This window comes from Triticum aestivum, chromosome 5A (assembly GCF_018294505.1).
Source record: "Triticum aestivum cultivar Chinese Spring chromosome 5A, IWGSC CS RefSeq v2.1, whole genome shotgun sequence".
In the NCBI taxonomy this organism is placed as follows: domain Eukaryota; kingdom Viridiplantae; phylum Streptophyta; class Magnoliopsida; order Poales; family Poaceae; genus Triticum; species Triticum aestivum.
In genome coordinates this window covers 699,813,128-699,885,216 of record NC_057806.1, presented here as the reverse complement: position 1 = coordinate 699,885,216, position 72,089 = coordinate 699,813,128, and the positions used below count along the sequence as shown (strand labels likewise).

The following is a 72,089-nucleotide window of genomic DNA, read 5'->3' as shown; positions in this document are numbered from 1 at the left end:
TGTATGTGGCTTTGCTTCAAACAGAATAAGGCAAGCAGCATTGTTATGATCCCAAAAGGATAGTTAACTAATGTGTGATATAAATAATTTACCTTTGGATGATATGCAGAGAGGGCCACTCTTAAATATACGTGGTTATGAGGTAATTTGTTGCTATGTGATGCATGGTCCTGCTCTAGTGTTGTTTTGCCTTCTTTTGCTCGGCTCATGTTGCGTTTGGCTTGGAGACTACTGAAATGGAAATGTGTTGGAGCGATTATGTGTTGCAGGTAAAGAAACAAATTTTCATTTCTTTTGGCTTACTATTAATTGTCACTTGCGTACACATGATTAGGTTGGTCACGGATTTGTGCAGCTAGCTAGCATTGCTAATATTATGTACTGCTCTAGAAATAGATCAAGTGATACTTTAATTTTTGTTCATCTAATGATATTTTGTTATTTCCTTTTGAATGCTTAGCCATGTTGTGTCTCACTCGTGTGAAACTCAAGATTTGATATTAGCACATAACTCATGATTTGACAAACAGTTAAATTCCTATATTTTAGTATATCTTGTTATCTTTCTTATTTCTGTTCCTGAACTGAACTTCACCCTTTTCTACAAAATTATAAGAGCAATGCTGGTTTGGACAAATGATTATGATTGCTTATTTATTTTCTTGGTGTTAGATTACTAATGAAGAGAAATATAATTATATGATTTTACCATTACTATCAGATGAGGAAGTGATAGGTTCGGAAAATGACAATATTTACCTATCTCTCATCTCTACTGTATTCATGTAAGTGCCCATGTCTTTTTCCATTATTACCAGTTGATATGTTCTTCATTGCACACAAATCATTCTTACTATACTATCAGATATTATTAGCACATGCTCTTTTGAGGGAAATGGGGATGGCACTATCTTTCGGTCTTCTGCCCAGAAATCTTTAGAGTACATTATCTTTCGTCTTAATTATAAATTGTTGGAATTTCGTATGCTTTCAGTAATGCAACTTTATTGTTTTACTGTTGTCTTTTGAGGGAAATGGGGATGGCACTATCTTTCGGTCTTCCTAATTAGATATAAGCAACTGCATACCCACACCATATATCTTCGGTTTGCTCCCTCGCTGCAGCGCCACTCTGTTCCATACACTAAGAAATGTGAAGTCTGCCGGTTGCCACTCGCGCTGCTGCTCTGCTTGGAGGCGTCGTCGTCGACTGGAGGAGCGCCGAATCATCGTCCTCGAGTTCGTGCGCTTCAGGAAAAAGATGGCCCGAGGTGAGACGCCACTCATCCGCCGTGCAAAGGTAGAGGTGAGTGCCCTCTCCACTTCCCCATTTCCTCCATCTCTCTCTGGTCTGATCCATTTTTTCTGTATCTTGACATATAGGTCAGTGTGTGTGTGCAACAGCTCTAGAGAGACCAACGTCGAGGTACCCACTGCTCCTGTTGATGATAGCCTGTCGTAGGTACGAATCAGGTCCCTAGACCATTATGAGCCCTAATTTTCATGGAGCAAGGTGCAGCTTGCTGCTTTTTCCTTTGGTAAAAAGGAATCCCTATTGTTATGTTGGTAGCCTCTTTGCAAGTTTATTATGCCTTTTTGACATTTTTTGTTCTATCTTGCTATGCATTGTATCATATTATAGTTGTTTGCTCAAACCAACTGAGCTTAATTCACGTATATAGATATTTAAGAATGTGGGGATGAGGCCCAATTGGCAAGGTTTGCAATATTGTAGGAATCATTTGGAGATGGGTTGTAGATATTAAGCTATGTAGGAGATGATTTTGAGGTAACAAGCCTTCGGCTTGCTTTCTGTTAACCTTTTTATGCATGGGTTCGGTGTGATGCAATCTAGGCATTGTTTGTTGTCGAACGGATTATTTTTTCCTGCTAGGTAACATCTGATGCTTAGAATGCACTATTTCTGATGGCCCAGAAAAAACTCTGTGTACATATTGTTTTGTTTATATGCATACAAGATGCATGTTTATGCCTCATACCTGCTGATTTATATGACTGAGGAACTCTCTTTCTTCCTGGATGTGCCCATATGCCCTTCATTGATATAGCATCTCCGTACTTGTATATTATTCACATATAGCATCTCATTTCTTGGCTGATTGCTTATATATATTCAACTACTGTTTCCTGGCATTCGCATATTACAAGCTAAATAAAGTTTGCCATTCCTTTTGGCCACTTATAGATGTAACTAGAAGCCTGGATGATCTGTGATGCTAGCAATTGTCAGATTGCACCCATTTAATTATAGCACAATATATCACATTTGTGGTAAATTTAGCAAAGCTTGTGCCTATCCTTTTAGTAGTCAATATGGTTCAGATGCAGTATTTTTTATTTCCTTTTTTTTGCTTTCAGCACACACATATGGCATTGAAGTAGGCAGAGTAGTTGTGTCACTTACTGATGCTCTTATGGTACACAGTACACTATTAAGGTGTTGGGCCGAGAAACAGGAAGAGTAATCCTATTCCAAGGTTAATTTTGTGCCTACTTCTTTATGTACATAACTCATGATTTGACAAATAGTTAAGTTCCCTATATTTTAGTATTTCTTTCTCTTTCTCTTTCTCTTTCCTATTTATGGTTCTGGAACAAAACTTCTATCCTTTTCTACAAAATTGGAAGAGAAAAGAATGTTGCAAATGATTATGACTGCTTATTTATTTTCTTGGTGTTAGATTACTAATGTGGAGAACTGTAATTTTTATTGATGGTCGCTCGATGGCGCTGAGCATCATGTAAGGCCATTAGAATTCATATATGAATCAACATATTCTTCCGCTGCTAATTAGTATGTTTGGTCTATTTAATTTTAAACATATCTATTATTCACCAAGGCGCCTGCCTACTTCCATAATGATGTTATAACTTAGACGTTAGGTCATTATAAGTCGTAGATGGATCAACATGTTCTTCCTCTTGTAATTAGCATGTTTGGTCTATTTATTTCAAACATATCTATTATTCGCCAAGGCTCCTTCCTACTTCCATAATGATGTTATCCCATAGTTAGATTGGTGTCTAAAACTAAGCCCCCTCTTAACTCCGTTTCTCTGCAGTAAATGATGCCCAGAGGTGGAGGAATTTGGATGATCTGTAGTCAAAGGATACCATCAAGCAAGAGGACGCACAAGGAGGGTCGCCCCGGAGTAGAGGTAGAGGACGTTGCCAGTTGCATCTCTCTCTGACCTGAAGCCCACCTTGGCATGGATGTGACCAGTGTTGATCCCCAACACTGGCAAGCATTGTAAGGTCCCTCTTCTTATGTTTCTGGTACAAATATACCACATATATGTTCATATGTAGAAGATAAAGATCGACTATTATCGGCGGTTATTTTACTTAGTTGTAGATACTGAATAGTTTGTTTAAAATTATGATAGTTTGAAAGAAGTATTATGGTGTAGTGCAGTAATAATTTTAATTTAAAATTGCAGACCTTGCATCATATTTTTATTGTGTATGTGGGCAGTGTGTTCAAGTTGATCTGGAACAATTTGAAGGGTTTCCTCGACACAAAATCTTCAGCCAAGGTTTACTTAAGCACCTCCAATTATGTATAGAAGTTTAAAATTGTAATTGTTTCAGGTTCTTCGCCACATTATGTATGCTTTGTTATTTTTTTAATAATTGGACCTATTTGCTATGTGGAACATGTAGCATTTACTTGATCATAATCTAATTCAATTTTTGACCACCATCTTTTGGCTCTTGCTTTCAACATATGCAGTATCGGTTAGTCATTTTCTTGACACAACACTTTAGGCAACGGCTCAGACTTCTTGAGCCATTCTCTAGGCAACACTTTAGGCACCCAAAACTGTACGTTGCCTTATAGTTTCATGACCATGTTGAACTTAACGGTGCTTTGCTCCAATTACATGTGAATGTTTCTTCTTCCTTTTATTTTGTTCTATCCTATTTGGATACGTATGCTAAACTTGATTTCCTACTAAATTGAGCATTCACTACTTGGCCATAGCGTTGTGACTGTCACCCTCGTGCCAAGGCGCGTTTCCAATCTAGTAGAAGAAATTCACAGTCACCACCACAGCAATACAGAAACACAATTACTGCTAGGCAGTACGGGCGGTAAAGGACATAATGCTTTTTCATAGGGGTGACAATAGTCAATGTTAAGCATGGGTGCGGTAAACAATCAATAGTCAGAAAGTCACATTATTGAGAATATTAAGCTGTACAACATGTTTGGTGACTTATTGCGCAGATGTATATACGCAAAAAAAAAGGGTGACATTAATTTTTCAAACAAACTGAAGAAATAAGCATACCGTCCATTCAGTAACCAAAAAATACCAATCCCTGTAAATGCATATTACAACAATGGGCAAGTATAGAATTGTGCGCTTACTACTGCACCCATGGGATACTGATGGTTTAGTAATAATATATATAGAAGAAAACAAACAGCAGTCCATGCTTGCATGTATAGAACAAAATGAGAAGTTAAGCAAGCAGTTGGGATGGGGTACAAACAAATAACAAGTGGAAAAGAAGGCTCTGGACTGGAACGACGACTGCGGGTCTGGGCCGTGGAGTGTCTCTCCTGTTAGCATCTTTGGCCTCTTAGATTCGGCAACTCAAAAAAAAAAAACTTGAAATGGTCTCGTCTACGCTTTTTTTTATTTTCTTGAATATTCTGAAAATTGCTCACCACACCTGCCTGCCGGCCGTGTGGTCCTTTCAAATAATTATAATAACTAGGGAATACCCGCACATTCCTGCGAGAATCAATTGAAATATAACTTCGATGGTCTGATTGTATGAAGCATGAATAGTTAGTTGACTTGATAATATATGATGAACTAAAATTAAAAATACATGTTATATTGCTTCTTTGGATGGCACGAAACACAAGACATAGAAACAAGGAAACAAAATGCTATTGCCACGTGCTATGAATTACTTCACGATTTCAAACACAACGGAAATTTTGCAAAGGGTACCTTTGCACGTATGGTGCATTGGAGAAATACATTGGAAACTTGGCCTTTTTTTCTTTTTTTTTGAACATAGTATAGACGCAAGCACTCATATACACGCGCATACACTCACCCTTATGAACGCACACACGCACACCCTATCCCTATGAGCACCTCCAAAAGACTGAGCCGTCATATCATTTTGAAATTTACGAAGTCACCGTAGGCACCTCGTCATCGACGAGAACGTCTCCTCCCATTGAATGCGCGTCGCCGGAAATTCTAAAATAAATCCAGGAATAAATGCGAGCACCAGGACTTGAACCCTGGTGGGCTGGGGATACCACTGTCCCTTTAACCATCCAACCACAGGTTGGTTCATGTACATTATATTAGCTGGGGTGTGGGCGATCTAGCGAACCTTTTCGATCGCTGGGGCTGGCACGATCCAGCGAACCTACCAAATAGCAGTTTTTTTAAAATATTTTTGCAATTGACAAAAAATAAAACTACCTTCTGGTAGAGAAAAAGGCAAAGAAAAAACACAATTTACAACTGACATGGTCTAATTTATAAAATAAATGCCATGGTATACTTTATAAAAGCTGTCTTCTCTAATTTACAAAGTTACCATGGTATAGTCAATAAATGTACCACACCCTATCTTTGCGTGCTAAAAATCACCGCATCTACGCACGAATCATCATCTAGTTACTTTAATGATTATTAAACATACGCACATGCATTATCAGTGCATATTATTGCAGATAGCTCACAAATCGTCTGCTTGTTAGCTTTGCTATTTGAGCACGTTCGGTTGTTTATAATTGATATGGTGTAAACGGAAACATGGGGACAAAGTTTATAGAACAGAAACAATATGGACCACTCCCCTATGGTTACGAATTTCTCATTGCTAGTGCAGATCACAATTAAGAAATTTGGCCCCTCCCCGCTCCGCGTTGCAGGCCGCTCCGGCCGCGGCGGCCACCAAATCCGGCCATTATGGCCGCCAGCTGCGCCTCCAACCTCCCCTTCCCGCCACGTTGGAGCCTCTCGCCGCCCGCTGGAGCCTCGCTTTGACCCGGTGGTTCCTCGCAGCCCCCCTCCCCGTGGTCAGCGGCCTCGACGGCTGCGGCGTCAGATCCAGCTTCTACGCCGCGAATCCTGCAGCGCAGCGGTCCCTCCAAGGTCGGTGCGCGGCTCGGACCGCCGGATCAGGGGGCGTCCCCCGATGGGGGCCGGGCGCGCCTTAAATCCGTGGTCGTTCGCCCCTCCCCCTCGGCCAGTCTTTACTCTTCGGGCCAGGCCAACCCGGCGGAGGTGGGGTGGACGGTGGTCAAATCCCGGAAGAATGGGATGGCTGGCTGCCGCTCGGCGGATCGAGGCGGGCGTGCTTCGATCCCGCGTTCGGACCGGCGCAAATCCTTCAATGCCGCTGCTGGGAGGGAGGCCTTCTTAAGCCAGTTCAAAGGTAAATGTTTCCGCTGCCTCAGTAAGAGCCACCGCCGTGTTGACTGCCGGGATCCCCTCTGCTGCATCATCTGCAAGCGCGCTGGGCATTTTGGCAAGGAGTGCCCGCAAAATCCAAGAAACGGCGGCCCAGGCGGGGCTGCCAGTGCTCGTCTGAAGTTCCCGGCGGAGTGCAGAGCTCCGGTCCGCGACCGCGTCGTCTTCCCGCCTCCGCCTCCGCCCCCCTGCTCCCATGGCTAGCCTTGCCCTCTACGACCCAGCTCGGCGGCCGCGCGAGAGCCGCAAGGTCGTGGTGGCCTCTCCAGCGCTGGAGCTTGAGGAGCACGTCCTGCGCCGGCACGCGGTCACCCTGACCGCCGAGGACCGCTCGCACTCCACCACCCCCGCGGCGGTGGGCAAGGTCATCCTCGAGCAGCTCTCCACCCCTCCGTACCTGCTCCGCGTCACGGCCCACCAACCCGAAGCCTTCCTCATCCACTTCGACCTCCTTGCTCACCGAGACAACGCCATGCGCTATGGCGTCATCAAGGTCGAAGGCTGCAAGTACTTCATCAGAGCCTGGAACAAAGACGACCACGCCACGCTCCTCAAGTTCCACCATCACGTGCACGTTGTGGTGGAAGACCTGCCCAAGCAGTTCTGGTCGCTGCCGGGTGCGGATTAGGCCTTCGGCGACATCGGCCGCGTCGACAGGCTCGATTTGCGCACCCTGGAGAGGGGGCACACCAGGACCTTCGCGTTCTGGCTCTGGGTTTGGGACGTTGCCCACATCCCCACCAGGCGCGCGCTCTGGGTGCTCAAGCGGGGTGCGGGTCGGGCGGATGAGATCATCGGCCTCGCCCCCGCGGATCGCCGCATCCCCCCGCGTCCCGGCGTCCGGCGCTACGACCTGCTGCTACATGTCGACCTACTGGAGGATTGGTCACCTCTCTCGCCACGCTCGTCTCACTTCGGCCAGAGCGGGCTGCCCTCCTCGGATGAAGATGACGACCGCCCTTTCCCGTGCATCGAGCCCGGCACTTGGGTGCCCCATGTTGAAGACGGGCAGGGCAGGGCCTGCAACAGGGCGCCGCGCGTCGGGGCCGGGGGCTGCGGCCCTGTGCTCGGTGGGGGCGCCCGCGACCACGAGGAGGACGACGGTGGAGGCGGTTCTGGTGCTAGCCGTTCCTGGAAGGATCGCCTGCTGGGTCGCGGCTGCCACGCCAGGGGCTGCGACGGGGACGTGATCTCGGACGCGCACCGTCGCCGTAGCAGATCGCCCGCCGGTCGCCGCCACTCGGCTGGCTGTCATGGCCGCCCTGCCGCTGGGAGGGCCTCCGGCGCTCCAGGTGTGCGCGCCACCCCGCCACTCCCCCTCCGCTCGCCCCCCCGCGACGGAGGTCGACCCGGTGGCCCAGTTTTTCTCCTTCTCCGACAACGGCCACGCCCTATCTTCGCCCCCGCGCACGGACTGCATGCAACTGGAGATGGAGAACGCCATTCAGGACGCGCTCGTCACCCCGCTGGCTTTCGAAGACGGTGGCCGCTCGCCTTCTCCGCCCACCGCCAAGCCCGCCGAGCTGGAGAGCCTGGAGATGCTGCCGTGCCTGCTGCCCTGCATCGCCTCCCCTGCAGCACCAACGGTGGGCTTCCAGATGGACGCGGTCATCCAGCAGGTGGGCTCCATGCAAATCGGTGACAGTCAGGCGCAAGCAGCCGAGCTGTTTGCTGCGGTCCCGCCTCCGATCCTCGCTAGCCAGCCTCCCCGTCCACGCCACTCCGCCCCGCCCAAGTCAAGGGCTACCTCCGCCCCCTCCCGTCGCAGTGCTCGACAGGCAGTAGCTGGCAACTCCACCCCGGTGACGCAGAGGGCGGTTCTGCACCTAGTCCAGGAGCTAGGTGAGCTCGGCCCCATGGACAAGATGACTTCGAAAGCGGCCGCGCAGATCATGAAGCATTTCCAGGAGCCCCTCCGACGGTGACATTGCTGCAATCGCCAAGCTAACCGGCCTTGATCAGGAAGCTCTCAAGATCACCGCGGGCATGGCGGGGGATCGCTGAGGTTGAGGAGCTCAGGCAAGTCTGATTATGTCAGTAGTTGTAGTAGTAGCTACTCTCCGTCAGCGGCTGGTCCTAAACCAGCTTGAGTTAGGTCTAGTCTTCATGTGTAGTTCTTCGGTGTTGTGGTTTGATCGTTGATGACGGGGTCTTGGGTCTGTTGGTGTCCGTCGTCGCCCCCGGTGCTGCTGTAAGGTGTCCCCGTTCTGTATTAGTAAAATCTTCAGTTGGCGGAGCAGATTTAGTTTCTTTGATGTGTGACGGCAATTTAGTTTTCATGTCCTGGAATGTCAGAGGTTTAAACTGCCCGGCGAAGCGCACGGTTGTCAGCGACGTAGCTTCTTCTCATAGAGTAGCGGTGCTATGCCTATAGGAAAGAAAAATCGATTCATGGACGACAGCGGTAGCTCGTGAGATAGGCGACAATAGATTACAGGGATGTGTAGTGCTGCCTGCGATCGGGACCAGAGGTGGAGCGGCGATCTTCTGGGATAAAGATGTAGTCGACGTAGTTTCTCACTTTTTGGGTGGATTTTCCATCACGGCGAAAGTACGGGAGCTGAGCTCGGGGCAGCCTTTTTGGATGACCACGGTCTACGGCCCGACAGAAGATGCGCAGAAAGAGAACTTTCTTGCGGAGATAGTTGCTGCTGCCCCTCCTTCTGATGAACCATGGATGATCAACGGGGACTTCAATATGATCTATCAAGCTAGAGACAAGAGCAACCCAAACATAAAACAGGAGAATGATGGGAAAATTCCGCAGAGCCATTGATCAAGCTGGACTCAAGGAGATCAAGTGGAAAAATCGGCGTTTCACCTGGAGTAATGAAAGGGAAAACCCCACTCTCTGTAGCATCAATAAAGTGTTCTGAACGGGGGCTGGGAAGATTTGCACCCTGATCATCTGTTGATTGCTGCCTCAACATCGTTCTCCGACCACTGCCCTCTGGTGCTCGCTGCAGTAGAAACGCCAACGCGAAAAGCCAGGTTCAGGTTTGAAAATTTCTGGCCTAAGTTTCCACACTTCACGGAAACAGTCCTTCATGCTTGGCAAAGGCCGGTGCCACACGACTGTCCTTTCGTTCGAATCAAGAAGAAGCTCGAGCGGACTGTGGCTGATCTGAAGATCTGGAGCAAGGCCACTTTTGGAAAAGCGAAGCTGCAACTGCACATTGCAAATGAAGTGATACGCCTGTTTGATGTGGCTCAAGAAAGTAGAAGGCTCACGACTGCAGAGTTTCATTTGAGAAAGCAACTCAAGCTAAAAGTGTTAGGATTGGCAGCCATTGAAAGGGGCAGGCGCAAACAAGCCTCAAGGATTACCTAGCTGTGCGCAGGAGACGCAAACACCAAGCTTTTATATGCAAAAATGAGAGCTAGAAGAAAAAAAATTCATACACTCTCTTAGGGAGGACAGCTCGGAGATCTTCGATCATGCAGGGAAAGAGAGGATCCTTCATGACCATTTCACCAAGTTTGTGGACAAGCAAGATGACTGGCAAACCACCCTAAATTGGGAGAGGCTGGCCATCCCCACAATCGACCCGCAAGGCCTAGACTCACCGTTCTCCATGGCCGAGGTTTGGGCTGCTATCATCTCCTCCCCGACAGATAAAGCACCCGGGCCTGACGGATTCACGGGAAAATTTGATCGCTCCTGTTGGCACATCATTCAGGAAGATGTCATGGCTGTTTTTCACAAGTTCCATCAGCTGGCAGGGTGAAACTTTGCAGAAATAAACACTGCTGTGATCATGCTGCTCCCAAAGAAGAATGGTGCCTCTGAGGTCAATTACTCTACTGTCTCTGCATGGATTCATGAGTTTAACGGGCCCACCATCTAGCTCCACCACTCTACCCCAATTCTGTTAAGCTTGTGGCTATTCCTCACGAGAGTGATGCAGTTTATTCCGCACATTTTGGTGTTTTAGTGCGCTGATATATTCTATGCACAAACAACAAAAGGGAACACTTTCCAAATAGAAGAAAGATGCATGTCAGTCAAAATACAGTACTAACCCAACCCCTGTTGTTAGCACAAACATACACCAATGGGCAAGTACAGACACATCCACTTACTTTGTCTCTCTGTTTACCACGCTCATTTGCATGAAAAATTGTTCCAAGTCAATTCACAGTAGCATCTACAACAATACAGAAACAAACATAGTAATCTGGACACTAGCAGTTAAGGACATGTTTTTTTTCCAGAGAGGCAACAAGGCATAGTAGTAGGCGATGAGACATCGAAATGGAAACCTGCACTCGCGCTACATCGAAATGGATAATTGTGCACTTACTACTCTGTGTTCTCTGTTTACCCCACCCATGATCATGAGAAACTGTTCCTAGTAACTGATCGTTTAGATAAATCTAGAACATGGCATACGATCTCAGTACTAAACAGACGACAGCCCATACTTGCATGCATCCAGAAATAAGCACATTGGGAGAACATGGACGTTCTTAGAGTTCAGCGAATGTCGGCCGTCGCATTGATTTTTGATGCGTTCTGGAGCGTCGGATCTCCCTCCCGGACGATTTGGGCCGCCGGATCGGAAATGGACACTGCTACAATAAATAGTTCCATCTTGTTTGTGCCACCGCTTGTTAATTCAGTGCCCCGCCGAGGGTATTTTGGTCATTTCGCATATGGCTATAAATTGGCGGCAGCTCCCGTGCTAAAACCTAGCCGCCTCCTCCTCCTTCGCTCGCTTCCACTCCTCCCGCAGCCGCCTCCCTCCCTCCCTCCCACGCAACCACCTCCCCCCTCACCCTCTCCTCATCCGGCGACGGCGGCAGCGGATCAACGGCGCCGGCTGTGGCATCCGTGGCGGTGGTGGACGGTGCGGCCGCGGCGCTCTGTTTGATGTGTCGCGCGCGCAGCAGGCAACGCGCGGTCGGGGCGTGTGGCGGAGCCCTCGCGCACTGCCGCTGCTCAACCCGTCAAGGTTCCCCCTCCAACCGGAGCTCCTCCTGATCCGCCGGCTGGCGCTCTTCCCCACCGCGGCGACGCTCGTGCCGCTACTCTCTGTCGAGCTCGCGTGTGCGGCGCATCTGATGGCCAACACATCCATCGTCATTGCCTGCCCTCCTTGATGCGATGGTGCAGCCTCGCCTCTTCCTCCCTTCTCCTCCGATGCCTCCTCCCCGTCGGCTCCCTCTCTGGAGGCGTAGGTCACTGCCTCACGTGCGTGCCGTCTCTTGCAAACCCCTCCCCTCCCCCCTCGACCGGCGACGGCGCCGACCCTGACGAGGATCCCATCCCGCCCCTCCTCCAGGAACTAGCAGTAAGCCGTCGATTCTCGTCTGGCTCTTCATATCTACATTCCGTTAAATTTTTTACGAAGTCTGGATTCGAAGAGGTTCTGATTGTGTTGTTCTGTTGCTAGGACCGAATGTGACGCAACTTGCGTTCGTTGTAGGATTTCGTTCATTTTGGCCGTGGGGTGCCCAGGTGGGGCCCCACACGCGTTGGCAAAAGTTGGGTGCATTCCGTGAAACCGTTCAGGTACTTGCTGTGGAAGGGGGTGGTTTCGGTATGGCCGGAGGGGACCCTCGGTCGCACGTCTCCGCTTCGCATCCGCCAAACGTGCCCAATTTTTTTTCAGGGGCCACAGTGACCATGCAGGGCACGCACGCAAAAAATAGTCGCGTTTCGAGTCCGTATGGATTTTCTACCATTTTCCGGGCCGAAAACCCCTAAAATACTGCTCGGACGTGACGCAACTTGCGTTTGTTGTCGGATTTCATTCATTTTGGCCGTGGGGTGCCCGGATGGGGCCCCACACGCACTGGCAAAAGTTGGGTTCATTCCGTGAAACCGCTCAGGTACTTGTTGTGGAAGGGGGTGGTTTCGGTATGGCCGGAGGGGACCCTCGGTCGCACGTCTCCGCTTCGCATCCGCCAAACTTGCCCAATTTCTTTTCACGGGCCACAGTGACCATGCAGAGCACGCACGCAAAAAATTGTCGCGTTTCGAGTCCGTATGGATTTTCTACGATTTTCCGGGCCGAAAACCCCTAAAATACTGCCCGGACGTGACGCAACTTGCGTTCGTTATCGGATTTCATTCATTTTGGCCGTGGGGTGCCCGGGTGGGGACCCACACATGCTGGCAAAAGTTGGGTGCATTCCGTGAAACCGCTCAGGTACTTGCTGTGGAAGGGGGTGGTTTCGGTATGGCCGTAGGGGACCCTCGGTCGCACGTCTCCACTTCGCATCCGCCAAACATGCCCAATTTTTTTTCACGGGCCACAGTGACCATGCAGGGCACGCACGCAAAAAATTGTCGCGTTTCGAGTCCGTATGGATTTTCTATGATTTTCCGGGCCGAAAACCCCTAAAATACTGCCCGGACATGACGCAACTTGCGTCCGTTGTCAGATTTTGTTCCTTTTGCCCGTGGGGTGCCCGGGTGGGGCCCCACATGCGCTGGCAAAAGTTGGGTGCATTCCATGAAACCGCTCAGGTACTTGCTGTGGAAGGGGGTGGTTTTGGTATGGCCGGAGGGGACCCTCGGTCGCACGTCTCCGCTTCGCATCCGCCAAACGTGCCCAATTTTTTTCACGGGCCACAGTGACCATGCGGGGCACGCACGCAAAAAATTGTCGCGTGTCGAGTCTGTATGGATTTTCTATGATTTTCCGGGCCTAAAACCCCTAAAATACTGCCCGAACGTGACGCAACTTGCGTTCGTTGTCGGATTTCGTTCATTTTGGCCGTGGGGTGCCCGGGTGGGGCCCCACATGCGCTGGCAAAAGTTGGGTGCATTCCGTGAAACCGCTCAGGTACTTGCTGTGGAAGGGGGTGGTTTCGGTATGGCCGGAGGGGACCCTCGGTCGCACGTCTCCGCTTCGCATCCGCCAAACATGCCCAATTTTTTTTCACGGGCCACAGTAACCATGAAGGGCACGCACGCCAAAAATAGTCGCGTTTCGAGTCCGTATGGATTTTCTACGATTTTCCGGGCCGAAAACCCCTAAAATACTGCTCGGACGTGACGCAACTTGCGTTCGTTGTCGGATTTCATTCATTTTGGCCGTGGGGTGCTCGGATGGGGCCCCACACGCACTGGCAAAAGTTGGGTTCATTCCGTGAAACCGCTCAGGTACTTGTTGTGGAAGGGGGTGGTTTCGGTATGGTCGGAGGGGACCCTCGGTCGCACGTCTCCGCTTCGCATCCGCCAAATGTGCCCAATTTTTTTTCACGGGCCACAGTGACCATGCAGAGCACGCACGCAAAAAATTGTCACGTTTCGAGTCCGTATGGGTTTTCTACGATTTTCCGGGCCGAAAACCCCTAAAATACTGCCCGGACGTGACGCAACTTGCGTTCGTTGTCGGATTTCGTCCATTTTGGCCGTGGGGTGCCCGGGTGGGGACCCACACACGCTGGCAAAAGTTGGGTGCATTCTGTGAAACCGCTCAGGTACTTGCTGTGGAAGGGGGTGGTTTCGGTATGGCCGGAGGGGACCCTCGGTCGCACGTCTCCGCTTCGCATCCGCCAAACGTTCCCAAATTTTTTCACGGGCCACAGTGACCATGCAGGGCACGCACGCAAAAAATTGTCGCGTTTCGAGTCCGTATAGATTTTCTACGATTTTCCGGGCCGAAAACCCCTAAAATACTGCCTGGACGTGACGCAACTTGCGTTCGTTGTCGGATTTCATTCATTTTGGCCGTAGGGTGCCCGGGTGGGGCCCCACACGCGCTGGAATAAGTTGGGTGCATTTCGTGAAACCGCTCAGGTACCTGCTGTGGAAGGGTGTGGTTTCGGTATGGCCGGAGGGGACCCTCGGTCGCACGTCTGCGCTTTGCATCTGCCAAACGTGCCCAATTTTTTTTCGCGGGCCACAGTGACCATGCAGGGCACGCACGCAAAAAATTGTCGCGTTTCGAGTCCGTATGGATTTTCTATGATTTTCCGGGCCGAAAACCCCTAAAATACTGCCCGGACGTGATGCAACTTGCGTTTGTTGTCGGATTTCGTTCCTTTTGCCCGTGGGGTGCTCGGGTGGGGCCCCACACACGCTGGCAAAAGTTGGGTGCATTCCGTGGAACCGCTTAGGTACTTGCTGTGGAAGGGGGTGGTTTCGGTATGGCCGGAGGGGACCCTCGGTCTCACGTCTCCGCTTCGCATCCGCCAAACGTTCCCAATTTTTTTTCATGGGCCACAGTGACCATGCAGGGCACGCACGCAAAAAATTGTCGCGTTTCGAGTCCGTATTGATTTTCCACGATTTTCCGGGCCGAAAACCCCTAAAATACTGCCCGGACGTGATGCAACTTGCGTTCGTTGTCGGATTTTGTTCATTTTGGCCGTGGGGTGCCCGGGTGGGGCCTCACACGCGCTGGCAAAAGTTGGGTGCATTTCGTGAAACCGCTCAGGTACTTGCTGTGGAAGGGGGTGGTTTCGGTATGGCCGGAGGGGACCCTCGGTCGCACGTCTCCGCTTCGCATCCGCCAAACGTGCCCAATTTTTTTCACGGGCCATAGTGACCATGCAGGGCACGCACGCAAAAATTGTCGCGTTTCGAGTCCGTATGGATTTTCTACGATTTTCCGGGCCAAAATCCCTAAAATACTGCCCGGACGTGACGCAACTTGCGTTCGTTGTAGGATTTCGTTCATTTTTCCCGTGGGGTGACCGGGTGGGGCCCCACACGCACTGGCAAAAGTTGGGTGCATTCCGTGAAACCGCTCAGGTACTTGCTGTGGAAGGGGGTGGTTTCGGTATGGCCAGAGGGGACCCTCGGTCGCACGTCTCCGCTTCGGATCCGCCAAACGTGCCCAATTTTTTTCCACGGGCTAGAGTGACCATGCAGGGCATGCCGCAAAAAATTGTCGCGTTTCGAGTCCGTATGGATTTTCTACGATTTTCCGGGCCGAAAACCCTAAAATACTGCCCGGACGTGACGCAACTTGCGTTCGTTGTCGGATTTTGTTCATTTTGTCCGTGCGGTGCTCGGGTGGGGCCCCACACACGCTGGCAAAAGTTGGGTGCATTCCATGAAACCGCTCAGGTACTTGCTGTGGAAGGGGGTGGTTTCGGTATGGCCGGAGGGGACCCTCGGTCGCACGTCTCCGCTTCGCATCCGCCAAACGTGCCCAATTTTTTTTCACGGGCCACAGTGACCATGCAGGGCACGCACGCAAAAATTTGCCGCGTTTCGAGTCCGTATGGATTTTCTACGATTTTCCGGGCCGAAAACCCCTAAAATACTGCCCGGACATGACGCAACTTGCGTTCGTTGTCGGATTTCGTTCATTTTGGCCGTGGGGTGCCCGGGTGGGGCCCCACACGCGCTGGCCAAAAGTTGGGTGCATTTCCGTGAAACCGCTCAGGTACTTGCTGTGGAAGGGGGTGGTTTCGGTATGGCCGGAGGGGACCCTCGGTCGCACGTCTCCGCTTCGCATCCGCCAAACGTGCCCAATTTTTTTTCAAGGGCCACAGTGACCATGCAGGGCACGCACGCAAAAAATTTGCCGCGTTTCGAGTCCGTATGGATTTTCTACGATTTTCCGGGCCAAAAACCCCTAAAATACTGCCCGGACGTGACGCAACTTGCGTTCGTTGTCGGCCTTCGTTCATTTTGCCTGTGGGGTGCCCGGGTGGGGCCCCACACGCGCTGGCAAAAGTTGGGTGCACTCCGTGAAACCGCTCAGGTACTTGCTGTGGAAGGGGGTGGTTTCGGTATGGCCGGAGGGGACCCTCGGTCGCACGTCTCCGCTTCGCATCCGCCAAACGTGCCCAATTTTTTTCCACGGGCCACAGTGACCATGCAGGGCACGCACGCAAAAAAATTGTCACGTTTCGAGTCCGTATGGATTTTCTACGATTTTCCGGGCCGAAAACCCTAAAATACTGTCCGGACGTGACGCAACTTGCGTTCGTTGTCGGATTTCGTTCATTTTGGCCATGGGGTGCCTGGGTGGGGCCCCACACGCGCTGGAAAAAGTTGGGTGCATTCCGTGAAACCGCTCAGGTACTTGCTGTGGAAGGGGTGGTTTCGGTATGGCCGGAGGGGACCCTCGGTCGCACGTCTCCGCTTCGCATCCGCCAAACGTGCCCAATTTTTTTTCACGGGCCACAGTGACCATGCAGGGCACGCACGCAAAAATTTGTCGCGTTTCGGGTCCGTATGGATTTTCTATGATTTTCCGGGCTGAAAACCCCTAAAATAATACTGCCCGGACGTGACGCAACTTGCGTTCGTTGTCGGATTTCGTTCATTTTGGCCGTGGGGTGCCCGGGTGGGGCCCCACATGCGCTGGCAAAAGTTGGGTGCATTTCGTGAAACCGCTCTGGTACTTGCTGTGGAAGGGGGTGGTTTCGGTATGGCTGGAGGGGACCCTCGGTCGCACGTCTCCGCTTCGCATCCGCCAAACGTGCCCAATTTTTTTTCACGGGCCACAGTGACCATGCAGGGCACGCATGCAAAAATTTGTCACGTTTCGAGTCCGTATGGATTTTCTATGATTTTCCGGGCCGAAAACCCCTAAAATTTTGTCACGTCTCGCGTTTCCAGAAAATTCATAAATGTTAATGAATTAAAAACTATTTCAGATAATGTTAATGAATTTAAAAATTCTTGGATTCATAAATGTTAATGAATTTAAAAATATTTCAGAAAATGTTAATTAATGAATTAAAATATCTCATCTTTTTGATTATTTTTTAATTTGTTAAATTTTTTATTTCTTAATTTTCATTTTTTTCATCCACTGGGCTTTACTATATGCACATATTTTAACAACATCTAAACATTTCTAAAACACTTTATAAACATTTAGAAACACTTTTGACTTTTTATTCAGTTTTCTTTTATATTTTATGTGTTTTCACGATTTTTTTGCTACAATTTTTCGATAATTGCATACCTTATTTTGTGCTATGTATATTCGTTGGAAATATTTTAAATATAGTGTGAACATTTTTACGCATGGGTCGGAAAATTTTCAAATTTTTGTCAAAATAAGCGTTCAATATTTTGCTAATTTTTTGAACAAACTTTGAATACAAATTAAAACAACATTCGAACAAACTTGATTGAACATAGATATATTTTACATAGTCCATTAAACACTACGAAAATGAAACGAGTTCATCCGAACATAAACGATTCATAGTTCATACTTAGAACTTTTTTTAAAAAACAACCACTCCTCCTCGTCGTCACTACCCAGCAGATCGATGACCGCACCGTCACCGCCGTCACCGCCGCCGTCGTTGTCGTCTTCGTCGTCGTCGCTGACCTGGGCTAGCCGCTCCCAGTCGATGTCGTCTTCGTCCGACGACTCTGCCGCCTCTGCCTCCGCCTGCGGGACCACCGGCGGAATCGCCGCCGCCCCCTGGATCGCTCCCGCCTGCTCGGTGGCCTCCCTCGCAGCCGCCGCCGCCTCTGCAGCTGCCGCTGCAGCCACCGACGCCCGCAGGGGGACGAGGTAACCCGGCGTATCATCGAGATCGCCGTCCTCCCGAAGAACCAACTGCTCCGGCGGCAGTTCCACCTCCGGTGGGGCGGGGGGATCGGCGGTCGCCGGCGCAGGTGGTGGAGAGGCCCGATGGCCGCGCGCTTATGGACAGGGGCGCGGGACGAGGTCTGCCGTGTCGCCGGACTCCGCGAGCTGGCACGCGCGAATGACGGCGGCGTAGTCTTTGCCGTCCCAGAACGCGTGACGGCCGGCGATGTTGTTGCGGCCGCCGGTCCGCTTCTCCTCCGCGGTGGCGCTGGGCCCTTGCCTCAGGTAGCCGTCCTTGTGGAGCTTGCAGTCATCCGGCAGACGGCAAACCGGCGGCACGAGGAGCCCAAACCGGTACAGCTCCTCTGTCTCCGGCGTGCTCAGGCTCGACGGCCACGCGCTCGGTCCATCGCCGCCGCCGGTGCCGGAGCTGCTGCCGAGGTGAAACGACATCTCACCGGCGAGATTTTCAGAGGTGGATGTGACGATGGGTCGGGGGAAGGAATGGTGTGAGTGGCGACGGGCGGACGGGGGTGGTTTTTATAGGGCAGACGGCGGGGCGGCGGGCGGACGGGCAGTAATGGCGACGGGCGGGTGGGTCGACGGCATTGATTCGCACGGGATACGACGGGGCGGCAGGCAGCAGTCGAGGGCGGTGTTGCGGCAGTCGAGGGGACGGACGGGACGGGACGGCGGGGCCGCTATCCACGCGCCACGACGCGTTTTCCGCGGGCGACGCATCGCAACCACCGACGCTGTTTGACCACCAACGGGCGCGTATGTACGTCGCCCCACTGTACAAAAATATGCCGTCCTTGCGCGAGTGTAAAAAAAATAAAGCCATCGCCTCGCGCGCGGGTACGTCGCGGGAGCGGGGCTGGGGGAGGGTGATGGGGAATGACCATCCTACCCTTTTTAAGTTTTTACATGACGGGGTATAAGACGATCTGAACCGTTGATATGTCTAGGGGGGTTGTACCGAAGAAGAAGTGATATATATATATATATATATATATATATATATATATATATATATATATATAGTTGTACCGAAGAAGAAGTGATTTTACCTTGGCACCATGTGCCATGAAGCAGTAGGTGGGAGCAGATGACTCGGGTTCGGGATCGGGAGCCATTGTTTTAAGTGACTCCTTGAACTCGAGGAACCAGGGATCCTAACATGTCCGATGACCTTCATAAACATCAGAGATCTGATCCCATATAAGCTTTGCATTGCAGAGATGCATGATGCGCCTGAACTCATCTCTGGACAGAGAGGAGCAAATAATGGCCTTCGCCTTGGCGTCCAGCAGAGTGAATTTTTGAATATTGTCTGCATGCGCCATTTTGCATAAATCAGTGAGGCCAATCTCCATGACTGTCCGAAGCTCACTGTCCATTGCAAGAAGTCGCTTCCTCATCGTAGTCTTCCATTTGGGATAATCATGACCATCGAAGATAGGGCACGCAACGGAGACTTTGATTATCCCTGCAGTCAACATAGCTAAAACTCCAGGTGGTTAAACCAAATCACACAGAACAAGGGAGTACCTTGCTCTGATACCAATTGAAAGTTCTAGTTATCGACTAGAGGGGGGGTGAATAGGCGATTTTTATAAAAGTCTTCAAAACATGGAAGTTTCGTAGATAAACAATAGAAATGAACCTATTAAAGTGCAGCGGAAGATAAACTACACTAAGCAAGCCATAGTCAAGTATGCAATAACGTGAGAGTACGAAGACTAATAGCAGCTAGGTAGTAAGGATCAGGATGGAAGATGGTATGAAGCCAAACTACGAAAATAGTCAGACAGTGAAGACAAATAGGTAAAGCAAACATGCAATGACTTCACGAAGACAAACTCTAAGTAAAGAGAGGGAAAGGATAGAACCAGTCACTTGTTGAGGACACATGATTTGTTGGACCAGTTCCAGTTGCTGTGACAACTATACGTCTGGTTAGAGAGGCTGAGATTCAACTCAGAAGACCGCGTCTTCACCTTATTCCCCTTGAGCTAAGGACACCCAGTCCTCACCCAATTACTCTGGTAAGTCTTCAAGGTAGACTTCCAAACCTTCACAGACTTCATTCACCGGCGATCCACAATGACTCTTGGATGCTCAGAACGCGACGCCTAATCGGCTGGAGGATTCACAGTCCTCAAGTGTAATAAGTCTTCAGGTCATGCAGCCAGAAAGACTTCAGTGATGCCTAACACTCTTTGGCTCTGGGTGTTTTGGGCTTTGTCCTCGCAAGGATATCTCTTTCTCAAAGGCTTAGAGGTGGGTTGCTCTCAATATGACAAAAGCCGTGCACTAACTCTGAGCAGCCACCAATTTATGGTGTAGGGGGTGGGCTATTTATAGCCACTAGGCAACCCGACCTGATATGTCCGAAATGACCCTGGGTCACTAAGGAACTGACACGTGTTCCAACGGTCAGATTTCAAACACACACGGCAACTTTACTTGGGCTACAAGCAAAGCTGACTCATCCAGCTCTGGATAAGATTTGCTCTCATTGTCTTTGCTCAAAGACATAGGATTTGGGTTGAGCATCACTTCAGTCACTCTGACTTTGTTCACTTGGACCCCACTTAACAGTACGGTGGTTCCTATGACTCAACAAAGAAGAAAAGGAAACAACGAAATGACTCAGTCTTCGCGCTCCATAGTCTTCACCCAATGTCTTCTCATGTCATAGTCTTCAATATGAATATCTTCACATACCACCATTGTCGTCAATGTCTTCATACATTTTTAGGGGTCATCTGCGGTAGGTAAACCGAATCAATAAGGGACTACTACCCGTGTTATCCTGCAATTCTCACAAACACATTAGTCCCTCAACCAAATTTGTCGTCAATACTCCAAAACCAACTAGGGGTGGCACTAGATGCACTTACAGTATGGCTAGATTCCAAGTAATAGGAGTTTTTTTTGGCTGGATGGTCTGGCTAGGTTCCAAAGATGGCACTTTTTGGGACTTTTTGTGCTACCTTGCTTGGAATCGATGGGAGATAGAAGGATATATCTAGGTTCCAAATATTGGAATCTTTTGAATCGGTGGTTTGACTAGGTTCCAAAAAAAGGACATTTGTTGCTGCCTTGTTAGCTTTAGCTGGTTTGCATAAAGTGTGCCTTTGTTGTTTACAAGGGACTTGGTTCTGCTTAGATTCTTGAAGTCATTTAGTAATTAGGAGGTTCTCTTATGATGTGGATTGGGATTAGTGTTTGGGATTATGGATGTGCTGCCAGGAAAGTGAATTATGTGGGCTTTAGTTTGGTCTGGTCCAATTTCTTCCTTGGGTTAGGGTTTGGTTTGGATGCAATAAACAATGTGCCCTGTGGTTTAATTTGGTGCATTACAGTTTACATTGGGGATCAGCGAAGTCGCATGGTTAGTTAAGTAGAAGATGTGGGTTCTATGCCTGCTCCAGTTATTTGGATTACATCATGGTTGCAGTTGTTTGAATCAAAGTGTTGTTTTCAGGTGCTAGATTAATTTGGTCCTTGCTTACCCATATAATCACATGCCAGATAAGTCACATGGTTGATTAGAAAAAGAGCTTCGAGGGTCTACGCTTATTGTGGTTGCAGTTCTGCGAATCAAAATGTTATTCTTGGTTATGCTAGATTAATTTGATTATCCAGTTGGCTCCCAATTTCCAGTTTCTGTTTATATGAGGAATTGGTGTTTTACTGCTAACTATATTGTTTGGTTCTTCTGTTTTCTGATTCTTTGCTTGATGTGTTTTCGATTGGGAGCTCTCCACTTGGAAGATACCTCCACGCCTAGCTACCTCTTCACCACCATGTGCCAGTCAGCGCACGAGGCAGCGGAACTGGCAGCACCGTCCAGCGGGAGCATGGACACAGTGTAACCCTTGCTCGTTCGTGTGAGTGAAGTCAAGCACGACCGCGTTGATGGGTGTTGTCACCGTCGACGGCAGAAGCGCAAGTCACGGCTCACGCCGCTGCTCCGTTGGGGTCACCATCGTGTGCGCTTGTTTTACTCGTGTTGCGCGTGCACTCAAGTACTGCATCTCAGGTTCCCCTCTCTCATAGATGTCCATATATACAGTTCTGATCTTTTTTCTGCTGCTCCATATAGCGTACAACCGAGTCGTTGATGTAGTGAGAGCTCGGTGTCGTGTCCGCCGGCTGAGCAGCAAGCCGGAGCTGCAAGTCTCTAAACATGGTGGTGCTACTATGAGGATCTCATGTCTCTCACTCTGTGTATCTTTCATCAGCCCGTTCCACTTTTTGCTAATCATTCATGCCCTTCATGATCACTAAGGCTTTTCTTGGTTTTGTAGTTGTGGATTGTGATTAAGAATAATGATGACCCTGGTTAATTATAGGATTTACCATGAGAGCATGAGATCTTTGCACCTGTATGTCTTACCTATTAGTCATTATGCTAAATAGTAATTACTAAATAATTGTTTCTGATAAATAATGATGCCTTTCTTATACAGGTTTTTTGGTGTGTTTGTGCTCGTCGGCGGGACGGTGCAAGGCGCAACCCGACGCGGTTCCTTGCCGGTTGGACGGCGTTCACGCGCAACCCCGACGTGCACTGAGTGCTGCCTCGGCTACAACCTCCCTTGGTGAGCTCCATCTTCCTCCTGCTCCTCTGCTCCGGCTACTATATGGGACATGGCCATGGCTATATTGATCCATCCATCCATCCAGAAATAAGAGATGAAGCATCCACGGAGCTCTCTCAGAGCTCAGGCTGCTTCAGTTTGCTCTTCCCACTCTCACTTACCTTCCCTCTCATGCATGCGCTTGGTTTTTTCCTCATGCAGGAAGGCTGGGTGGGCTCCTCGTTAGCGCCGGCTTTCCCTATGAGGGAGTCCTGGATTAGGGGGTGTCCGGATGGCCGGACTATACCTTCAGCCGGACTCCTGGACTATGAAGATACAAGATTGAAGACTCCGTCCCGTGTTCGGAAGGGACTTTCCTTGGCGTGGAAGGCAAGCTTGGCGATGCGGATATTTAGATCTCCTACCATTGTAACCGACTTTGTGTAACCCTAACCTTCTCCGGTGTCTATATAAACCGGAGGGTTTTGGTCCGTAGGACAAGACACAACATACAACAATCATACCATAGGCTAGCTTCTAGGGTTTAGCGTCCTTGATCTCGTGGTAGATCTACTCTTGTACTACCCATATCATCAATATTAATCAAGCAGGACGTAGGGTTTTACCTCCATCAAGAGGGCCCGAACCTGGGTAAAACTTCGTGTCCCTGGTCTCCTGTTACCATCCGCCTAGACGCACAGTTCGGGACCCCCTACCCGAGATCCGCCGGTTTTGACACCGACATTGGTGCTTTCACTGAGAGTTCCTCTATGTCGTCGCTTTAGGCCCGATGGCTCCTTCGATCATCAACAACGATGAGTCCAGGGTGAGACTTTTCTCCCCGGACAGATCTTCGTCTTCGACGGCTTCGCACTGCGGGCCAATTCGCTTGGCCACCTTGAGCAGATCGAAAGCTACGCCCCTGGCCATTAGGTCAGATTTGGAAGTTTAAACTACACGGCTGACATCCGCGGGGACTTGATCTTCAATGGATTTGAGCCACAGCCGAGCGCACCGCACTGTCTCGATGGGCATGATCTAGCTCTGCCGCTGAACAGTGCCCTGGTGGCCGCACACACATCGGTTCCGACCCTTAATTCGGAGCCAGTTGCGCTGATCGAGGATGAGCGGTTGGACGCCGCCTCGGGGGTTGCGATCCCAAAGGCGATCGAGCCGGACACCAGCGCCGCACGCTGCAAGGCCCGTGACTCCGAGGGGCCGGACTCCTCTCCGGACTCCGAGCCCTCCACGCCCCTGCCGATCGAATCCGATTGGGCGCCGATCATGGAGTTCGCCGCTGCAGACGTCTTTCAGCACTCACCCTTCAGCGACATTCTGGAGTCACTAAAGTCTCTCTTTATCAGGAGAGCCCTGGCCGGACTACGGTCAGCAAGGATGGGATACGAACGATGAAGAAATTCAAAGCCCACCCACCACCCACTTTGTAGCCACTGTCGATGATTTAACCGACATGCTCGATTTCGACTCTGAAGACATCGACGGTATGGGCGCTGATGCAGGAGACGATCAAGAACCAGCGCCTATAGGGCACTGGAAAGCCACCTCGTCGTACGACATATATATGGTGGACAGTCCAAAAGATGGAGATGGCGATGGAACAGCGGGGGATGACACCTCCAAGAAACAACCCAAGCGCCGGCGTCAGCGGCGCCGCTCTAAATCCCGCCAAAGCAAAAACGATGATTCCGGCGCGGGAGATAATAATACTCCGGATAGCGCCGAAGAACACCACCTCCAGCAAGATTCAGCACAGGAGGATGGAGAAGCCAGCCCTCACGAGAGAGCGGCAGACAGAGAGGTTGAGGATGATAATTATATGCCTCCCTCCGAAGCAAGGCAAGCCTCGACGATGACGAATTCGTCGTGCTAGAGGATCCCGCCGAACAAGAGCGTTTTAAACGCAGGCTTATGACCACGACAAGCAGCCTCAAGAAAAAGCAGCAACATCTTAGAGCTGATCAAGATTTGCTAGCCGACAGATGGACTAAAGTCCTTGCTGCCGAAGAGTATGAACTCGAATGCCCCTCCAAGAGCTATCCAAAGCACAGGCTGCCACCCCGATTAGAGGAGGAAGCACCTAAACCTACATCACCAGCACATGACATGGCCGACCGGCCACCTCGTGGCCGTGACAGAGAGGCCTCTCGGCCCTCCACACAAGCCATGCCCCGACGCCGCTCATAACATACTAAGGCACGAGAAAATGCGTCAGACCTGCAAGAGATACTGGAGGACAAGGCAAGGCAAACAAGGTTGATCTACGGATCACGTGGGCGCCCCACGACACGTGACGGGGATCGTTACTTCGGATATAACAAATCCGGCCGGACCGAACACAATAGACAAAGCTCGTTCGAGCTACGTCGTGATATAGCCCAATACAGAGGCGCCGCACACCCACTATGCTTCCCAGATGAAGTAACGGATCATAAAATCCCTGAGGGTTTCAAACCCGTGAACATCGAATCATATGATGGCACAACAAATCCTGCGGTATGGATCGAGGATTATCTCCTTCATATCCACATGGCCCGCGGCGATGATCTACACGCCATCAAATACCTCCCTCTCAAACTTAAGGGACCGGCCCGACATTGGCTTAACAGCTTGCCAGCAGATTCAATCGGTGCTTGGGAGGACCTGGAAGCCACATTCCTCGACAATTTCCAGGGTACCTATGTGCGACCATCGGACGCCGATGACCTAAGCCACATAATTCAGCAGCCAGAGGAATCGGCCAGGCAATTCTGGACACGGTTCCTAACAAAGAAAAACCAAATAGTCGACTGTCCGGACGTAGAGGCCCTAGCGGCCTTCAAGCATAATATCCGTGACGAGTGGCTTGCCCGGCACCTTGGATAGGAAAAGCCAAAATCTATGGCAGCCCTCACGACACTCATGACCCGCTTTTGCGCGGGAGAAGGCAGCTGGCTAGCTCGCAGCAACAACTTAACCAAGAACCTTGGTAATTCGGATACCAGGGACAAAAGTGGCAGGTCGCATCGGAACAAGCAAAAGCGCCGCGTTAACAGCTACAGCAACGAGGATATGGCAGTCAATGCCGGATTCAGATGCTACAAATCCGGTCAGCGGAAAAAGCCATTCAAAAGGAATACTTAGGGCCCGTCCAGTTTGGACTGAATACTCGACCGCTCATGCCAGATACATGGCACCCCCGAAAAGCCAGCCAATCACACTAACAGGGATTGTTGGGTGTTCAAGCAGGCAGGCAAGTTAAATGCCGAAAATAGAGACAAGGGGCTGCGTAGCGACGACGAGGAGGAGCCCAGGCCGCCGAACAACAGTGGACAGAAGGGTTTTCCCCCACAAGTGCAGACGGTGAACATGATATACGCAACCTACATCCCCAAAAGGGAGCGAAAGCGTGCGTTACGGGACGTATACGCGATGTAGCCAGTCGCCCCAAAGTTCAGCCCATGGTCCTCCTGCCCGATCACCTCTGATCGAAGGGACCACCCCAGAAGAATCCGTCATGGCGGGTTCGCCGCATTGGTTCTAGACCCAATTATTGACGGATTTCATCTCCCAAGAGTCCTTATGGACGGCAGTAGCAGCCTGAACCTGCTTTACCAGGATACAGAGCGGAAAATGGGCATAGATCCCTCGAGGATTAAGCCCACCAAAACGACCTTTAAAGGCGTAATACCAGGTGTAGAGGCCAACTGTACAGGCTCAGTCACACTTGAAGTGGTCTTCGGATCTCCGGATAATTTCCGAAGCGAGGAGTTAATCTTCGACATAGTCCCGTTCCGCAGTGGCTATCACGCACTGCTCGGGCGAACCGCATTTGCAAAGTTCAATGCGGTACCGCACTACGCATATCTCAAGCTCAAGATGCCAGGCCCTCGAGGAGTAATCACGGTCAATGGAAACACCGAACGCTCCCTCCGAACGGAGGAGCACACGGCGGCCCTCGCAGCTGAAGTACAAAGCAGCCTCTCTAGACAATTCTCCAGTCCGGCCGCTAAAAAGCCAGACACTGTCAAGCGCGCCCGGAGTAACCTACAACAAGACCGCCTGGCACGTTCTGAGCAGGCGTAGCAATGCGGCCCCAACCCCAGCCCTCACGAAATAGCGAAACCAGTGCTTCACGTACATAACTATGCTCTTGAAATACCATGGGCACAGGGGGCGGGGCACTATCACGACATGCCAAAAACACGGCTTAAACCGTACTAGGGGCTGCCGAATTCTTTTTATCTTACTTTTAGGACTCCATACTTTGGACGACCTGTTCGGCAATCCAACTGCCGCACAAACGATGCAAGATCCAGGAAAGCAGACAAGTCATGCCGCATTATGGAACTCCCAGGTGGTCTCTATTACGAGCAGTATACCTGTTTTGCATACAATTCTGCGGCCTGCCCATGGACAGGACATGTTAAATAGTCCAATTTTTTGCTTATCGCACTATTTGTATCCTTCTACTTGGATCACAACCTTTTTATAAACAATGCACATCTTTTTGTCTATCTTTTGCATTACTCTCTTTTTATATATGTTCATTAATGACATGTTACACCCGTACGCTGTGGTACGGCAAATACGCCAGGGGCTCCAATACCCCTTAATATGGTGTGAGAAGTCCGAACACTTTCACAAGTGCGGCACCCCGAACTTATAGCATTATATGCATTGGCTCCGAATCATGATTTGGGTCAATAGTTGGGTTTGCCCGGCTCCTATGTTTTGGTGCCTTACGTTCCGCTATATCGGCTAAGGTAGCACTAGGAGAACTACTGCGATTGTGCCCCAGTTGAGCTGGGTTGAGCACCTCAGTAGAGAAAGCTAAAACTGACTGTCATGATGAGGCGAGAGACCAGTCGCTGTTCGAGAGGTTTTTCGAGTCCCTAAAGACTTATGCCGCTTAGAGCGAGGAGCCGGCTTTGGCCGGCCAAGGCATGGATAGCGCCCCGAACTCGGTCTTCCGAATACTAGGGGCTTCGCCGAAATTTAAAATTATAGAGTTCTATGGCTAAGTGAGAGTGTTCAAGCATTATAATCTGATTGCCTTGTTCGCTGTGCTGAGCGCCTCCCTCGAAGGACCCAAACATGGGAAAAAGAGCGCTCAGGTTTACCCCGAACACCCCAGCACTAGTGGCATGGGAGCAGAAGCCGACGACTGGACATCTCTCAATTTTTGATAAACGGCCGCACAGAAAGTAATATTTTAAATTCAAAAAGTATTGCTTAGCGCATATGAACAAGTTTTCAGCACACAGGACAATACGAGCGAGTTTACTCAAAAATTACATCCCTGGTACATTCATCCGCCATAAGGCGGGCACCCGCCAGAACATCCTTATAATAGTTCTCGGGCTTGCGATGCTCTTTCCCCGGCGGCGGCCCGTCCCTCACAAGCTTCTCACCGTCCAGCTTACCCCAGTGCACCCTAGCACAGGCAAGGGTCATACGGGCACCTTCGATGCAGACGGAGCGCTTGATGACCTCGAGCCTTGGACAGGCCTCCACCAGCCGCCGCACCAGTCCGAAGTAGCTCCCAGGCAGGGCCTCTCCAGGCCACAGCCGAACTATGAAGCCCTTCATGGCCTGTTCGGCCACCTTGTGGAGCTCGACCAGCTGCTTCAGCTGGTCGCTCAAGGGCACAGGGTGTCCGGCCTCAGCATACTGAGACCAGAACACCTTCTCCGTCGAGCTGCCTTCCTCGGCTCGGTAGAATGCGGCGGCATCGGATACGCTACGGGGAAGATCTGCGAATGCTCCTGGAGAGCTCCGAATTCGGGTAAGTAACAAGTATTTTACTTTTATATGTCTGCTTTGCATAAAGAATGCCTTACCCGCCTCTATCTTTTTCACTGCATCCAACTCCTGGAGGGCCTTCTGGGATTCAGCCTTGGCAGATTTGGCACTTTCAATAGCCGCCGCGAGCTCGGACGCTTGCGTCTTCGAGTCGAGCTCCAAACTCTCATGTTTTTTCATGAGAGCCTGAAGCTCTTGCCGCGCCTCGCCGACCTGCCCCTCAAATTTCTCCTGCTCGACGCGCTCCGAGGCCACTCTCTTCTCGGCCTCGGACAGCGCCTGCTTGAGGGTCGCCACCTCAGTTGTGGCCCCTACAATAAACAAGCGTAATCCTGTCATTTTTTGCAATTGCATCTTTTTATATATTTTTCTATAAGGTATCTCTTACCTTCCTTCTCCTCTAGGTGCCGCTTGGCAAGGCTGAGCTCTTGCTCAGACCGCTCGAGGCCCTGCTTCAGGGTGCCCACCTCCGCAGTCAGTGCGGCAGTCGCAAGCAGCGAAGCCTGCATACGCATATTGACTCATTTTTTGTTAGACTCCTGCGAAATTTAATAGATCCTCTATTCGGCTTTTCTTTCTGAACGCCAAACAGAGCATCAGGGGCTACTATCTATGCGGTAATATTTTTACATATTTTTTACTTACCTCGAAGCCTGTTAGAAGGCTAGCACAAGCTTCAGTCAGTCCGCTTTTGGCGGACTGAACCTTCTGGATCACCGTACTCATGATAGTACGGTGCTCCTCGTCGATGGAGGCGCCCTTAAGCACCTCCAACAGATTGCCCGGCACCTCCGGTTAGACGGAGGCCGCCGGCTTAGTAGGCTTGCTCCTCTTAGAAGGAGGTCGCCTTCCGTAGTCCGGAACCGTTGAGGATTCCGGCGCGGTGTCCGGCACAAAGCCGGACTTGGAGCCCTGGGGGGTCTTGTCCCCTTTGCTCCCGGAGTCTGGGAAGTCGCCTTGTGGCACCTCTAGGACCACCTCCTCCTGGCTTGGAACCTGTTGGGACAACACTTCGGCATCGTCCGTAGGGCGGGGGGAGGTAGCCGTCGGAAGTGAATTCACATCCGACGAATCCAGGGAGCCGCTCGACGACTCGTCGAGTCCGGCCTTGGGCGTACTGCATAATTATATTCGACATAAGGAAAGGCTGTGCCATAAAGGAATGCTATGAGTTATTTTGGTATCGGAATACTTACGATTTCGCCGGGCGCTTGGCCCTATGCGGCCACTCCCCTTCGCCCTCGTTGGCGTCGGTAGAGTAGTCCGGAGGAGGGGTCTTCCTCTTCTTCGACCTTTCGGCCTCCCCTGTTGGGGCGGCCTTCCACTTCTTTCCTCCCCCCGCTGGAGGGGGAGAGGTTTCTTCTTCCTCCTCGTCGTCTTCACGGGAGGAGTGCGTCTCGGATTCGTCGGACGACGAGTCCGACACCACCATACGCCGGGAACTCTTTCGAGTCCCCGTGGCCTTCTTCTAGGCCTTCTTCTCTGGCACACATAAGGTGCCGGAACCAGCAGCTTCGCTAAGCGAGCATTGGCTGGGTCTTCGGGCAAAGGAGCCGGACAGTTAATCGGTCCGGACTTCACCTGCCAAGCCTGTCAAAGGTGAGGGAGTTTAGATCCCGCATAGAGTCAAACTATGGAAAACCAACATCCTGTAAAAGGTAAAAATAGCTTACCGCACTAGCTTGACGCTGCGTGCTGAATCCGCGATCCTCAGAAGCGGATGCGGGAGCCTCAGCGCCCTTGGTTAGCCCCTTCCAGGCATCTTCATACGTCGTGTCGAAGAGCCTACTCAGAGTTTGGTGCTGCGCCGGGTCGAACTCCCACAGGTTGAAGTCCCGTTATTGACATGGGAGGATCCGGCGGACGAGCATAACCTGGACTACATTGACAAGCTTGAGCTACTTGTTCACCAGGGACTGGATGCATGTCTGCAGTCCAGTCACCTCTCCTTCGTCGCCCCACGACAGGCCCGTCTCTTTCCAGGACGTGAGCCCCGTAGGGGGTCCGGACCGGAACTCAGGGGCTGTGACCCATTTCGGATCGCGCGGCTCGGTGATGTAAAACCATCCTGACTGCCTCCCCTTCAGGGTCTCCACAAAGGAGCCCTCGAGCCATAGGACGTTGGCTATCTTGCCCGCCATGGCGCATCCGCATTCCGCCTGGTTACCATGCACAACCTTCGGCTTGACATTAAAAGTCTTGAGCCAAAGACCGAAATGAGGGCGGATGCAGAGGAAGGCCTCGCACACGGCGATAAACGCCGAGATGTTGACGATGAAGTTCGGGGCCAGATCGTGGAAATCCAGGCCATAGTAGAACATGAGCCCCCGGACAAATGGGTGGAGAGGAAAGCCCAGTCCGCGGAGGAAATGGGGAAGGAATACTACCCTCTCATGGGGCCTTGGGGTGGGCAGGAGCTGGCCCTTTTCGAGAAGCCGGTGCGAGATGTTGTGAGAAAAGTATTCGGCTTTCCTTAGCTTTTTGATATGGCCCTCCATAACGGAGGAGACCATCCACTTGCCTCCCGCTCCGGACATGGCTGGAGAAGGTTGAGGTGGGAAGTGCGGACTTGGGCGCTGGAGCTCGAGTACGCGGAAGATGGATAGGCAAAGGAGGAACAAGGCGTAGGTAAAAAGGTGGATCCTTATCCCTTTATATGGGAGGATGCGACTATGCGTCCCCACCAGCCTGGTAAAACTCGCTTGCCTCCCAAGTGCCGTGATAAATGGCGCGGTTGGGTTACCCACGTCCGTATTGATGAGAATCCCGTAAATAAGGGGCACGATCTCTGCTTTGACAAGACGTGCCAAGGAAACCGCCTCGCAAAATGCGCTGAGGTGGGGAAGTAAAAACGATTCGAATAAAGGCTTGGCCGTAGTGTGATGTCACGCTGCGGAATACGTCAGCGGATTAGATTTGTGTTAATATTATTCTCTCTATGGCAATATGTGGAAACTTATTTTGCAGAGCCGGACACTATCCTTAGTGTTTACAATCTTTTATGAAGTACTTGGAGGAGGAACCCACCTTGCAATGCCGAAGATAATCTGCGCGCCGGACTCATCGTCATTGAAGCCTGGTTCAGGGGCTACTGAGGGAGTCCTGGATTAGGGGGTGTCCGGATGGCCGGACTATACCTTCAGCCGGACTCCTGGACTATGAAGATACAAGATTGAAGACTCCGTCCCTTGTCCGGAAGAGACTTTCCTTGGCGTGGAAGGCAAGCTTGGCGATGCGGATATTTAGATCTCCTACCATTGTAACCGACTTTGTGTAACCCTAACCTTCTCCGGTGTCTATATAAACCGGAGGGTTTTGGTCCGTAGGACAAGACACAATATACAACAATCATACCATAGGCTAGGTTCTAGGGTTTAGCCTCCTTAATCTCGTGGTAGATCTACTCTTGTACTACCCATATCATCAATATTAATCAAGCAGGACGTAGGGTTTTATCTCCATTAAGAGGGCCCGAACCTGGGTAAAACTTCGTGTTCCTGGTCTCCTGTTACCATCCGCCTAGACGCACAGTTCGGGACCCCCTACCCGAGATCCGCCGGTTTTGACACCGACACCCTGCCTGCCACTCCTCTCTGATGGAGCGGACCTTTGGATGCTCCTGCGCCTCCGATCGTGGGCTAGGTAACTCTCTTTCTTTAATGTGCTCGTGGATGTAATAGGATTTTAGTGCAGATTGCCATGGGACAGCTAAAACAAAAAAATTTAAACCTTTCCTGGGCATTATAATTGAAAAATAACTTAAATTCCTTAATTTCATCAAGCTTGCTATCTAAAAAGTATTTAGCACTATTGCTAATATACCATCCTACGGGTGCTTAAAGATCTACTTATGAATCAGTTGCATTTTCCAATAGGCCAGCTCCTAATCTACGGTTGTTTCGGCCGTTGGATCAGATATGTTTAGTATATAGTAACCGCATCGAATAAATGTGTACAGAGCATACAGATTAAATATACTTTATAAATGAATATGGTGTAAGCAATGTCAGTTAGGTAATACTCCACTTAAGCTCGCTCTTGGGCTACCGCTAGGTGAGCTAATTGACTCGGGGGGTGTCTTTTCTCAAAAAAAAGAGGCTCAACCATGAGAGCATGAGATCTTTGCACCTATATGTCTTACCTATTAGTCATTCTGCTAAATAGTAATTACTAAATAATTGTTTCTGGTAAATAACGATGCCTTTCTTATACAGGTTTTTTGGTGCGTTTGTGCTCGTCGGCGGGACGGTGCAAGGCGCAACTCCGACGCAGTTCATTGCCGGTTGGACGGCGTTCACGCGCAACCCCGGCGTGCACTGAGTACTGCCTCGGCTACAACCTCCTTCGGTGAGCTCCATCTTCCTCCTACTCCTCTGCTTCGGCTACTGTATGGGACATGGCCATGGCTATATTGATCCATCCATCCATCCAGAAATAAGAATAGAAGCTCCTCAGGCCGCACCACAACGATTTGGGATTCCTGGCCATCGGATCGGGTGGCTTGACCGGATCTGGGCCGTCGGATCGACCCCTGTAACGACCTCGTCCATCGGATAAAAAAAAGTTACTGCTGGAATGAATAGTTACTCCCATTTCGTGCCACTGCTCGTAAATAGCCTGCCCCGCCGGGGGCATTCTCGCCATTTCGCTTTGTCTGTGGCGGTGGCGTTCGTGCTAGGGCGATGATGATTAACTTTGGCTGGAATAAGTGTGCCTTTGAGCAATCAAGACACCTGTGGGTATCAAGTTGGATCCTCCCTATTGTCTCTAGAATCCTTTTTGATCCCGTGATACCTATTGATCTGTCCTTGGATGGTCATTCTTGTTGAGTGATAACCAGGGCAGCTCCATTGTATAAACAGATTGATCTGGTGATAAGAGATGATGGGGGTAGTTTATATGATCGAGAAAAGGCGAATCTGAGCCCACTATGAAATAAAACTGCAACTACCTCCCCTAATATGTGTAGTATTGAAGGCAAAAGAGAATTTTTAATGTCTTGATACTTTAAAATTCCAAAAAGGTGCATTCTTCCTTTGCTGGTTACTTAACCATGATTTTTTTTGTTTTGCTTTGGTTCTGGTTGAGATACTAAAGGTTGTTTATATATGAAAATAATAGACACTTGTAGTTTTGTATGCCTCACCTGTAGCTTAGGATCCGGTGTTGTAATGTTTTGCCTGAGTAAAAATAACTCTAATCAATAATAGTGGTTCTATCCTTCTGATTTGAACTGAGAGAGGGCCACTGATTCTTCATCTTAAGGTGACCCCATTTTTCTATTCCTCATGCTCCTGCTGCTCTATGTTCCCTTTTAAAGATTCTTGCTTGCATTTTGGGTTGGTTTTCTGCTCTATGTTCCCTTTTAGCATTTCTTTCCGCTGTTGCTGCATTCCCTTTTTTTGGTATATTACATGTTCTTTTTGTATCTCATTCTGCATGTAGCATAACTAAATAATACATTGAGATGAAAGGTTATTTATGATATCATTAAGAGGAGCAGGACAACATCCCTACCTCCCTCTTCAACTCCCACCCAACACAATTGTGGTGAGCTCCCCCTCTCATCTACCTGCTATTTGTACCTTCGGTTTTGGATGCATACAAATTGTGTATGCCATGGCTGAAACTCGAGCAGCAAATTGTGTGTGTGTGTGCGCACGCACGCACATCACGTTTTTGTTTAATTTTGGATGGCTCAAACCGGCTGGAGCCAACTTTGTGTGCATGTGAGTGCGCATCCATTGCATGTAAAAATCTTGTGATATTAATGCCCACTACCTTTTATTTCACTTGTTTCTTACCATCTTCCTTGCTTCTCTGGCTGTTTCATGGTTGGGACGGTGGCGTGGCGTTGGGGCTGTCTTGCGGGCCGGCCGGAGAGGGAGCACACCGAGTGGGCTTCTAAGATGGCTGAGGTGATTATTTGCTCCCTTATTTGTCTTTCCCTTTGTGATATGTATGTGCTCATCAAGGGCTTTGTTGTTTTTTAGGGATTTGTCTAGGGTTTCCTGGTTAATCCATTCTGATTTTGGTCTGCTCATGCTCTTGGCTTCCGGACCGTGGTGATCAAGGTGGCACGACGTACAAAGAGCTTTGCTGCTTGCAGGACCAGGAGTGGAGCAACACGGGGGTGCCGGGAGATGGACACAGGCCAAGAAGAGGACCATGACTGTACCAAGGAGGTGATGAACACAACAAACAGCCGGTGTTCAGGGTGAGTTTCTTTTGTTCCCTGAATCTCTCTCATGTACGTCCGGCGTTCCTGTATGTGGGTGTGCAACTTGTGCTTGGTCCCTGGATCCCTCTCATGTATGTTGCAAATTAAGTATTTCTTTTAGTTTATAGTAGTATTTGGAGCAGTAGTATTTTTTTGTTCCTGAATCCCTCTCATGTATGTTTGCATATTAGGTATTTCTTCAGTACAATAGTAATTGGAGCAGATTTTTTGTTCCGTGAATCCTTCTCTGTATGTATAAAATTAAGTATTGTATTTCTTTCAGTTTATAGTATTTATTGGAGCAGTAGTATTTTTTTTGTTTCTTGAATACCTCTCATGTTTGTCTGCAAATTAATTATTTCTTGCAGGTTGCAGTAGTAATTGGAAGATATTTATAGAGTTAGGTAAATTTTTGCTGGTTACCAAATGAGCACATATCATTTGGATAGATGACGTGATCTGTAGCTATGCAGGTTAATTAGTAATTAGGTTATACCACATGAGTGTATTTTAATCTATAGGCTTGTGAATGATTAAGATTCATTAGAATCTGACTTGTAATCTGGTAGGTCTATCTTATTCCATAAAAGAAGATAGAAAATTTAATTTAGGTTGGTAGTTACCATTCACTACAATTTTAGAGATTACAATATTTCCAAACCTGTAAAATTTAGACACTATGTATGTTGACTCACTTTAATTGAAACTAAAGATTGTTTTTTTTCATGTATAGGTCAATAGCTTCTCATGATGGAGCACAAGGCCCTGTTGCAGTTAGCCCTGGAAATGTTAGCTCCGCCGTCCGCGTCCAGGCCACCTTCTCTTATTCATCCCTTCTCTCCGCTCCGTCCCTTTCCGCCAGATCCGACGCCCTTCGGGCTTGTCGTTGCCTCGTCGCCGTGACAAAGGTTTGTTTCTTTCACCCTTGTCCGCTTCTTACTTTTCCTCGCGTCTAATTTGCCTGGTCGTCTTCTTGCAGGAGCAACTGAAAACCAAAGGAGCCCCACCTTTCCCGCACGCACGCGCGCGATGCGTCTCGCCACCGCCATCTTCGGTCCCTGTCCGCAGCTCCGCCTCCTCCGCCACGCCCCCACCGCGAGTTCCACGTCATCTGTCACGGCCCACGCAACGAGATCCGTTGTCCACTGCGCGCTATCACTTCAACCGAAGAGCAGCGGGGGTAGAGACGCAGGGTGAGGAGCACCCGTTGGAGGCGCTCGATGCGGCTCCCCCGTCACTCCTCCTTCTATGCCCACTGCTGGTGCTCCCCCGTTGCTCCTCCTCCTCCATCGTGAGGCGCTGCACTTGGTCGCAGTTCTACTCCAGCCCCCCCCCCCCCCCCCCCCCCGCTCTCTCTCTGAACGCTGCTCCATTTTTTTCGTTCAATTTGTTATCTCCAGGTGCTCATCTAGGTCTTTTGTTGCCCCGTTAATGTTCTAGGGTTAGGATTTTCTATTGGATTGGTGACTGCTGTGAGCTGGTAATATGTCATGCTTGGCCATCCCGTTGCAGGTGCTCATCTTCTCCCATCTTTCTCTGTTCGTATTTTAGTTTAGCGGCTGTATTTTAAGCAAGGATTGTGCCTTAATAGATCTATCTACTATTATTGTTAGGCTTTCTTTTTTGTGGGGGGTTTGCTTATGTTCGGTTTTCATAATTTGTGGCAGGATGTTTGCTGTCAAAATCTTGTGTTGCTCAGCTAATTTGTACACCAGCCATTCACCTATTTTGTTGATAATGGAGTATCTGTCGAGTATCTTTTTTTAAGCCAATCTTATATTTTTTCTTCAGGTTGCCACCAATGGGAATACAGCCAGTGGACTGGTTTTGCTTGTCAGCGACCAAAACAAGAACAAGTCAATTCTTATATGTACATATTCAATTTGTGGATGGTTGGAGGCTCTGTGTTCATGGTTTATATGGGTCATCTTTATATCTGGGCCATGGTGGTTGTGATTCAAATGTTTATGGAAACAGAGCTTTTTAACCTACTGTATGTTGTCTTATAGTTTCATGACGATGTTGAACTCAATGGTGTTTTGCTCCTATTACATGTGAATGTTTCTTCTTCCTTTTATTTTGTTGTATCCTGTTTGAATACGTACGCTAAACTTGATTTCCTACTAAACTGAGCATTCACTACCTTGCCATTGCGTTGTGACCGGCACCATCGCGCCAAGGCGCGTTTTCGATCTAGTTCAACATTAGATCGCACAACTTCTTGGCCCATCCATGACTAGATTCATATTTCGTCGTTGTGGTCGCGGTGGGAGGTGGGTTGGAACGAGCATACCCTTGCCTCCGCGTACACCTTTCCAGGCCGACAGTAATAGCCTTGTTCTGGCGCGCAATGTGAGTCGTGAGAGCATATGCAGAGCCCTTCGATGGCGCAACCCTTGTGGATGATGTTGGGGCTCCCATCGATGCCGAGCACGTGGTCGCTCCACTCGCTAGAGAAGACCCCGTCTGGGTCGTACCTCTCCTTCACTTTGAGGAACTCGTCGGCTTTTGCGTACTTCGCGATGGCCCCGTCGAAGGCGGAGTTGCGGTTTTTGCCCCATTGCGGAACGGCACCATACTTGTGCAAAGCCATCTGTTCAAGCTCATCGATCACATCAGAGTGAGCACGCAGCCTACCTTGGGTGTAGCTCCGGTAGTAGGTGAAGTCAAAGTCGACGGAGTCCTCCGTTTTGCCGAGGTAGGCGGAGGAGGCCCCAACGTACCGGATGAGTACACCCATCTTGGCCTCAAGACTGCATAGGGAGCATGGGTTGAGGTCGCGGAGTCGTTGCATGTCGGCGACCAACGCCGAAGCTTTGGAGAGTGCGACGCTAAAGCCGGAGTTGTAGAAGAAGGGGCTCCGAACGCGTGAGGAGCGGAGCAGGTTGTCCTTGGCATCAATGCATGAGCCGGACACCTGGATGCGGTGCTGGTAGCCGACCACCGGGTATCCCGTGAAAGAGGAACCGTCGTTTGTGAAGCCGTACGCCTGCAGCGGGAATGTCGCAGGCAGCAACCCTGCAGCTAGGCAGCGTGCCATGTCCTTGCTGTCCTCCACATGCTCCTCCGCTACTCTTGCAGTGATGAGCCCGATCGTCGGGAAGGAGCGGAAGCCAAGGTAGTCGTTGAGGCCATCGCCGGGCGATGAGACATCGACACGATCGTCCTCGCGGTAGATGACCTTGCCCTGCCGCGGCAGCCATGTCATGTCGCCAAACTCATGCAGATTGCCCCACATAGCCACCTGCGCCCCCAAGTCCGAGGCATCGCGCTCCAGGAACGTGACCGACCGCTTGAACATCGGCTGTAACTGTAGAGTAACCTGCGCAAGATGCCACACAAAAAAAGGATGAGATTACATTTACCCTGTCATGTGACTTTTTTTATAGGAATTACGTTTAAATTGAGTGAAATTGTGCCACATTTTAGCCTTTTAAATGTTGCGCCGTCAATAAAAAATATTATCACGAGGGCTCAGGCTACTATTTCCTTTCCGGTTTATTAGGCCCGCGTGTATCCTAGATTGACAGTCTGATCAACGTAATACAGATTATGTATCACAAAATTATATCTTCAGAAACTCAAAATGGTGTTTTTTTTTGCGAGAAAAAATGGTATAGTTTTTAATCGTATAATTCTTGGGGTATACAACTCATGACGTGTTGCTAAAATTGTCAATTTACCAATAGGTAGCCTAAACCGGAAAGAGACCCGAAGTTTCCACGAGATGTGTTGGCTGCGAGATATTTTTCTTTTCCTTCTCGCAAGGCGAGTAGGGAAAGCCTTCCTTCTCTCCATCTCCACCGGTGAGGCCGTGGGTTTGTCTTCCCTCCGCCCGTCGCTCCGGCGACCGGTGGCGGGGAGGGGATTTCTATTGTCTCGGATCCGTCTAGTAGATAGTTAGGGTTTTAGTCCTTGCAGGGGCGGCGTTTAGACGGATGGCGACACTATTTTTTCGAGTCAGTCTTCCGGACTTCGATTCTCCTCAAGTTCGTTCGTTGGGATGGATTAGATGAAGCTTCGACTGGGGATTCCGAATATGTTTCGGTTTCCGGCTTTTGATGTTAGGCTTAGGTGAGTGGTTTGGGTAGTGGCCCAGCTAGCACCCCTTCATCATTTTGGGTAGGAGTAGTGGCATGTGTTGCCAAGATGGTGGATTCAGACTTATTGTTGTAATACTTTGTAAGGTCCTCAAGAATAATCAATAAAATGGCCGTATGCATCTCCCGGATGCAGAGGCCGGGGGTCATCCCTTTTTTCTAAAAAGAAAAAAGATGAAGCTTCGACGTAGATTTCTGCCAGCTCTTCGGGACGGCGAAGTTCGTTCGTTATGCTAAAATGTCCTGGCAATGTCAAAACAGTGATTTCCGCCATTGCACGTAACATGACAACCAAGACCCTGTCTGTTTCAACTTCAATGGGATTCGAATCAACTCTAAATTCGCATTACGTACCACCGAGACAACGAAGTGACACGAAACTCAACTTCAGCACATGGGCGTGTGACAAGTGATGCGGGACCGTCAATGTGACATGGTGCATGTACCGGGGTTTATAGGATAGAAATTTTCATATTAAGACTTAGCTAATGTTTATTTTGTGAAATATGTTCTTTTTTCGTCTGAACTGTGGAAGATAAGAACCAATCCTATATAGGGATAGGAAATCACGATAAATCACGAGTGGACATGCAGCCACTCGAGGAGGAAATCAGCTCCATCCACTCCCACGTGATTCGTGCACTTATTATACAGCCAACTTGTATAATGATATCCCTGGCACATATAAGCGTTTGTATAGTGTTTGTATTAAATAAGAGGGGGCAGCTACAAGTCCCACACGTCAGTTGCATGGAACGGCCAGACATGCAATTAATCATTCACCCGTTACATAGTCAATAAGTGTGCGTGTCCCACCACACAATAACTGCACTGATTTCACATTATTGTTTACAAGTTAATGTGCAACCTGCACCACGGGCAGCTCCTCTCCCACTCATCCTCCTTCTCTAGATCATGGACTCTGTTCATCCTCAATCTCTAGTTCATGTTCATAGCTAGCTATAACTCATCCATGGAGGTATAGAGCTCCTTATTCTTTATATATATATATATATATATATATATATATATATATATATATATATATATATATATATATATATATATATATATATATATATAGTTCTGCAGTCCATACTCTGTCTCTCTCTCTCCATCGTAGCACCAACATCTTCAACAACAGTTCTTTAGCTCCTCCAGCGACGCCCATGGCGACGTGGTTGCTCTATTTAACACTAGTCACCACAAGTTGAGGTTCATATCGTGTATACAAACTTTTAGATGTACCTAGGGTGACATATTTAGCTAATACTAGTAGTTTACCATTCTTGATTCTGTCGAGCCCTAATGTTCTAAGCTCTTAATTTCCCAGCAAGTTAATTAAAATATTCGATGCCAGTGTCGTGTGAGTTACTATTTATATATGATAAAAAATTAAATTTCTTTCTGTTTTCTTGTCCTTTGGAGATTGAAACCCTCTTTGTAAATGATGTAGTTCCTGGACAGACTCTTTCCTTGTTTATTTATAACAGTAGAGGGGCTTCCCCTATTGTTCATGCGTGAAAAAAAGCTGCCGCAAATATTATAACGAAAACATGTGAGCTCTCTAAGGTTGGTTGTAATGATAGTACTATAGCAAGTATCATGCATGTCAACTAGGTAATTTTAATGAGGTGTCATAGAATTAAGTGAAGAAAGAGAGGGTTGAGTATCATATCATGATACCATATCATAATAAATGATATGCTACTATGTGTCATGCATGGCAATAAATAAAGTACCACATGATACTAATATATATGATACTATGCATTAGGAAGGTAATATCATACACGAGTATCATATGCATGATACTAGTATATGATACTCCCTATTACAACCAGCCTAAGACTACCCACAGTGAGAGTAACATAGGTGGTAACATCATACATCTCTAGGCAAAACATGTGATGTGGCGAGTAATTAATGAGGAAAAAAAGACATTTGGTAATATAGCCAGTTATTATAACATAACACATACCAAGACAAGATGAGTCTACAACCTAATAAATAAGGTGTTGCATGACACCACACATAAATTACTCCCCACTATAGAGATAGTGACACATATGCATGTTACTAGTCTAATTAAGTTACTACCCGTTGTGACTAGTCTAATCCAAACTCTCGTCCACACACTCGGGAGGGAGCACTAATGCATCCTTAACATGCACGATCAATGCAATGCGGAATCCAAATGCACCATTAAGTGAACATGGCCCCATACAAATTGATGACATTTAAGACCTGGACAACAATCACATGTGCATTTAAATCATAGAGCACTGTGCTTTACTACGTATCAGTGATGTGTATTCACCAAATTAAACCATTGTATTTTATTCGTATTCATTAATTCGCTATATTAAGTGCTAATCTCATAGCACAGATGGGCAGCTCAGATTTCATCCTCGCGTGGCGCAATGTCCCAAAAATTCATGTCCTAGGAATTCACTCCTACAAATCAAGCTAGTCAAAAGAAAATTTTCCTACAAAGGTTATGTAAACCATAGAAGACCTCAAACTATGTTCCAAGGAAAATTTTCCTCCATTTTTCCTTGTGTCCATAAAAAAAACTCTGGCCTCTTCATCATGGCGATGCACACAGTTATAAGAAAATTCCGTATTTCTATGTTTTCCCTTCACTTATCCTTTTTTGAATCAAAGGAGCCCCAAACAATTACTCCTCTGTTCCGAAAATCCTAAATAGTTTTCTGTGGAGATTTTAATATGAACTACATACAGAACAGAATGAGTGAATCTACACTCTCAAATAAGTCTATATACATCTTTACGTAGTTCGTATTTAAATCACTAATAAAAAGACTTTTTTTTCTGCAGACGGCAACGGTTAAACATTTCAGGGTACATGCATGCACGGATGCACCCTGATTCGGCAACTACACATGTACACTACGCACCTGGGAGGCCACGCCAAGGACGCCGAGCGAGACCTTGGCCGCGTCGAGGTCAGGATGGTCGGCGCCGAGCTCTCGTACCACCGCGAACCCCTGGCTCGCCGGTGCCGGCGTGACTATCCTCATCCCGACCACATACTCGTGCACGGCGCCCTTCCCCCACAGCAAGCTCCCGTGCGCGCCCGTGGCCAGCAGGCCCACGATGCTGACGCCGTACCAGTAGGGCGAGTGCGGCAGCGCGAGCCCGGCAGTAGCGGCGTCGCGAATCAGGTCCCGGAGCACTATGCCGCCCTCCACGGTCATCAGCCCTGTGGCGGTGTCGACGCTCACCGTCCGGTTGAGCCGTGCCGTGCTGATGATGGTGCCGTTGCGGCCGCCCGGGCAGGCCAGCTTGGGGAAGCTGTGGGAGTGCCTGGGGGCCGCCTTCACCTTGCGCCTGGCTGCCGCCGCGGCCGCCACGGCGGCCACCAGCTCCGCCTCGGTGCGCGGGAACACGGCATCGGCCGCGCGGCAGGCGGTGCGGTCCGGGAAGGAGCCGTAGACGTTGGCGAGGGTGCAGTCGGACGTGCCGCGGCCGCAGGCCACCGAGTCCGGCGGAGGGCTGGAGCACGCGCGGCGGCTCAGGAGGAGGCCCAGCAGCAGGAGGAGAGTCGCCGGAAGCAACGACGACGACCTGCTAGCTTCCATTCCATCTACTGCGCTGGTGGCAAACATGGTCGACGTACTTAATTCGAGTGATGAGTATGCTCCTACTACTTGCACACGCAAGGCCTTGGGTAGACGACAGTGAGCTAATAAATGGCCACGTTACAAGGCGGACCCGCAAACCGTCCGGTCCGGACAGCATTGTCCGGACTGCGAGTGCCATCTAATGCGGCCTTGTATCGGTTCGTGGGATGGTCTGGACACGATTTCTCTCACAAATCAAAAATAAAAGTGGGTATGTTTCCGGAAGTCTGGACATGCGTAGCGTACGAGTCGGACACCCTGACCAATCCAAAACCCTGTCCAGACCCCATGACTCCATCCTCTTCATTTTCTTTCATTCCTTTTTTTCTCTCATGCTTTCGCCACCGCTCCACCACCACACCACACCCCTGCCGGAACTCTTCGTCTTCGTCACCTCCAGCAACTATTCTCATCATACCCAGCAACTGTTCGATGAATCGCCGGAGTTGAAAACAATTGTCCTTTCTTCTTTCTAGCAAAGGATTCTGATTTGGAGTACATATATGAGCAATATGTTGAGTCGTTCGACGAGGAGTATCGAAAAAGTTTTTTTACCGGTGGTGGAAGGTACCGGTGGAGAATCGTCCACACACGTTGCTTTGAGATTCGTGTGGCTGGTAGACCTCACTATGTTTTTTTTCTCTCTTTTAGCAATACGAATCTTATGCAAACAGATATACTGGGTTGGGCGGGGTCCATAGCTATACATTTGGTCAAGTGGCAGGGTGAGAGACAGAGAGCAGATGAACGAGCTGCATGCACACACTAAATACTTGCACTTTATTTTCCATGCCACATTTTAAAAGGTTGATAACTTTTGAACTAAATATCCAGTTTTGAAATATTTAATATTTTTGAATTCAGGGCGACAAGATCTTTAAAACAAGATCAATCTTGGATGCACTTTGTCTAGTTTGAATTTTACCGTTTCACTCATTTTAGAGAAAGAATTTCAGTCAGTTTCACATTTCACTAGTTTCGGAAAACCTTCCAGTCAGTTTCACATTTCACTAGATTCAAAAAACACATTACAATCATTTACAAAAGATAGAATTCACTCATTTTAGAAAACATATTACACTCATTTACGGAATATAGATTTCATTCATTCAGAAAAGACATTTCACTCACTCAATTGAAAATACTATGTTTCACTTGTTTCCAAAAACCTTGTCCACTCATTCAAAAGATATATCTCAAAGCTAATTTCATCGCGCACTTGCAAAACCGATATAAAAATTGATTTCAATCATTTCAATAAATATATTTCACCACATTTCTTATAAAATAGGTTTACTTCACATATTTCTTACGAAATAGGTTTGTTCGTGCTATTTCTTTTGAAATAGGTTTCTTTTGAATATTTGTTTACTCATCCTCACAATTTTTTTTAGTTTCAGTGAACTTATTTCACTAAAAAACACGTTTCACTCATTTCAGATAACACATTACACTCATTCAATTGAAATACTATATTTCACTTGTTTCAAAAAACCTTTTTCACTCATTACAAAAGATAAATTTCAAAACTAATTTCACTGTGCACTTGCAAAACTGATATTTCACTCGTATAAAAATTGATTTCAATCATTTCAATAAACATATTTCACTCGTTTAAATATATTTCACTCAAAAACTCTATTGGAACAGTATATTTCATCCATTACAAAACTAATTTCAAGATTATTTTAGCTCATTTCAAAATAATAATTTCACTCAATACAAGTTTAGCTCATTTCAAAATAATAATTTCACTAAAATAAAAAAACCACGCCGAATTAATAGATTGAACGAAATAAGAGAATTGAAATGTTGAAATTTAAACCGGTTTCAAATATATCCAAGAATGATCTTGTTGTAAAGGTCTTGGCCCTAGGAGTTCAAATATAAAAAAACTATAAATTAAAATATATGCATGATTGAAATTGTTAAAGCGAAAATAAAATGCACGGGTGCTTCATAGGTACTTGTGTATCAGCAAGAGATGGTCACGCATGCATGTGTCTTCATCTGACACATGGTGGGTCCTACTGTAGGAAATACACTACATGCAAATCTGGAGAAACGAGTGAAATACATCTCCCGTATATGAATGCTTGATGTGGTGTCATGTGCTCATTGGCTAGTTGGTTGCCTGTAGATCCCAGCGCGGGTAAAAAGAGCTTTGCGCAAGGAGTACTTGATGTCTACTACGCAACTTTATTCTTGTAAAAACATGTTGGGCCTCCAAGCGCAGAGTTTTGTAGGACAATAACAATTTTCCCTCAAGTGGATGACCTAAGATTTATCAATCCGTGCAAGGTGTAGGATAAAGATATTCTCTCTCAAACAACCCTGCAACCAAATAACAAAGAGTCTCTTGTGTCCCCAACACACCAAATACAATGATAATTTGTATAGGTGCACTAGTTCAGCAAAGAGATGGTAATAAAAGTGTAATGATAGTAGATATTGGTTTTGTAATAGTAACTATAAAAAACAGCAAGGTAGCAATTGATAAAACAGAGCACAAACGGTATTGCAATGCTTGAAAATGACGCCTAGGGTCCGTACTTTCGGTAGTGCAATCTCTCAACCATACTAATATAATTGGATCATATAACCATCCCTCAAAGTGCGATGAAGAATCACTCCAAAGTTCCTATCTAGCGGAGAACATAAGAAGAAATTGTTTGTAGCTATTCTTTCCTATCGATCTATCAAGAGTTCGTACTAAAATAACACCAAAGCGAATTCAGATTCATAATACTCAATCCAACACAAAAAACCTCAAAGTGTTCCCCAAGATTTCTACCGGAGATACAAAAGACGAGAACGTGCATCAACCCCTATGCATAGATTACCCCAATGTCACCTCGGGTATCCATGAGTTGAGTGCCAAAACATTACTCAAGTGAATCAATATAATACCCCATTATCACCAGGGTATTCATATGCAAGACATATATCAAGTGCTCTCAAATCCATAAAAGTATTCAATCTGATAAAACAAAATCTCAAAGGGAAAACTCAATTCATCACAATATAGAGAGGGGAAACACCATATGATCCGACTATATTAACAAAGCCCGCGATACATCAAGATCATGACATCTCAAGAACACGAGAGAGAGAGAGAGAGAGAGAGATGAAACACATAGCTACTGGTACAAACCCTCAGCCCCGAGGGTGGACTACTCCCTCCTCATCATGGTGGCCGCCGGGATGATGAAGATGGCCACTGGTGATGATTTCCCCCTCCAGCAGGGTGCCGAAACGGGGTCTAGATTGGTTTCTCGTGGCTACAAAGGCTTGCAGCGGCGGAACTTCCGATCTAGGGTTACCCCGAGGGTTTTTGGAATATTTGGGAATTTATAGGGCGAAGAGGCGGTGCGGGAGGCCACCGAGGTGGGCACAACTCATCTGGGTGCGCCTGGGCCCCTAGGCGCGCCCTGGTGGGTTGTGCTCTCCTCGGTGCTCCCCTCTTGTACTACTTTGGCCCACCGGGTGTCTTGTGGTCCATAAAAAATCTCCAAAAAATTTTGCTGCGTTTGGACTCCGTTTGGTATTGATTTTCTGTGATGTAAAAAACAAGCAAAAAACAGCAACTGGCACTGCCACTATGTCAATAGGTTAGTCCCAAAAAATGATCTAAAGTTGCTATAAAATGATTGTAAAACATCCAAAAATGATAATATAGCAACATGAATACTTCGTAAATTATAGATACGTTGGAGCGGTATCAACATCCCCAAGCTTAATTCCTACTCATCCTCGAGTAGGTAAATGATAAAAGAAATAATTTATGAAGTGTGAATGCTAGCAAAGTGTATAAGTTTGATCAATGATAATTTCAATCACTTTTTGTAGCATCATAGCAACAACTCTTTCTCATAAGACTTATCATGATAAAGTAGCAATTGAAAACGGAATTTTTGTTGTGGAAGGCTACCTATCATAGTCATCATGTACTCTTTCTTTTGTAGCACGGACATTTAGACTTGAATGATTCAAAGCAATAGTCTATAATTTGACATGAAAACATCTATACTCAAGTATATCAACAGGCAACCATGTCTTTCAAAATATCAACACTAAAGAAAGTTATCCCTAGCACATCATGCTAAGTCATTGATCCATTCACAAAGCACACCCGCATATTAGCTACATCCAATGCTCAAGTACGATCATAGTGCCCCTTAGTTGGTGCTTTAAAAGAGAAGATGGAGACTCAAATAAAAATAAAAATTGCATGAAGTAAATAGATAGGCCCTTCGCAGTGGGAAGTAGGGATTTGTAGAGGTGCCAGAGCTCAAAGTTTAAATTGAGAGATAAATTTTTTGAGATGCATACTTTTCCCATCAACGAAAACGACCGAGTAATTCCCAATACTTTCCATGCTAGATATATCATAGGCAGTTCCCAAACAGAAAATAAAGTTATTCCTTTTTCCACCATTTCTTTCAGTTTCCAGGGCTAGCCATATCCATGGATGCCCTCCATACCAACACTTTCCGAGGAATTTATTATTTGACAACATAAAGTAAATTTCTTTTTCATTTTGGGACTGGGCATCCCTATTACCGCCGCACTCTCGTGCAATGACAAGTGAATAAACACTCATCTTGAGAATAACACATCTAGCATGGAAAATATTGGCCACCCCCTGCCGCTTCATGAGCGGTACGAGCACATAAAAAGGAAATTTATTTTAAAAATTAGAGATGGCACATACAAATTCGCTTAGAACGGCATGGAAATACCACATATAGGTAGGTATGGTGGACTCATTTGGCACAACTTTGGGTTTAAGATTTTGGATGCACAAGTAGTATTCCCACTTAGTACAAATGGAGGCTAGAAAATAGATTGGAAGCAACCAACCAAGAAACGAAAATTCACATCATCGAGCATTGAGCATAACTAACACCAAATAATGCACCACAAGTAGGATGTAATTTCATTGCATAGTTATTGACTTTCGTGCTTGCATAGGGAATCACAAACCTTAACACAAATATTCTTTCTAAATCATAATTACTCACCAACATGACTCACATATTACTATCTCCATATTGCAAAACTATTGCAAGAAATCAAACTTATCATATCCAGTGATCTACATGAAAGTTTCTATTATATCCTTCTTGAATATCCATTACTTTGGGACTATGTATTACCATTGCTACTAACAAGCTCTCAAATAGATTTAAGTGAAGCACGGGAACATAAGTACTTCTTCAAAACTTTCAACCCTCAAAATAATCTAAGTGAAGAATGAGAGTAAATGACAAACTACTCCGAAAAGATACAAGTGGAGATCAAATGAGTAGTTAAGTAAATGGGTAGCTAATTGAGGACTCTCCCTTATTTAAAACTTTCCGATCTAAGTATTTTATTAAAACAGCAAGCAAATAAAATAAAAATGACATTCTAAGTATAGGACACATCATGTGAACAACCAAAAACTTAGGCTCAACCGAGGCTAACTGATAATTGTTGATGAAGATACAAGCTTAGATGCTTGAGACTTCTTGGGATATTAACTTGGGATGCCTTGGGCATCCTCAAGCTTGAGCTTTTGCGTCTCCTTAATTCCTTTTATATCACGGTTTCCCTAAATTTTAAAAACTTCATCCACACAAAATTCAACAAGAACTCGTGAGATAAGTTAGTACAAATCGATGCAATAACCTTATCATTCTGTACTGTAGAAAATCACTAAAATTATTATTTAACATTTCATACTAAATGCCTCTGCATATTTAATATTCCAATCATCATATAGAATCATTAAACAAGCAAACATATGCAAACAATGCTAACATAACAGCAATCTGCCAAAACATGACAGTCTGTAATGGATGAAGAATTATCCATACTTATTTAATTCAAAAAATTCTGAAAACTTACCACACTGTAGAAAATTAGATTATTGCGCAATTTTTTTCAACATTTTATCACATTCTGACTTTCTCGGCAATTTTTGCAACAACGACAAACTTTCTGTTTTGAAACAACAACTCATATACTTGCAAAATAAGCATGGTAAAGGCTATCCTAGCCACTTTTATTGACATAAAAGATACAACACATTATTCTAAATAAAAGAAAACAAATCAAAACAAAATAAAATGACGCTCCAAGCAAAACTCATATCATGTGACGAATAAAACTATAGCTCCAAGTGAGGTTACCGATAATGTCGGAGACGAATGAGGGGATGCCTTACGGGGCATCCCCAAGCTTAGTTGCTTGGATCTTCCTTGAATATTACCTTGGGGGTGCCTTGGGCTTCTCCAAGCTTAGGTTCTTGTCACTCCTTATTCTTCTCATATCGATATCTCACCCAAAACTTGAAAACTTTAATCACACAAAACTTAATGGAACTTCGTAAGGTGGGTTAGTATGATAAAGAAAAATCATTCACCTTGGTACTGTCAAAGACGAGATTAAAAATTGTTCTCACACAATAACCATAAAACAAGCAAACTATGCATTGCAAAACCGAATCTGTAAAAAAACAGAACAGTGTGGTAAGATCTGAATTAAGGTCATACTTTTGTAACTCCTAAAATTCTAAAAAATTAGGAATACGTAGAAAATTTGTATACATGTCAACTGTAAACAATTCTGAATTTTTCCACGTTTCAGTAAAAGATAGGAATTTCTGTACTGGACGCAAAAGTTTCTGCTTTTGCACAGAATCAAGTCAACTATCCACACTATCCCAAAGGCTTTACTTGGCAATTTATTGAAATAAAAGCTATAAAACATGATTACTACAGTAGCATAATCATGTGAACACACAAAAACAATAGGTAAAAGTGTTGGGTTGTCTCCCAACAAGCGCTTTCCTTTAATGCCTTTTATCTAGGCATGATGGTTTCAATGATGCTCGCATAAAAGATAAGAATTGAAACATAACTGGAGCATCATGAAGTATATGACTAGCACATTTAAGTCTAACCCACTTCCTATTCATAGGGATTTTGTCAGCAAACAAATTATAGGAGCAAGAATCAACTAGCATAGGAAGGTAAAACAAGCATGACATCAAAACTTTCAACACATAGAAGGAAACTTGATATTATTGCAATTCCTACAAGCATATGTTCCTCCCTAATAATAATTAGCATCATGAATGAATTCAACAATATAACTATCACATAAAGCATTCTTTTCATGATCCACAAGCATAGAAATTTTATTACTCTCCACATAAGCAAATTTATTCTCATTCATAGTAGTGGGAGCAAACTCAACAAAATAACTATCATGGGATTGGAAATTAAAATCATGATGACAAGTTTCATGTTTGTGATTATTCATTATAGAATACTTGTCATCACCATAATAATCATAGATAGGAGGCATGCTTTCATCATAATAAATTTTCTCATCAAAACTAGGGGGACTAAAAATATCATCTTCATCAAACATAGCATCCCCAAGCTTATGGCTTTTCATATCGTTAGCATCATGGATATTCAAAGAGTTCATACCAACAACATTGCAATCATGCTCATCAGTCAAAGATTTTCTGTCAAACATTTTATAGAATTCTTCTTCTACCAATTGAGCATAATTTTCCTTACCATCATTTTCACGAAAGACATTATAAAGATGAACAATATGATGCAACCTCAATTCCATTTTTTAGTTTTCTTTTATGAACCAAACTAGTGATAAAACAAGAAACAAAAAGATTCAATTGCAAGACCTAAAGATATACCTTCATGCACTCACCTCCCTGGCAACGACGCTAGAAAAGAGCTTGATGTCTACTATGCAACTTTACTCTTGTAGACACATGTTGGGCCTCCAAGCGTAGTGTTTTGTAGGACAGTAGCAATTTTCCCTCAAGTGGATGACCTAAGGTTTATCAATCCGTGGGAGGCGTAGGATGAAGATAGTCTCTCTCAAACAACCCTGCGACCAAATAACAAAGAGTCTCTTGTGTCCCCAACACACCAAATACAATGGTAATTTGTATAGGTGCACTAGTTCGGCGAAGAGATGGTAATGAAAGTGTAGTAGTGATAGTAGATATTGGTTTTTATAATAGTAACAATAAAAAACAGCAAGGTAGCAATTGATAAAACGGAGCACAAACGGTATTGCAATGCTTGAAAATGAGGCCTAGGGTCCATACTTTCGCTAGTGCAATCTCTCAACAATGCTAATATAATTGGATCATATAACCATCCCTCAAAGTGCGATGAATAATCACTCCAAAGTTCCTATCTAGCGGAGAACATAAGAAGAAATTGTTTGTAGCTATTCTTTCCAATCGATCTATCAAGAGTTCGTACTAAAATAACACCAAAGCAAATTCGGATTCATAATACTCAATACAACACAAATAATAAATGGATTTTCAAGAAGAAGACTCACGCTGACGGTAATGTTACTATTTACAAAGCTCGACTTGTTGCAAAAGGTTTTCGACAAGTTCAAGGAGTTGACTATGATGAAACCTTCTCACCCGTAGCGATGCTTAAGTCTGTCTAAATCATGTTAGCAATTGCTGCATTTTATGATTATGAAATTTTGCAAATGGATGTCAAAACTGCATTCCTAAATGGTTATCTTAAATAAGAGTTGTATATGATGCAACCAACAGGTTTTGTCGATCCAAAAGGTGCTAACAAAGTGTGCAAGCTCCAGCAATCCATTTATGGACTGGTGCAAGCCTCTTGGAGTTGGAATATACACTTTGATAGTGTGATCAAAGCATATGGTTTTATACAGACTTTTGGAGAAGCCTGTATTTACAAGAAAGTGAGTGGGAGCTCTGTAGCATTTCTGATATTATATGTAGATGACATATTGTTGATCGAAAATGATACCGAATTTCTGAATAGCATAAAAGGATACTTGAATAGGAACTTTTCAATGAAAGACCTCGATGAAGCTTCTTATATATTGAGCATCAAGATCTATAGAGATAGATAAAGACGCTTAATTGGACTTTCACAAAGCACATACCTTGATAAAGTTTTGAAGAAGTTCAAAATGGATCAAGCAAAGAAAGGGTTCTTTCCTATGTTACAAGGTGTGAAGTTCAGTCAGACTCAATGCCCGACCACTGTAGCAGATAGAGAGAAAATGAAAGTCATTCCCTATGCTTCAGCCATAGGTTCTATCATGTATGCAATGCTGTGTACCAGACCTAATGTGTGCCTTGCTATTAGTTTAGCAGGGAGGTACCAAAGTAATCCAGGAGTGGATCACTAGACAACGGTCAAGAACATCCTGAAATACCTGAAAAGGACTAAGGATATGTTTCTCGTTTATGGAGGTGACAACGAGCTCGTCGTAAATGGTTACGTCAATGCAAGCTTTGACACTAATCCGAATGAATCTAGTCACAAACCGGATACATATTTATATTAAATGGTGGAGCTGTAAGTTGATGAAGTTCCAAACGGAGCGTCGTGGCGGGATCTACGTGTGAAGCGGAGTACATAACTGCTTCAAAACCAGCAAATGAAGGAGTCTATATGAAGGTGTTAATATCCGATCTAGTTGTCATACGTAGTGCATCGGGTCTAATGAAAATCTTTCGTGACAATACTGGTGCAATTGCCTTGGCAAAGGAATCCGGATTTCACAAGAGAACCAAGCACATCAAGAGACGCTTCAATTCCATCTGTGATCAAGTCAAGGAGGGAGACATAGAGATTTGCAAGATACATACGGATTGGAATGTTGCAGACCCGTTGACTAAGCCTCTCTCACGAGAAAAATATGATCAACACCAAGACTCCATGGGTGTTAGAATCATTACTATGTAATCTAGATTATTGACTCTAGTGCAAGTGGGAGACTGAAGGAAATATGCCCTAGAGGCAATAATAAAGTTGTTATTTATATTTCCTTATATCATGATAAATGTTTATTATTCATGCTAGAATTGTATTAACTGGAAACTTAGTACATGTGTGAATACATAGACAAACAGAGTGTCCCTAGTATGCCTCTACTAGACTAGCTCGTTAATCAAAGGTGGTTAAGTTTCCTGACCATAGACATGTGTTGTCATTTGATGAATGGGATCACATCATTAGAGAATGATGTGATGGACAAGACCCATCCGTTAGCTTAGCACAAAAGATCATTTAGTTTTATTGCTAATGCTTTCATCGTGACTTATACATGTTCCTATGACTATAAGATTATGCAACTCCCGAATACCGGAGGAACACCTTGTGTGCTATCAAACGTCACAACGTAACTGGGTGATTATAAATATGCTCTACAGGTGTCTCCGATGGTGTTTGTTGAGTTGCCATAGATCGAGATTAGAATTTGTCACTCCGTGTATCGGAGAGGTATCTCTGGGCCGTCTCGGTAATGCTCATCACTATAAGCCTTGCAAGCAATGTGACTAATGAGTTAGTTGCGGGATGATGCATTACAGAACGAGTAAAGAGACTTGCCGGTAATGATATTGAACTAGGTATGATGATACCGACGATCGAATCTCGGGCAAGTAACATACCGATGACAAAGGGAACAACATATGTTGTTATGCGGTTTGACCGATAAAGATCTTCGTAGAATATGTAGGACCCAATATGAGCATCCAGGTTCCTCTATTGGTTATTGACCGAAGATGTGTCTCGTTCATTTCTACATAGTTCTCGAACCCGTAGGGTCCGCACGCTCAACGTTGGATGACGATTTGTATTATGAGTTTCATGTTTTGATGAAGCGAAGTTTGTTCAGAGTCCTGGATGAGATCACGGACATGACGAGGAGTCTCGAAATGGCCGAGAGGTAAAGATTAATATATTGGAAGGTTGCATTCGGACATCGGAATGGTTCCGAGTGATTCGGGTATTTATTCGGAGTACCGAGAGGTTATCGGACCCTCCCCCCCGGGGAAAGATTGGGCCTACATGGTTCATAGGGAAGAGGGGAGGCATCCCACAAGGGGCAGCCGCGCCCCCTCCCTATAGGGAGTCCGAATTGGACTAGGGAGGGGGCGCCCCCTCTCATTCTCCCTCTCTCTCCCTTCCCCTTTTCCCTCTCCGGTGGAAGGAAGGAGGGGGGGGGGATCCTACTTGGACTAGGAGTCCAAGTAGGACTCCCCCTTGGCGCGCCCCCTCTAGGGCCGGCCTCCTCCTCCTCCCCCCTTTATATACGTGGGAGGGGGGCACCCCAAAGGCACACCACAGTTTGTTTTAGCCGTGTGTGGTGCCCCCCTCCACAGTTAGACACCTCGGTCATATCGTCGTAGTGCTTAGGCGAAACCCTGCGCCGGTAACTTCATCATCACCGTCGCCACGCCGTCGTGCTGACGGAACTCTCCCTCGGCCTCAACTGGATCAAGAGTACGAGGGACATCACCGAGCTCAACGTGTGCAGATCGCGGAGGTGCCGTACATTCGGTGCTTGGATCGGTTGGAACTCGAAGATGTTCGATTACATCAACTGCGTCACAAAACGCTTCCGCTTTCGGTCTACGAGGGTACATGGACACACTCTCCTCGCTTGTCGGTGCACTACAAAAAAAATATACTTCCGTGATGATACGTGTTTGTCACAGTAGGTCGCATTTTTTGTCATGCATGTACATCAATGACAAATTTATGACAGAATCAAGATAGTCATACCTGTGCTGTCGTAGAAGTGTTCCATGACATTACCAAAATTATCATCACGGAAGTGTCCACTTCCATGATGATAAATCGCGCGTCACAGAAGTGCTTTCGTCAAGGGTGACCGGCACGTGGCATCCACCATAATGGAACACCGTTAAGCTATCGGGTCGGGTTTTGGATCCGATAACCCGTTAACAGCCCCGACCAATGGGGATTTTCCACGTGTAAAATCACCATTGGCTGGAGGAGACACATGTCAGGTCCGCGTTGGCACAGGTGTCACTCATCCAATGGGCGAGACGCGCCTATGATATGTTGACACGTGGACCGGCCCATTAAGTTTAAATGGGTCGGACCAACTGAAGGCCCACAAGATTTTGCAGACCATAATGGGCCGGCCCAGCTAAAGGCCCACGAAATTTTGCGGACCATAATGGGCTGGCCCAGCTAAAGGCCCACAAGATATTGCGGTCCATAATGGGCCGGCCCAGGTAAAGGCCCACAAGATTTTTGTGTGCCATAATGGGCCGGCCCAGGTAAAGGCCCACAAGATTATTGCGGATCATAATGGGCTGGCCCAGCTAAAGGCCCACGAGATTTCGCCGACATTAATGGGCTGGCCCAGCTATAGGCCCACAAGATTTTGAGGACCCTAGTAGGCCGGCCCATTAACTAGATGCCATGTTTTGGGCCAAATGCTGGCCCATATTTGAACCGGTCCATTAATGGCCTGCCATGCTCCGGGCCTAATAGTGGCCCATATGAGATCTGGCCCGTTAAAAGCCTACCATGTTCTGGGCCAAATTACGGCCCAGATCAGGTCCGGCCCTTTAAGAGGCTATGGGCTCAATTATGGCCCATATCAGATTCGGCTCGTCAACTGGACACTGTGCTTTTGGGCCCACTTGCTAGAGGCCCACTTAGTAATTCGGCCTGATATTACTTTTGGCCTGTTAAGGGCCCGTTTAACATTTCGGCCCTATAATAATTTTGGCCTGTTAAAAGCCCGTCATATAGTTGGGCCTAACTACGGCCCGGTTTGCATCCGGCCTGCTCGCAGCTGATATCTGATTGGGCCAGAGAAGGACCGAGACAATTTTGGCCTGTTAAAAGCCTGTGATTTGATTTGCACAATCATGGGCCGGGGTTCATTTCGGGCTGCTGCTGGCCCGTGGGCTGTTCGGCACGTTTCAGGCCCAACCTACATCGTGATTGCATGACGGCTCGATTATGTACCGTAATTTTACAGTTTGGCCGATTTACTGCGAAGACAGGATATATATACAGTAAAATAACTGCAACATCGTGAATAAGAAAAAACCTAGACTATACAATAAAGAAATTACGGCATATTACATCCACTGGGCATCAAAGTTCGCTACTATGATAATAAAGCACAAGCAGACAACAGATTACATACACTGGGCATCAAAGATCGCCACCAGTGCAAATAAACATGCTGACAAAATAATATACAAAACCGACAACACTTCAATAGAGTTCAAGAAAGGTTACCCATGCTGGGGAGCTGCAGCGCAAGCAGCTGAGCAAGATGATGAGACCGCGCTTGTTCAACACTTATATCTTCCTCACTCTGAAAGATAAACAAGCAGACAGATGACAGGTTTTGCACATAAAAGTATCAGTGCTGACAATTCATCATATTTCTTATTGACGAATAAAGTGACACAGTTTAAAATTGCATTAACACAATATGGTATTGTTCAGGTCAAGACATGGCAGGAAATGACATTGTGAAGGAGTTGGCAGCTTCACGACACCACTGGATTCCAGATCAAGAACTCATAAGTATCAATGGTTAGTTGCTGTCAATTTATACCATTTCAGATTGGCAAATAAAGAGACGGTTTAAATAATAGTAGAATGATATGACATTGTTCATAGTTAAGACATTGCAGAATATGACATTATGCTGTAGTGGGTAGGTTCACCACACCACTGGATTACGGATGAAGAACAGAAGCATACATGCAGTGCAAAAGAAGATCACTTGCTTTGTATAGTTTAATTACATGGTATGAAGAAGGAACTTGGTTGTACAACTGAAAACTTAAATTGAGAAAGGACAAACTTTTATTTATGAACTACATAATAAACTTTAAACAAGCAATTTGATGCAAACACCAAAAATAAACAGCTGTTGCAGTCATGCCTAACCAAATATATACAACAAAGTTTGAAGGCTTGAGATGGACAAATTTACATTATTGGTGAAGACAGGCTCTATAAAGGCCTTGTCCATGCTGATGGGGGGCAATTCAAGAAGTTTACCACATAATCTTCTTCAAAAGCATTGCCTTTATTCTACATTTTGTTAAGAGTAAATATAGATGTGATAATATACGATAAAATGGAGAATATTTAAGATAAGATGAAGAGTGATGCTACATAACCAAGTAGCTATAAATGTAAGTGCAGCGATACAGGCAAAAGGTACAGCCAAGAGCAATGCACAGCTAAACTTCTTCAGTACCAACCTTATGGTAAGAGTAAATATAGATCTAATGTGTAGAAAATGGAGGGCAAAGGAAAATAAGCTGCAGAGTGATGGTACATGAACAACTACCTGTCATTATAAGTACACTGATAAAGGACAGCATGTACTTACAAGAACAATGCAGAGCTAAAAAAACATTGGCATTGGATATATTCTACACTAATGTAACCATTCATATAGATCAGATAATTTGGAGCGAACAATTGATAAGCAAGCTATCATGCATACTGCTGTCACATAATGAACCAGGTATGTATGCAAGTACAGTGATACAGGACAATAGGTACTAACAAGAGCAAAGCAGCGGGCAGCATATTTGCGATATCCTGTCGTTCTTGTCAAACCGGAACTCTTCTTCGAGCAGATTTCCTGCAAAAAAGATCCGTAAGGCACATGCGGAAAAGTAGAAGTTCAAATTGTCATGTGATTTCATAAACAGTACCTCATCCTAGGAATGAGACCAGTGCATAATAAGGTTTTTCCATTCAATGTCTTCTGAATTTAGCACATGAGACTTCACCGGATATTCGTTTATAGACTTGCCATCGAAGTGTGATTTTCTCAGGTAACACCAATACTGCTGTAATGCTTCCTTGAAAAGCGCAAGCAAGCTTTGCTCGTCATGACTATCCAGATTGACCCTCACCTACTTACAACAATGTAATGTAAATAACTGATGTGTTCAATCAGCAGAAAATAGGAAAATAATCATCGTGAATTATAGCACTTACACGTAAGTGGGACAGGAAGATGTGAAAATGGTGTTTGTCTTCACTATAATCTTCCCATGATGGGAATATATGCACGTAGTCCCTAACAACATTGAAAGCATTATCTTTTAAACTGGGAATAAATGGAATGGGGTTCCAATCTGTAGGAATTAGCCGTCTCTGCAGTTGGGATAGGTCTTCGGCCGGTGGACTTGCTGTACTTTTTGCTGGAGTGGGATTTTTCTGTGGTACGGCTGGTGCTATGGCAAATGAAATCGGTATACCTTTTGCTGAAGTCACTACTGGAAACAGAGAATTTTCCATCAGTCAGTTCTTTGCCGTCTGCCAGCGGATGGCAAAGAACGTCTTTGCCATCCGCTTACAAAAAACAGATGGCAAAGAACCTGGTTGCCATCACCCAGTTCTTTGCCATCTGCCAGCCGATGGCAAAGAATCTTTGCCATCCGCTGGCAGACGGCAAAGAGGTGGGTGGGGTCCAGTGCTGGAACGGCCTATCAACCCACCTCTTTGCCATCTGCCGGCAGATGGCAAAGAATCTTTTCTGTCTGCTGGCATATGGCAAAGAAGTGGGTGGGGCCCAGTGGATGACGGCGATGTAACGGCCCACTAACCCGACCTCTTTGCCATCTGCCAGCCGACGGCAAAGATTTTTTGCCATCAGCTGACTGATGGCAAAGAGGTGGGGCTTTGCCATCTGCTGGCTGATGGCAAAGATGTGGGCCTTTGCCATCCGCTGGCTGATGGAAAAGAGGTGGGACTATCTCCTCCCCTCTTTTTCTCCCAAAAAAAATCTTCTCCCCTCTTTGGACGCAAAAAAATCTCATCACCTCTCTCCCAGCCCGGCCCCACCCCTTTCTCTCCCAGCCCGGCCACACCCCTCTCTCTCTCCCGGTCTCCTCCACCTCAACCACCCACCACCGCACGCGCGCGCCCCGACCCCGCGTTCCCGACGCTGCCCAGCACCGCCGCCCGGCCCGCCCCTCCTCGCCACCGCCCAACACCGCCGCCGTCCCGCCCCTCCCCGCCACCGCCCAACACCGCCGCCGTCCCGCCCCTCCCCGCCACCGCAGCCCGCCCCTACGCCAATCCAGGCCGCGACGCCGCCCCCTCCCCGTGGCCCTCCCGGCCACCGCGGCGTGCCCCGCAGCTCTCCCCGCCACCGCCCACCACCGCCACTGGCCCGCCCCTCCCCGCCACCGCCCAGCACCGCCGCCGTCCCGCCCCTCCCCGCCACCGCAGCCCGCCACTGCGCCAATCCAGGCCGCGGCGCCGCCCCCTCCCCGCGGCCCTCCCGGCCACCGCGGCGTGCCCCGCGGCTCTCCCCGCCACCACAGCCCGGCCCTCCACCGAGCCAGGCCGCGGCGCGGCCCCCTCCCCGCGGCCCTCCCCGCCACCGCGCCATCCACTGCAGGTTTGACAAGTTTAAAACTGTTACACTTTCTGCTGGATGCTCATTCAAAAAAAAAAAACTGATGCTGTTATTGCCCGGATCAAGAGCTGGTTTCTTTAAACTGTCTACACTTTCTGCTGGGTGGGTGGATGACTTGTCTCCTTTCAAATGTCTACGATTCAACTCTTGATTGTCACTGGAAGATACGATGCCTAGTTGCGGACTGCAGTACAAATTGTTTTTTGCAGAGAAGAAAGGACAGACTGATCATATATTAGTTATTTCCAACAGACATTTTAGTTTATATCATACAAAGTTAATTCACCGCAAGGAATATATGCGAGGGCTAAATAGTAGAAGACAATTCCTATATATATATGGAAGACTACAGATTTAGTTGAAATAGCTATATGGAAGACTACGGACCAAGAAACCTAATATAAGTGGTTTACTAAATGATATCCAAGATAATAATTGCAGGCAAATCAACACAACAATAACATGGCAATAAAGGAGAATAGTCATGAAACCTAAAAGGCGCACCAATCGGCTGACCACATCATATGTCAATTTAAGTGTTCTTTCTGATTCTTGTGTCCAGGTACTTGAGTGTATGGTTAGAGTTTGTTGCTAAGTTTTTGCTTGATGGATTGCCAGGTTACAGTGTAAGGTGGCAAGTTCTGCTAGTGTAAATTTTGGACTATAATTTGTAGGTGTTCTTGGACTCTTTTGCACTATAATTCTTGATAATTTTCAGTGTAATTTACTTTGTCAACACAGTGTGTAGGCTCTGAATGTTTTTATGCTATTAGGTGCACACACTCTTTTGTATTTTTCTACATGTTGTCACTAATATTGAGTCTGCAGTGTAATTTTCAGCTACCTCGGGATTACAGTGTAGGTTCTATGATTTTTTGCCACTGAATTTCTTCATTCTACACTTCAAAGTTTCTGTAATTTCCAGAGTATCCTGTTTGTTTCTAATTTAATATTCTAACATTTCCCCAGATTTTATTACTATATAGTAAGTAGAAGTGTTTCTGACCTGGTGATCTTCCTAGGATTTCCCTTAATGTTTGGCTGTTTGGTGGGTCGCAAGCTGATGGGCAGTTGTTCCCCATGGTCCAGGGTATTTGTGGTTCAGGTTTAGTTGAAACCGGGTGCCAGTCTAGCCTGACCCATTTTTTAGAAATAGAAAGCATACAGTCGCCGGCGTGGGGTTTTTTGGACATACAAGTGTCCTCCGTTTATTTGTCAGGAAATGTGAATGTTACCGAATTGAAAAACAATCAAGTACTAAATAGACAATCCCTAATTTGAAGAAGATTTTTAACCTAGCTTTTTCTGTTTAGTGCTGATTTGGCTTGCCTTAGCTTTTATATTTGAACAATCAGGTTCACAAATAGATACCAAGCTAGACACGAGCTGGATAAACCCTATCTAATTTTGTTTTCTTCACTTGAGATTTGCAGGGGAGGTTGCATTGCCCACAGGAAAGGCAAAGGAGGGTGATGCTGATGATGCAGCAACATCATTAAGGGAGGCAAACAAGGAGATTGGGCTTGATCCAGCCTTGGTCACTGTTGTTTCCTCGCTTGAGCACTTCTTGCCCAAGGTAAGATGTCTATGAGTTCTCGCTTATACCCCTACTGGAAAAAATCACATTTTATAGCGGACAGACTATTTAAGTGCAAATTGAAAGGCATGTTAGTTTTTTTATTCTTAGACTTCCAAAAAACACATGCATGCAGCCAAGATTTAGGATATGATTATAGTTGTTTTGAGGATTATGTAGCAGGCTTTTCTTTATAGTCCACTTTTGCCGGATAGAATTTATCTTTGTCCCTTCGACACCATGATACCCAGACACAACACCCCCGACCCCCGACACCTCTTCGGTTTCTTGTTGACTGAAAAGGTGCTTTTCGGCCTTCCAGAGGCCAACGGGGTCATATATTTATGAATTATGAGTTAGGTCATATATTTTCCGATTTTGTTATGAAAAACAGCATATATATTTGTGTTGATCGAGTGGATTTAAATGTGCAGTTGTTTCGTCGCTACGAGGGTCTGGTGTTCGACGACCTCCCCGTGCATTCAACGAGCTCCGCCCCGGCGTTCGTGGGTGAGCACAAATGACATCTCCTCCTCCCCAATCATTTGTTATGTTCCGGTCTTCGTGCCGATGAAACATGCTAGCTGTAGTAGATTGAATCATCAGTATGCGTGACCACTATGCGTCTCCCGTTCGAAAGGGTTACATCTATAAATATGCATGCATTTGCATATTTATAACCGTGATTCTTTCGAATTGTCCAACGTTATCCATGGACAGCCCGAGTATGTGTAGATTGGGTTCGTTTTCCCATATGCTCTGCTCTGGATCCGATGCAGAATTTCGTCAGCGCCTCCCTGTTGTTCTCCGGGTACACATCCTCTTTGCTTATTGCGGAGACGTGTATCAGGAGAATAGCAGGGAGGTGCTGCCGAAATTTTGCGTCGGATCCGGAGTAGAGCATGGGAAAACGAACCCAATCTACACATACTCGGGTGGGATTAGGACCTATCTTTACCTATTAGCGTCTAGGTTGCATGGACGTAATAAACTGACAAACTCTATTAACTGATGAATATGGTTTGCTGAATTATGTATATATTTCTTGTGTGTCCAGTAGCTAGGCAAGATGAGTGATCGTGCGTGGATGTACACCGGTCACACTAGTCAGAAAGACATGACCCATGAATGGATAACAAAAACCAAGGGGTTTGTGAGAGTCGCATTTGCAAATGGACAGAGACAATCCTGGTGCCCCTGTGTCGAGTGCGACAACTATCATAAGAGGTCAGAGTTTGAAATGATCAAACACCTGCAGAAGTGGGGTTTTACGCCTAATTATACGGTCTGGACATTTCATGGTGAGTCTGCCCAACGTGCCAGAGCTGAGGAGGGCCGTCGTCGCACCGACGAGCATGGTACCGGGATGGAAGACATGGTGGAAGACTTTGATGATGCTCGGGATTCGGATGATGAGATGGAGGAATCTGCAAAGGCCTTCAATGATATGTTGGAGTCTTCAAAACGTCCTCTCCACGAGCACACTGAGCTTTGTCAGCTGGATGCCATCGCACAAGTAATGGCTCTAAAGGCTCAATTCAACTTGGGCAGAGAATGCTACGACGCGATGATGACACTATTTGGACGCTTTCTACCCAAAGGCCATGTAATGCCTGCAAACCTGTACCAGTCGGACAAAATCCTCCGTGTACTTAAGATGCCCTATGAGAAGATAGATGCCTGTGAGAAAGGATGTGCCTTATTTAGGCTTGAGTATGCGGACTTGAAGTATTGTCCCGTTTGCCAGTCTTCCAGGTATGTTGTGGTAGACAACGGTATGGGTGAGAAGAGTCAGACAAAAATCCCAGTTAATGTTCTTCGGTATATGCCAATCATACCAAGACTTCAACGTCTTTTCATGGTCGAAGAGACGGCCAGACAGATGACATGGCACAAATTGGGCAAAAGAACCGAACTGGATGCAGATGGGGAGCCGATGTGGGTACACACATCAGACGGTTTTGCGTGGAAGCGCTTTGATGCAATACATCATGCTAAAGCGGCCGATCCAAGGCATCCTCGAATCGCCGTAAGCACGGATGGGTTCAACGTGTTTGGTATGATGGCAGCCCAATACAGCTGTTGGCCTGTATTTGTCATTCCACTCAATCTCCCTCCCGGACAGATTATGCAAAGAAAGAACATTTTCCTAACGTTGATAATTCCGGGGCCCAACTATCCGGGGAAGAGTATGAATGTGTACATGCAGCCGCTTAAGGATGAATTGCAAGAAGCTTGGGATAATGGGATCAAGACATACGACGCCGCTACAAAAAAACTTCCTAATGCATGTGTGGTACATGTACTCGATGCATGACTTGCCGGCGTATGCGCTATTCGTTGGCTGGTGTGTGCATGGTAGGTTCCCGTGCCCCACATGCAAGGCAGCTCTTGAGTTTCGTCGGTTGCAGGCGGGTGGCAAGTTTTCTTGCTTCGACATGCATAGACAGTTCCTGGATCCTCGTCATAAGTTCAGAAAAGACAAGAAGAACTTCATTGAATGTAGAGTTGTCGAAAACTCTGCACCACCTGCGTTGACAGGCCAACAGACCCTAGATCAGTTAAACGCTCTCGAGCCGGATCCAGAGCGTCCAGGGTATTTCAAGGGGTATAATTTGGAACACGCCTGGACTCACAAGACATGCTTGTGGGATCTGCCTTACTTCAAAGACCTCCTTTGCCCACACAACATCGACGTGATGCACACTGAAAAGAATGTCGGCGAGGCCCTCTTTGGTACATTGTTCGGCATAGAGGGGAAAACAAAGGATAATCCTAAGGCTAGAGTCGATCAGGAGGCTCTATGTGATAGACCGCTACAAAACATGCGACAACCGAAAGGAAAGAAGAACTGGGCAAAGCCAAAGGCATGGTTCAATCTTGGAAGGCCAGATATGAGGGAAATTATCCTGTGGGTGAAAAAGGAGTTGATGTTCCCCGATGGGTATGCAGCGAATCTAAAGAGGGGAGCGAGCCTTGGAAAATTGAAAATATTTGGTCTCAAGAGTCATGATTGGCACATATGGCTTGAGCGGGTAATGCCGGTGATGTTGCGTGGCTTTATCCCTGAGGATGAATGGCTAGTACTGGCAGAGCTGAGCTATTTCTTCCGTGTTCTTTATGCGAAAGAACTATCGCCTGGCTTGCTAGAAGAACTGGAAGAGTTAGCGCCGGAGTTGATCTGCAAGTTAGAGAAGATCTTTCCACCGGGCTTCTTTAATCCAATGCAACATTTGATTTTGCATCTCCAGACTGAGGCACGATTGGGGGGGGGGGGCGTGCAGAATCGTTGGTGCTACGCAACTGAGAGGATGAAGAAGACACTTCGAGCAAAATGTAAAAATAAACGTCGAATTGAAGCATCGATGGCCGAGGCATTCATTACTGAGGAGGCGGCAAACTTCGTGACAGCACACTACGAAGCCAAAAATCATCATTTGCATAATTCAAAGCCTCGGTACAATGCTGGCGACCCTAAAAAGGGTGGATCCAACCTCAGCCTATTCAAAGGGAAGCTCGCACCAGCCGCTGCTTATACTCCCTTATTGTTGGATGTCGACGAATGGCGGACCATTACGTTGTATATCTTGAACAATCTAACAGAAGTGCGGCCGTACATCGAGTAAGTTCTCGGTACATTGTTTCGCAAACTCTAATTCCTTGAACTGCTCTTATTTCCGGATATTTGATACAGTCGATACGTCGCCAAATTCTCGTATGGAGCGGTGATCCAAAAGGATTCCGTCGAAGAGTATGAGCTTCTGGCAATGCATGGACGCGGCTATCCCGGTTTCATCTCTTGGTTCAAACAAACGGTAATTTCCATTAGACCATTTCATTTCTTCGTCTATTTTCCGGCTAATGCAACAATCATTTTGTATTAAACTTGTAGGCTAGTTCAGAGTCTATGGACGCCGAATTGAGACAAGTCGCTAATGGTTTTGACTATAAGGTCCGTTCATTTGACAAATACGACATCAACGGGTATCGCTTTCGTACCTATGGTAAAGAGCTATCTATGGCCGACCGAAAGTCTACAAAATGTTGTGTCTCTGCTATCGGTGAAGGAGATACTTAGTATTATGGAAGAGTTGAAGCAAGTTATGAACTTCTATTCTATGGTGCAAACCCACCGAACGTCGTAGTCTTCAAATGTTATTGGTTCCAGCCAAAGGAGACTAGAAGGACTCATGAACATCTAGGGCTAGTCAAAATCAAACAAAGCACCCATTTGGATGTTCCCGATGTCTATATTACGGCTCAACATGCAACCCAAGTTTTCTATCTACCATGGGCCTGCCAAAGTGATCCAAATCTCAATGGTTGGGATGTCGTTTATGAAGTGCCGCCACATGTTAGACCACCTCCCCCAATGAAGAAGATTATGAACCTCACATTAACCCAGACACATATGAAGGAGAGTTCTTCCAAGAAACACGTCTTTCCAAAAACGTTTCAAGAACCGCTCTACTTCACCCCAGAACATTGAAGTAGACAGCGACAGTGAATCCGAGCATGAGCCGGAACAAGAAGAGCTGGAACAAGAAGAGCCGCAACAAGAAGAGGTTACTGCTGCGGATGACTTGTCAATGCTTGACCGATTACGTAAAGGAGGCCTTCCACATGTTGATGCATTTATTGAAGATGATGATGAGCATGTCATTACTGATAGTGATGATGATGATGCATTTATTGACCCCGAAGCATATATAGACGATGAAGATTAATATTATAGTTCATGTTAGGTATTCTATTTTTTATGTTCATGATGATGATACACTTAAATTATATACATATTATTATTCATGTCAGGTATTCTTTTTTTATGTTATACTAATTTCGTTTACTCTTTGTCATTACAGGTGTTGACAGATGGTGGGCGTGGGTCGAGAGCGCTCCGAGGCTCCTTCCTCGGCGCGTGGTGGGAGGGGTAGTTCCATTCCACCCTAGACCCTTCGGAGAGCGCTAGATCTCAGTATGCAGACACCACCGGCGGTCGCTTCTTCTTTGGCCGGGAAAGGTCGGGGGCGGAAGAAGAAGGAGAAGGCTAGTAGGGGTGGACGTGGCAGCAGGAGAGGTAGGAAGGCTGCCACTACGCCTTCCTCGCCGGCACCCTCAGCTGATTCACCTGACCACAGGACTGCTCCGTCTAAGATGGAGCCGCCTGAGGTGGACCCGTCTTGGACCCCGGTCCACGAGCCTTGGGCCGACGAGCCTTTCCCCCACGAGACTCCGGTCCCAGAGGCTTTGTCCCACGAGACTCTGGATCATGCTACGTCGCAGCCGAACTGATTGGGGGACTGGCCGGAGTCGAGTGGCCATGCTGATGGTGACGAGGGTGGCTATAGTTCTGATAGCTATAGTGAGAGTGAGCGGGTTCAGGGGGGCAATGTCTACCAGCGTGGCGGTACAAAGCTCCCGCCCACCCCGGCGACCCCTGACCAGAGGTGGTTGATTACGCCTGATGGGGAGAAGTAAGTGCATTTACTCTTTTTTAACCTTTTGCCTTCACATTTCTTTGAATATCTAATGCGTTAGCCTTGTCATACTACAGGTCTTGGAAACACGGTCGTGGTGTCCGCAGGCCCAACACAGCCTTGGTGTGATTTGTCGCCAGAGCTTCCTGGGGTGGGTCACGTTGCCCGGTGAGGGCCAGGTTCCAGAGCTAGGAATGACTTGGGAGCACTACTTGGTTGCCCTGGCCCCGCCGGGGGAGAGGATCGGCGGTGTCGAGTGCCACACGGTGGCTGATGTTGTGATCCAGATGTTTTGGGTAATTTTTCCTCTCTCGTTTACGTTGTGTTTTCTTGTTTGATTGGCAACTCTAGTGATTGTACTAATCCGTGTTTTCTTGTTTGATTGCAGACCTTTTACAGGTGTGCTGAGGGACAGGAGGAGGCCGCGGCTCGGGTTATCGAAGCCGAGTGCAAGCGGCTACTTCAAAACTGGCGGAACAGGGCTCGGACGCAGGCTACTCGAGACTACTTCGCCTCGATTGGTATTAGGATGTCCAAGTCAAAGTGTCGCACAAAGTATCTGAGTAAGGAGAAGTACATGAAGGTAATTACCTATTCTTAAGGCCTTGTATTTAGTTTCGTAGGCGTAGCGCTCAAATTTCTCTTACTTAACTTAGGTGCCCCCGAGATGGTGTGCGGATAGGCTGGATTGTTGGGAGGCGTTGGTGGATTAGTAGTGCTCTCCCCAATGGCTATCCACCCACAACAATGAAAAGGATCGGCGTGGCAAAATGAGCGGTGTGCCACACCATCAAGGCAGCGTCAACCTATATCAGTACGGGGATAACTGGGTATGTGGTTTGCTTCATGATTCATGCACATTCAGTCTTCATGCTAGTTTGAGCCCTTAACTAATACTTTGTTCCTCTCTTTTAGGCGCAGCACAACAAGACGGATGTGCCAGAGCTATTCGACCTCTATGCCATGGCCCATAGTGCCCCGTATAAGAAGGCCAAGGCATTCTCTGAGTCTGATCTCGATGATCCAAAGAACTTCACCAACCGCGCCTCCCACAACAAGCTCGTGAGGTACAGAGAAGAGGGGAAGGCGAGGAAAGGGCCGGATTTTAACCCGAGCCAGCCTATTGATCCATAGCTGGTGATGATATCTGGTGGCGGGAGGAACCATGACTTGTTAGCCATTGGGGATGGACTGATACGTTGTACTAGCACTCTCCCGCAGATCAAGAGGCGCCAGACGAGCTCCGATCCTGAGATAAGGCCTCGTACACGGCCAATGGATCTCGAAATCAAGGTTAGTTATACAGAATCAGATACCTTTCCTCCATTACATTATGTGTGCGGCCGTCGATGATTACAACGCTAAAGAGGAGTGGTGTTGCAGGCTGCTATTGAGGAAGAGAGAGCAAAGACCCAGGATCTTCTGGCGGAGGAAAGGAGGAAGGTGGCGGAGAGGGAGAGGGAGACTGAGGAGAGGACGGCTAGGCTTTTGGAGGAGGAGAGGAACCGGAACGACTTGGCTAACCGGGCCATATACGAGCTCTTCGCGGTAAGTCTCTTCTGCATATTAGCTAAATCATGCACGCAATGTTCCTTTCATTAGTAACTAATATGACTGACTCATCAAAACCAAATGTGCAGTCCATGTGCAAGAAGAACGGTCAGACCCCTCCGCCGATGCCAGTCATTGCTCCGGCGGACACGGTGTGTTTCATTTGAATGGACATTACTTATTAGTCTTCACATTTGAGTTGCATCATGCTAACGAGACATTGCAAATGATCTTTAATTTGGTGCAGCATAACTCCCGACAAGCATCGACGTCTGCCATTGGCGCGAGCAATAACCCCGATCCTCCTCCGTCTGCCACTACCGCGAGCAAGAACCCCGATCCTTCACCTACGGGTTGACGGTAAGTTTTGCCTAGTGCTTTGCTTAATTAGGTCCAAAATGACCTATTTAACCTAGGATAGTCTAAAATGACCTATACTTAGCATTTTTTCCTCCAAAATGACTTAATATGCTTAGCTAGCTCAAAATCGACCTATTTAACCTAGGATAGCTCTAAAATGACCTATACTTAGCATTTTTCCTCCAAATGACTTAATATGCTTAGCTAGCTCTAGAATGACATAATATGCTTACGAAATGACATATTTTAGTTCCAAAATGACTTCATATGCTTAGCTAGCTCCAAAATGACATAATAAACTTATTAGTTCCAAAATGACCTTACTTAGCATTTTTACACCAAAATGACTTAGTATGCTTAGCTAGCTCAAAAATGACATAATAACCATACTTAGCTCCAAAATGACCTATTTTACAGATATATGTTGCATCATAATAATCTTCACATTTTAGTTGCATCATAATAATCTTCTTCTTCTAGTCTTCTTCTTCTAACTTTCTTCTTTCCCATTTTGTAAATTTGCTTCAGATCAGGGAAGCTTGGGTTGATGGAGTGCTTGTCTTTAGTTTTTGTTTTGACTTTGTGAAACTTGCTACCTATGATGAAACTGTGTAATATTGATGAAATTATGTATATGTATGGATGAAACTTGCTACTATTGATAACATGTGTTGGATATATTTGCGTTCATGACTAGTCCCCATCGTACTTTGGGTCAAAATTTGTCCACGAATTTTACTTGTAAAATGTGAATGGAAAACGAGATTTTGTTATACCCAAACAAAAAAGGACTGGAGGGAGTGATTGCTCTGACACGGACGCGACCTCTCATAGCACAGGCATTGAATCGGCGCGCCGGCCAAGAGGGCCGCACTCGCTGCAGGCCCGGCTGAGCACGCCTCCTCGCCGCGTGCAACCAGCTTAAGACTGCCCCGCCTGCCTTCATTGAATCCGTGCGTGTGCCGGCAACACGTCCTTCCGCGAGCCGGCAAGCATTTTAGAACACAAAAAATGACTAAAATATAATTAATTTACGCATGGTCTTGACTTGTTGTGCTCGCACTGGTAGCAGGAACTAGTAGAGGATTTTCTTTATTTATAACTCCTCACATTTTTTTGGCTTTGAAGTGAATCATTGTTGTGGACATTATCTATGAATTTGCAGATATCTATGAACATGAGTTTGATGTGGAAGTTGAACTTGGAATGTCGGGATTGCGCGTGAACTATACCATGTCCAATGCTTCGTCTGTTATTGTTTGGAAAGTAATTGCTGTTATTACATGACCCAAAAAAACATTTTTGCCACATCAGTAGATGCACGGACATCACAACAGGCATGCTGACTGGATAAACATTTGAACCTAGCTATTATGAAGGAAACATTGTATTGACAACAGTTTTAGATAGCAGGAGACGCTTAGCCTGCTCTGCCTCTGCTAGCTTATTTTTGGCTTCTTCCATCTCTTCTTTGGCTTGGGTGAAAAGAGCATCTGATTGTTCTTTTCGCTTCTTCAGGAACTCAGCTACATTCTCAAGGGCTGCTGCACGCTTTGTTTCTGCCTTTACTAATGCCACAAGGACACGAACAGCTGACGAGTCCACCTGGCTTGTGTGTAATCCAGCATCATCTGGGAATTTGCACCTTGTGTCTAATCCAGCATCATTAGGGAACTGGCACCTTGTGTGTAATCCAGCCTCATTTTGGAAACATGATCTCGAGGTTGACCATACTTCCCTCCTCGCAGGAACTGCATCCTGACATGAAGTTACTTCTTTTTTAGATCAATACTCAAAGCAACCTAGATCCATTTAGTAGAAGCCAGATAAACAGAACTCGGAGAAGTGAATTCAAAAGGAAAAAATAAATAAAAACAGACTACAAGGTGAGAACACCCATGTCGGTGTCAAAACCGGCGGATCTCGGGTAGGGGGTCCCGAACTGTGCGTCTAGGCGGATGGTAACAGGAGACAGGGGACACGATGTTTTTACCCAGGTTCGGGCCCTCTCGATGGAGGTAAAACCCTACTCCTGCTTGATTGATCTTGATGATATGAGTATTACAAGAGTTGATCTACCACGAGATCGAAGAGGCTAAACCCTAGAAGCTAACCTATGGTATGATTGTTGTTCTTGGTCCTACGGACTAAACCCTCCGGTTTATATAGACACCGGAGGGGGCTAGGGTTACACAGAGTCAGTTACAAGGAAGGAGATCTACATATCCGTATCGCCAAGCTTGCCTTCCACGCCAAGGAGAGTCCCATCCGGACACGGGACGAAGTCTTCAATCTTCTATCTTTATAGTCCAACAGTCCGGCCAAAGGAAATAGTCCGACTGTCCGGATACCACCTAACCCAGGACTCCTTCAGTAGCCCCCAAACCAGGCTTCAATGACGATGAGTCCGGCGCGCAGATTGTCTTCGGCATTGCAAGGCGGGTTCTTCTTCAAACTCTGAGTACCTGTTAAATAGTGTCCGGCTTCTCGTAAATGTTGCGCTTCTTGGCTTCTGCGTCCAATAATGGCCATCTTCCACGTGTCAAGCGAATGTGAGGAGCCAGGGTGTTTTTACATTTACCACCCTAGCTATGTGAATGAACTGTCTACTAAAGAGACGAGGATTCTCAGATCCAAACCACACCATCCTCCCTCAGCGAGCATTCATCGGAGCGCGCCCGAAAAAATCCATCCCAACATGGCCGGCCAGCGCAGCTCCTCCTCTCGCTCCCGCAGCCCCAAGCCCGGAGATTGGGAGAAGTGTTCCGTCCCGCACAGCCAATTAGTGAAGCTACAGACCCAGGGATTCCTCCCTCCAGCGTATATGGTCCCGGTTCGAGCCGGGCTCGCCACCTATAATGGCGGGGAGCAAGCGGAGAGCTTTCCCAACCCCTCTAAGGGAGAGCGGGTATGCCTTGCCCCTTATTTGTTAAGGGGACTCGGATTTCCAATCCATCCATTTCTCCGAGGGCTCCTGGAGTTCTATGGCCTCTAGTTGCACAACCTCACCCTCCCTCCATACTGCACATCGCTAGTTACATAGCCCTTTGCGAGCTGTTTCTGGGCTGCGAAGCTCATTTCGCGCTGTGGAAGAAGTTGTTCTGCCTTGTGCCCCGTACACAGAGGGGATCAATATATCAAGTGGGCGGAGCCGAAGTATGGTGCATCGCCGGGACCGGATACCTATCCGGTACCCCGAAGAAGACGTCCGAGGACTGGCCTTTGGAGTGGTTTTATATGGAGAATGTTCCCCTCCCGGATCCTATCCGGATTGGTCTTCCTGAGTTCGACAACGCCCCTTTGAAGAAACGCCTAAGCTGGCGCCCACGGAGCCCACAGGAGGAAGATGATAGAGACGTATTTTATCTGATGGGCCGGATAAAGTTGCTGGCCAAATCAGGACTGACCATAACCGAGGTTATGGCAATATGCATTATGCGGGGGGTGCAGCCACTTCAATATCGAGGCCACCCCATGTGGCACTTCAACGGGGAAGATGATGCCACTCGCTGCGGGCGCAAGGGACCGGACTCAGTTGCTGCTCTAGCAAAAATTCTATCCGATCTGTATAAGGGGGAAGAAGAGGAGTTCCTCCGCATCGAGCCACGGGATGGATTCTCCATGAACAACCCTCGAAGCTGGGTGAGCTTCCGCTCTTTTTACTTCCATCCTTCCCGTGTTTTCGTGATAAATATTTACCTTGCCATTTCATCGCAGGAACTGCGTAAGGCGGTAGGGGAGATCAATAGCCCACCTCCACAACCGGAGGATCCTGAACGGGCCCTCGACCCCGGCCTCAAAGAGGATCCGGACATATTCGTGGAGCTGATTGATAGGATTTTCTATCAGCTAAGCTGTGATGATGCCATGGTGGCCATTATAGCCGACTACCCTGGGCTACTCCTAGCCTCGCAGGTAAATGGGACCAGAGTCCCAACCTTTGAAAAGGATTTCCTTTTATGCACTTCACCTACCATATACAAACGGTGTTTTATAGGGAAGGCCCTCGGGACGCCATGCCGGGCCCGCGACGACTCGCCAACAAGGGGCTCCGAGGCCGGACAGGCTAAAAAGGAAGGCGGTCCGAACGGAGACGCCGGCGCAGAGGTATGATGCAACACCTCACTCCGTGGTTGTTGTCTTTAAAAACATTATAACACCCGTGTTTCCTAGAAGGAAGAATGCTCGCTGGACTATATACGGAGAGGTCGCCGATCACGCCTCTACCAGTCGGGCTCCAGGGCCGGACACAGAGGCGGAAGCTAACACGAGGCACACGCCGGATGCTCCTTCTACAGAGGATGCAGATAAGATATCCGCTACGAATTCCGAAGTGGAGAGCGCCATGAATCACAGGCGTCGCCAAGCCGTACTCCGTGACGCTTGTTTCTCCCAAGAGGCGTTTAATGCATTCAACTCAGGAGATGCGTACATCCGTGCTGCTCAAAATGGTCTAGCCAGAGCCACGGACCAGTATGTAAAGGATGTACGGGTAAGAAAATTTGATGAGTATATATATTAGTAGCCCCTGAGACTTGAAATAGTTGGCAC

At 47.1% G+C, this 72,089-nt stretch overlaps 1 protein-coding gene and 3 long non-coding RNA genes across 5 annotated transcripts in view; 3 read left to right on the top strand and 1 right to left on the bottom strand.

Annotated features, from left to right (window-relative positions):
* The window catches only part of LOC123108493 (uncharacterized), a 3,270-nt gene extending 46 nt beyond the window's left edge, over nucleotides 1-3,224 (top strand). The window contains exons 1-5 of the long non-coding RNA XR_006451917.1: nucleotides 1-785; nucleotides 1,126-1,306; nucleotides 1,384-1,462; nucleotides 2,380-2,498; nucleotides 3,084-3,224. The exon at nucleotides 1-785 is cut by the window's left edge and continues 46 nt beyond it. This is a non-coding gene — a long non-coding RNA (uncharacterized lncRNA). The remainder of the gene's footprint in view (nucleotides 786-1,125; nucleotides 1,307-1,383; nucleotides 1,463-2,379; nucleotides 2,499-3,083) is intronic.
* Nucleotides 3,225-35,730: 32,506 nt separating this feature from the next.
* LOC123108492 (uncharacterized) lies at nucleotides 35,731-36,521 on the top strand. The gene is made up of 3 exons (XR_006451916.1): nucleotides 35,731-35,866; nucleotides 35,999-36,070; nucleotides 36,350-36,521. It is a non-coding gene; the product is annotated as an uncharacterized lncRNA (long non-coding RNA).
* An 84-nt stretch (nucleotides 36,522-36,605) lies between these two features.
* Nucleotides 36,606-42,327, bottom strand: LOC123108491 (probable L-gulonolactone oxidase 4). Of its 2 annotated transcripts, XM_044530272.1 has the most exons (3): nucleotides 42,168-42,327; nucleotides 41,580-42,077; nucleotides 36,606-37,880 (listed from the first exon to the last, which is right to left on the bottom strand). In XM_044530272.1, the coding sequence occupies exons 1-3, from the start codon at nucleotides 42,288-42,290 to the stop codon at nucleotides 36,801-36,803; spliced, it is 1,701 nt and encodes a 566-aa protein (XP_044386207.1). In that variant the 5' UTR covers nucleotides 42,291-42,327; the 3' UTR covers nucleotides 36,606-36,800. The 2 variants fall into 2 exon arrangements, with proteins under 2 accessions (XP_044386207.1, XP_044386206.1); XM_044530271.1 differs by having other exon boundaries at nucleotides 41,580-42,327.
* A 22,693-nt stretch (nucleotides 42,328-65,020) lies between these two features.
* Nucleotides 65,021-67,523, top strand: LOC123108490 (uncharacterized). Its single transcript, XR_006451915.1, has 8 exons — nucleotides 65,021-65,624; nucleotides 65,705-65,923; nucleotides 66,016-66,210; nucleotides 66,284-66,457; nucleotides 66,543-66,920; nucleotides 67,011-67,175; nucleotides 67,268-67,330; nucleotides 67,426-67,523. It is a non-coding gene; the product is annotated as an uncharacterized lncRNA (long non-coding RNA).
* The last annotated feature ends 4,566 nt before the right edge of the window (nucleotides 67,524-72,089 follow it).

Excerpts from the sequence above, each read along its gene's own strand:
- LOC123108491 (XM_044530271.1), bottom strand. The coding sequence starts at position 42,290 with ATGTTTGCCACCAGCGCAGTAGATGGAATGGAAGCTAGCAGGTCGTCG. Across the intron at positions 37,881-41,579 it reads TCCTTGGCGTGGCCTCCCAG|GTTACTCTACAGTTACAGCC; the intron begins GTGCGTAGTGTA and ends CATCTTGCGCAG.